Raw genomic sequence first — 72,089 nt, 5'->3', positions numbered from 1 at the left:
ACTTCCACTTCCCAGTAACCCTGTTATCTACACTATTCCGACCATCTCCTCTGTCAGAACCACTCGCCCACCTAAACCCTCCCGAGCGCCCTCATATAAGTACAATATCCCTATCACCCCTCATAGCCCAAGTGCCCCCGTCACCAAAACAGTTGCGTCAGAGCTGCGCTGTTTGCTCCACAACTGCAGATCTGCAATAAAACACAAACTTGAAATCTCCGATACCATCAACTTGCACAATATTGACATGCTCTTCCTCACAGAGACCTGGTTCAACGATACCTCTCACTCTATGTTTGATCTCCTTGTACCCACAGGCTATTCTATACTTAGAAATGACAGAATTGACAAAGTTGGGGGAGGTGTTGCAGTCATCTTTAGAAACTCCCTTCAACTTAAGGCTCTTCCTAACAGCTCCTTCCACACTTTTGAATGCCTATCTCTTGAGCTTCAATTACACCACCGCTCACCGCTCACCTCTCAGATTCCATGCTATTTACCACCCGCCTGGTAGCAGCCCTTCGTTTATGGAGGAACTCACGGACTGCACCAGCGACCAATACACACAAAGTGACAATCAGATCTTCGTGGGTGACTTCAATGTCCACTGGGGCTCGCCTCAAGACACCTATGCGAATTTGCTGGCCACCTTCCTCTCTGCAAACGATCTTATCCAACACTGCACAGAAACAACACACTCTAAAGGCTCAATCCTGGACCTTGTTATTTCTAAAGCAGGCTTGCTGACTATCGCTACCCCTATTCATGTAGACTGGTCGGACCACCTCCTCATCCCATTCTCTCTTCACCTATCACACTCTATAACTCTTGGCCAGCCTAAGAGGGCTACTTCCTGGTTCCGTGACACTAAAAATATTGACCTCAGTACCCTCTGTGATTCTGCTTTGCTATCACTTCCAAGGCTAGACCCGGACCTAGATGTTAACAAACTCACCTCCCAATGCCTCACAGTCCTTGCAGTCGAAATTAATAATGTCGCTCCTCTCCAAAGCAAAAAGAAAAGGCCCACTCCCTCAGCACCTTGGTTCAACAAATCCCTCTATGAAGAAAGGAAGTTCCTAAGAGCCCTTGAGAAACAATGGAGACAAGCGCCCTCCACTGAAAATTTGGCCACGCTTCGTTCAGCAAGATCCAAGTACCACAAGCTCATCTTCCTTGGAAAAGCATCGCACTACAAATCCCTCCTTGACTCAGCCAAAAATAGACCCAAAAAACTATTCAACCTCATCAAGAACCCAAACAGCTCTCCCCCAACCTCCAAATTGGAAGATTCAACAAAGAAAGCAGCGGAATTCGCTGTATTCTTTGACAAAAAGGTAAAATCACTTGTATATCAGGTCATTCATCCTACCCCTACAGAGGAGCGCAAATCTTTAACCATTTGGCAAAACTTTAACCCCATCTCTGACGAGGCTCTCCTTAAATGCATCCTCGATACAAAGCCCTCTAACCATTCTCTTGACCCCATCCCTAGTGCCATTGCCATTGACTTCTATACTAATTCTCTTTCCTATTGGACCACTCTGGTCAACCTCTCCCTCAGTCAAGGCTCCCTTCCTGTTTCCTTCAAAACTGGGCAGGTCACCCCTCTGCTTAAAAAACCCACCGCTGATGCGAACGATCTCAACAACTACCGTCCCATCACTAACCTACCCTTTCTTGCGAAAATCACAGAAAAATGTGTAGCGAAACAACTCTCTCGCCATATCAAGGAAAATGATCTTCTTGACAATTTCCAGTCCGGCTTCATTCAAAACTGCAGCACTGAAACAGCCCTGCTGCTAGTGATTGATGACGCGCTGTGGATTCTCGATTCAGGGGAGTCTTGTCTTCTAATTCTTATTGACCTTTCTGCAGCCTTTGACACTGTCAATCACAACACTCTCCTTAACACTCTTCAACAGAGAATGGGCATGGAGGGCACTGTGCTCAAATGGTTTGCCTCCTTCCTCTCTGATAGATCCCAAATGATCAAAATAGCGAACAGTCTTTCAGCTCCTCTAGCGGTCAGTCAAGGTGTTCCTCAAGGCTCCATACTTGCACCCACACTGTTCAATTTCTATTTAGAACCGTTGGGAAATCTCCTGAGTAAATCCGGGATTCACTATCATCTATATGCGGATGACACTCAGATCTACCTTAAGGTGGCTTCCACTCACGATCTCTCCTTCCTTAGCTCTACTCTCGACTCCATTCAAAACTGGATGTCAACTCATCAACTGATCCTGAATCCCTCCAAAACAGAATTCCTCCTCCTCTCCTCCTCACTTTCTCATCCCCCAATGCAATCATGGATGGATCAGATCAATCTAATGAACAATAAGCCCATCATTGTCGAGAGCGCAAAATCCCTTGGTGTCATACTCGACAAAAAACTCAATCTACTCTCCCACATCGACTCCATTGCAAAGTCTGCTCGACACCAACTGCGCCTTCTTTGGGGGATTCGTCGCTTCTTCCCGGAACACGCCCTTAAAACCCTGGTCCAATCGCTGGTTCTCTCCAGATTGGACTACTGCAACTCTCTTCTTACTGGCCTTCCCAAATCCCACCTTTCCCCCCTGAAGTCTATTCTCCATTCAGCAGCTCGTTTCATATATGGGGCCAAAAGAAGCGACCACATCACACCCATTTTATCCACCCTCCGTTGGCTTCCCATAGAGGCAAGATCTATCTACAAAACTGCATGTATCACCCACAAAGCCTTGCACTCCTCCTCCCCTCGCTACCTGGTGAATAAACTGAAACTCTCTGGGGGCTCCAGACCATCACGTAATGCAGAAAAGTTATTGCTTGAACCTCCCATTTTCAAGAAGGAAAGATCGATGGCCCAATCCTTTTCAGGCAACGCGGTGAGAATCTGGAACTCACTTCCACCTCAGCTTCGGACCACCACCTCTTCCCAGGCCTTCAAAACTGACCTCAAAGCTCTCCTCCTTCAAAGACACTTCCAAATTTAATTCAAGCCCTCTGTTTTCTGAAGAAAGTCCTTCCTTTATAGGAAATTCTGTTCTCCATGCCTATAGAAGTGCCTTCCCAGGGTGTTTTTGTGTTTTGAGTATCTGCCATTTAATGCAGTACTATACCTCTACCTGTATTATGTACTCGTTTGTAAAATGCACACGGCACCTTTCCCTTTACAACGTATCACTTGCTACCTCTTATATCTTGTTTGCTTTTGATACATGCACAACGGCCACCACTGCCTCATGTAACGTAACTATTGTTTTAGTGTTTTGAGTGTCTACCATTTATTGCAGTTTTTTTTACCTCTACTCGTACTTTATTTGCTCTTGTAACCTGCACACGTCACTTTTTCCTTTCGTAACGTATCGTTTGCTACCTCGTGTATTTTTTTTGCTCTTGATACTTGCACAACTATCACTATTGCCTCATGTTATGTAATGTTTGTTTTTGTAACAGTCTCACTTGTAATTCTTCTCCTCTTGTATCTTTACTTTGCCTATTGTGAAGCGCTCTGACACCTTCGGGTAAAGTCCGCGCTATATAAAAACGCATTAAATAAAAATAATAAAATAAAAAATGCTTCCATTCGCAGGGTGAGGCCTTGAAATGGGTGTTGCTATGCTGATGCCACAGCACCACACATGATAATATTCCCCTGTCCCAGTCTTTCATATTTCACATTCACCAGACCTCGCTCCACCCCATGCATGGCATTGCCAAGACACAATGCTCTTGTTACAATTGCTAGTTCCTCATGTTCGTGTTTGTGTATGTGTGCTACATTGCATTGCACTGATGGACCTGGCAGATTTCCATTTCCTCTTTTGACTGTGCAGGTATGTTTGCCTTCCTACACACACATGTCCTCCCCCTCAACGCAGTCCTCCTTCTATGATACCTGAGATGCTGGATGGTGGCATTGCAGCTAATGTGACACAGGCACAGGGGTAAACCCAGGGATGGCCAGCTGAATGGGTATGAGATTATTGCTGTGTACATCATTATGTATCTGACAGTGTCTGATGGTTATTGAGTCTATGGACATGATCAGTTGACAGGAGTTGCACTTGGATCAGGGCCTGATGCTACTTTGGTTGGGATTGATCACGTAGTCATACTGATCCCTCATTTCGTGTGTGTTTGTCCTATGGGCACCTAACTACCATTTCCTAAATGACCAGCACCAACAGCACAGGTGGTAGTGGCAACTGTTGTCAATGGGGAATGCCCCTTGGGCCAATGGCTGGGCACTGGGCAGTTTCCTGCAGATTACATACTGGCAATACCAGCAGTCCTGTGGCACCAGACCAGTTTTACGTTCAACACTACCCTCCTGGTCTGTTTCAGCATTTCCACCAGCCTTGGCATGTGTTGTGGAGTGCCCCTGCGCAGCCCATGCACCTGGCATGGGCAGTGCATGGGGTCCCATGCCCTGGCTCTTTGCCCTTTCCACTGCCTGATTTGCAGGGCTGACATGCATTGTGTGTAACCTATGTGCCTCCCCCTTCTTGCACATGACATTTTGGCATATTTTTCCCCCATGCAACTTACCCTGCATATGTGTTGTTTCCTGGTAGTCTGCGCTGTCCTGTCCTGCGGTACCAGTGACCAGTTCTTCTGGGATGACCGCTGCAACCATCTCCTCCATCACATCCAGGGCCTCCTCCGGTCTGCAGTGCTGCCTTCCTGTTCCTTGCCATTTTTTCCTTTGACCTCCACTTGCAGTCATGCTAGCGTTTCTTCCACTCACTGACTGTTCTGCTGACCTCTGCCACACTGTTAATTTTGTCCACTATCTGCTGCCAAATTGCATCTCTCCTTCCAATTGGCAATTTTGAAGTGATGAAGAGTTGATGTTGGTGCTCCATCACCTCTCTCACCAGTATTTCATGCTCCTCTGCGCTGAAACAACACTTCTACTTTTATGAGGGCCTGGGAAATTTCACCTAGTCCATAATCCTTCCTTCCTGGAATGCCCATCGGTCAAGGACGGTTTATCCCAAGATCTCTTCTCAGTGCAGTACACCACTTTTGATGAGGCCCTGGGCAAATTGCAGAAGTTAAAGAAGGGGGCCTTGATGGCCAAAGCTGACATTTAATTGGCTTTTCATCTCCTGCCAGTACACCCGTAAGACACTCTCCTTCTGGGATTCGCATTTGAGGGGCAGCATTTTCTGGATCTGTGCATGCCCCTGGGATGCTCCATCGCATGCTCAGTCTTCGAGTCATTCAGCATGTTTCTAGAATGGGCAGTTAATGACATGGTGGCCACGGATGGGGTAGTACACTGCCTGGATGATTTTCTGTTCATGGGACCCACAGGCTCTACAAGTTGTGAGAAGGCACTGCTAGGCTTCCAACAGTTGGCCAGGGCAGTATGGATACTATTGGCTGCTGACAAGACAGAGGGCCCCTCTACGCAGATAACATTTCTGGACATTGAAATTGATTCAGAGGTATGGGTGTGTAGACTCCCGGCAGATAAGGTCATGGCTTTCAAAGCCTCCATTGAGAATTGTCTAGCGGGAAGGAAGGTCACCTTGCACAGTTGAAAGTGTTAGTTGGGCAGTTTAGTTTTGCATTGGGGGTGATTCCTATGGGGAGGACCTTTTCAAAGAATATTGCTAGGGCAATGGCAGGCCTTCGGGCCAAGCATCACCACACCAGATTGTCCTCTGAGGTCCGGAAGGACTTAAGGACCTGTTCACAGATGAAGGGGGCAGCGTTGGTTTCGGGGCAAACTTTGGCACAAGATGGTGCATGCAGCACTGGCCAGAAGAATGGAGGGCTCTGGGCTCACACGAGGCATTACCTTCCTAGAGCTTTTTCCTACTGTGATAGCGCTGCAGTTCTGGGGAGGCACTTTGGCCAACAGTAGGATAGTGTTTTGGTCAGACAGCATGTCGGCAGTCATGGCAATAAATAATCAGAGTGCAAAGTGTCCATTTGTGTTACGCTTGGTGAAGCAAAGGGAGGGTGGAAAGTCACTGCACCTAGTACGGAGGCAGCTTTCTGCAATTGCCTTCTTTGCTGGATTGAAAGGGGTATCAGACCCGACAAAAGATCCAAGGTGAGGAGGGCTATTATGGGTTGGGAACGTAGGACCCCCACCTAAGGAGGACGCAAGGAGGCCTATTGACGCAGCGAGGCTGGCACGGATGGTGATGGTTCTGGTATAGGTGTGCAGATCCCCCTATGGACTTAGTATGTTCCGCTTTGCCTACTCTCTAGCCTTTTTTGGGGCATTCAGGATCTCGGAACTAGTGGCATCATCTAAGGCTGACCTGGGTTCAGGGATCGAGCTGTCCGACATCATCATCACTGATAGTTCTCTGGGCATGAAGGTTCGGAGATCTAAGACAGACCCACGGGGAAAGAGCATGTGGTGTGTCTAGGTTCAGCCCCAGGGACCACCTACTGCCCGGTCTGCCCGGTGACATTGGCGAGGGAGTTCTTCCAGGTGCGCCCAGGGTGGGGGCGGGAGATGTTGCTCCAAGTTGCTGATACATGAGGATGGGTCCCCTCTCACCTGCTACCAATTTACACGAGTATATAAGTGCGCCATGGCAATTATGGGCGAGGAGGTGTCTGGGTTCAGTTCACATTCCTTTTGCATTGGCAAAGCCACTACAGCAGCTGCTGTGGGTCTATCAGGAGGGTTGGGAGGTCGAAATCGAAATGCTATGAACGCTATGTCTGCCCTCATTTGGTTTAGGCTTCATCTCTAACTGTGATTCCTTTTCCTCTGTTCCAGTGGTCGGGCATGGTACAATTCATGTGTGCTGGTATGAACACTCTTTTATTTGGAGAGACGCTCAATATTTCACTGACTCTGGCCTGGAGATGGCCCAGCAGGAGGCGGTTTTCAAACACCATTGGGTGGGTATTGGAGACCTCAAGCCAAGAGATTTATTTTATCATCTTGCAAAGGCCTTAGACGAAGGCACGATCCCTCCCTCTGACATCATTGTTATTCGCACAGGGGGCAATGATATGGTGTCCCTAGGTCGGCGGTGTGTTAGGGAGGCTCTCTTTTCCGGCTTAGATAGGGTAAGGAATTGGCTGCTAAAAAAGGCCTTGCTGTGGTCTGAAATCATCCCACGATTGAAGTGGCTCGGAGTGTCCACAATAGCAATCAATGACTCGGTAAGGAAATTAAACCGTTTGGTCGAAAAAAATCATGGCAGGTTCGTCTAAGGGAATGGTGCGGCACAATTTGATACAGGTGCATAGGCCTGAGTTCTTTCACCATGACGTGGCAGGTTCGTCTATGGGCACGGTGCGATACAATTTGAAATAGGTGGCTTGCCTGAGTTCTTTCACCATGACGGGGTGCATTTGTCCAGCAGGGGCCAAGAGTTGTTCATCCAGACCATTTTGGGGGCTATAGTCAATCTTGCCTGGTGCCGTTATGGGGAGTTCAAGTTCGCCAGGTAGCTCCTCACCCTGCGGCAGGGGCCCAGAGTGGGAAATAGCAGCGAATACTCTGAATTTGGATTCTTGGCTGGACTGTGCCCTGAGCGGGTTGTGTTTGAGTGGACACTGGGCTGGCGAGAGAGGAGGGTTGACCTGCTGGGGGCCCTGGACTCTCTTGCCCTGGATGCCTGGTTGTAACTTTTTGGGGCTATGCCTGTGATCAGGTACCCCGGCGGGGCCAATGCGCTATGCGGTGCCAAGGAATGTGCTGGGACCTACCTTCTGGAGGTAAGGGATGCAAAGTTGTTGTGCCAAAAGGCGTTATGGTGATGTCCTCTGCTGGCTGATGTAAAAGTTCGGGTGGCGGTGCGGTTGGGGCCTGCCGGCACAATGCGCGCTGCAGCCCTAGTGGCCAAGAGAATGTTTCCACAAGTGCTGTAACCAGTCATCTGGCTCCTGTCTTTGTGTAAACTTTTAAAGGCTTGAAGCCGTATCTTTCATATTGGATGTCTCCTAAGTATTTGTCTGTTGAATTCTGCTTTTCCCTGGGGTGGTCTTTGGGTTGATGGTTTACCTGTGGTATTGTTTTGCTTTCACTAAGGACCGAGCTGAAAACAATCTCTTGGATGCACTTCTAAGTTTAAAGAAGACATTTAATATTACTTCACCACGAGGTTCCTGATAGAAGAGATTAGTAGGTTGGAGGCACACGATTAAAAGTAGTCACAGCAACGAAAGGAAAATATATCAAAGTGATTCTCAATTGCAATGTACACAGCAAATATATGTGATTATATTATAGCATAACTTCAAAGCAAAGAATAAAAGTCAAAATTCATACCTGTAGGGCCTATCACTGCTCTTCATCTTTCTCATGCCTGCAAGTTGAGGACTCCTGTTCAACTGTGAGAAAGAGATTTTCCACTCAAACGGGAGGTCAGGCAGCTGACATCCACTCCTGACTGAAGTCTCAGAAAATTCCCCCTCCCTGCTGCCCAGGGACACCATTTCATAATGAAAAAGCCTGCTGACAGGCTCTTTCCTCTAATAGTCAAAACATGCTGGCTACTGTAAATCAGAGTTGGAAAAGAACAAGCTGAAGGGTGGCCAAGTCTCCAATGCTCGCTCCTTCCCAAGGCTGGGTAGAGGGGAAAAAACACAAAATATACGCTCCCTTATCATGCTAGGGTTCGGTGAGAACAAAATACAAAAAACACAGCTTGGTCTACCATGTGGAAAAACACAGCTCATCTGCAATGTCTCAACTGCATTGGCTAACTCCACGATAAAGCCAATAGGCAGCTAAAGTGAATACAGAATGTAATGTGCTACTGATGAACATTGAACAACTAATATGCGCAGTGGTGAAACACAAAGTCAGTGGTCAAACACAATTAATGGCATAACAGGTATATGCTATTTTAATGCAATATAATGTTTAACATGTATTACTGTAATACTGTAATAAAGGGCTACGCGTGGGCTTTCCACATACTTTAAGCTGCCTGGTATCTTTCCTGGTAAAGGGGGGCCGAGTTGCACGTTGTGCACACACTATACCCAGGTGCCCCCTGCCCCCCAGAGCCTGGGGGAGGATCACCCTTAGTTGCGCCACAGGCAGAAGACATTCTTCCCCCTCATGATGGAGGCATCAAGTCTGACGAAGAGGCAATATCGTCCCGGAACCGAGTCATTAGGGGGTGCTGGGGACCTGGAGCAGGGACGGTATTTAAATGGCTGGGACCCTCGCCCTCCTTGCCACTGCGATCCTGGAAGGTCAGTCATCGTCACGCCCTGGGAAGAGCTGGATCCCAGTCACCCATCCCTCAGGGCTGGAAATAGCAGGGAATACACCGAATATGGACTCTTGGCTGGACTGACTCCTGAGCGAGGTGTGTTTGAGTGGGCTCTGGGCTGGCGAGAGAGGAAAGTTGACCTGCCAGTGGCCCTGGACTCTCTTGCCCTGCCTTGGATGCCTGGTTGGAACTTGTGGGGACTATGCCTGTGATCAGCTACTCCAGCCAGGACAATGCCCTTTGCTGTGCCCTGGAATTTGCTGGGACCATCCTTCTGGAGGGAAGGGGTGCAAAGTTGTTATGCCAAAAGGGGTTATGGTAATGTCCTCTGCTGACTGATGTAAAAGCCAGGGTGGTGGTGCGGTTGGAGCCTGCCGGCACATTGCGCGCTGCAGCCTTAGTGGCCAAGAGACTGTTTCCACAAGTGCTGTAACCAATCGGCTGACTCCTGTCCTTGTATAAACCTTTAAATGCTTGAAGCCATATCATTCATCTTGGATGTTTCCTAAGTATTTGTCTGTTGAATTCTGCTGTTGGGGTTGATGATTTGCCTGTGGTATATGCTATTTTAATGCTATGTAATGTTTAACGTGCATTACTGTAATACTGTAATATAGGGCTACGCGCAGTGCTTAATTTGTGCTTGTTGTTTCCCTTGCTGAGCACCTGCACTTATTTTTGAGGGCCGGCGCTAATTCTTCTGCCTCAAACATTTGGGGGCATATTTATACTCTGTTTGCGCCGAAATTGCATCGTTTTTTTTGACGCAATTTCGACGCAAAACTAACTCCATATTTATACTTTGGCGTTAGACGCGTCTAGCGCCAAAGTCCATGGAGTTAGCGTCATTTTTTAGCGTGGACACCTACTTTGCGATAATTATATGCAAGGTAGGCGTTCCCGTCTAAAAAATCGACTCCGAGGCATGTGCGTCGGATTTATACTCCCGGGCAAAAATCACACCCGGGAGTGGGCGGGTCCAAAAAAATTACGTACGGCCGTTTTTGCGCCGTTTTTTAGCGCCTACAAAAGGCAGGCGTTAAGGGACCTGTGGGCTCTGAAGGAGCCCAGAGGTGCCCCCCCATGCTCCCAGGGACACCCCCTGTCACCCATGCCCACCCCAGGAGGACACCCAAGGCTGGAGGGACCCATCCCAGGGACATTAAGGTAAGTTCAGGTAAGTGTTTTTTTTAAAAAAAATTTGTGGCATAGGGGGGCCTGATTTGTGCCCCCCTACATGCCACTATGCCCAATGACCATGCCCAGGGGACAGAAGTCCCCTGGGCATGGCCATTGGGCAAGGGGGCATGACTCCTGTCTTTGCTAAGACAGGAGTCATTTCTATGGGGGTTGGGAGTGAAAAAAAATGGCGCAAATCGGGTTGAGGCGAAAAAATTGCCTCAACCTGACTTGCCCCATTTCTTGACACCGAAGCCCCATATCCCCCTACGCCGGCGCTGCCTGGTGTACGTCGTTTTTTTAAACGCACACCAGACGGCGCCGACGGCTAACGCCGGCTAACGTCATTCAATAAATACGGCGCCCGCATGGTGCTTCAGAATGGCGTTAGCCGGCGCTCATTTTTTTGACGCAAAACTGCGTTGGCGCAGTTTTGCGTCAAAAAGTATAAATATGGGCCTTGGTGCGGGCAAAAGACACATTTGGGAAAGACGGAGGAAGAGAAAAGCGAAAAAGCGTCACAATGGGAGAAAGCAGAAATCTGCAGAAGTGAGCTGAAGAGGCTGGGAGTGGCTGTAAATGTATTGAAGAGGCCCGAGAGTGGCTGTAAATGTATTGAAGAGGCCCGAGATGGCTTCCGGATTTCGCTGCTTCATTATTCCGTGCTCGCACATTTAATTGCAGCAGCTGAGTGTTTCAGAGGAGAACTCTGGGTACTGGCACGTTCTTATTTACAAATGAATCACTGGCTACGGGTGGGCTTTCCACATACTTTAAGCTGCCTGGTATCTTTCCTGGTGAAGGTGTGTGGGGGGGGGGGGGGCGAGTTGCACGTTATGCGCTCACTATTTTATACATTTAATACATCATTATTGGATGGTGTGTTTAGCTATGAATGCTGGTTTATCTGCAATGGTTTTAGGTAACTATGCAAATAAAGAATCTATCTGTCTCTTCAGTGAATAATGGTTGAGGAGGAGGCAGGCTGAAGTGCAGAGCATTTTCTTTTTACTTTTTCTTTTTACGTTTGTACGTGGGGTGCTCCCACGTTGCCCTACTACTTCTTTGATAATCAGCGTCACTTGCTACTTGCCCGAGCCTGCTCTGTGTATACTTCTGGGAGCAGACATGTTGCTTCTCTGGGTGAGCTGCATTCATTCTCCAGACCAGACCCCTTAAGTTATGCTTTGCACAGTGAAACGATGGGCATCGCGAGTATGCTCTGTAAACACCCTACTGCAGACGTTTGTGGCTGTAATTCTGGCACACGGGCAGTCACGCAGAAGCCACTAAAGCACTCTTACCTTTTGCTATTATTTTATCTCAGGCCTGTATTGATTCGTTCTGGTACGAACATTCCACTATATGTGGACAGGACATCGCCAGCCCAGTGCTACAGTGATGCACCGTAAAAATAATGTACAGCTGTGAGCTGCACTGTTCAGTAATGCGGTGCCCCGTGGTGTATGTGGAAGTGCTCAAGGAGGATGCTGCCAAACACCTGGATACCGTTCTTACAGCCTCCCTAACTGTGGACATGGCGCCGCATTGACTGCAGTCAGTACCATGGGAGACACGGCGACATTCACACGCAATGTGCCGCAGCAGCTGGTCCTCTGAACACACAAGAGAGAGCCCAAGCAACCCATGTTGTAATTTAATAAATAGTTATCTCTAGGAGACTCGCTAACAGTGTGACCAACAGCTATTGTGGCAGGATCTGGTCAGTGACTGTAAAAATTAAAGGCTCAAAATTCAGGACAGAAATTCAGGGCAAAAGATCAGTTAGTTATACGGACACATCTGAGTATGGCAAACAGGGTTATAAAAATAAAAAGACGGTTGACATTCGTACAAGTCAAAGTAAGTTTATTTTCTTTAGTTTTTTAAATACTGTCGTTTTGTAAATACACCCATATGTTACTGTACTTGTTTAAAGCTTAAACAACTAGCAAACATATTGACACTAAGCTCTCAAATGAAGTACCATTGTCACATAAGTCTGTCACTTTACTATGCATGGTACTACCAGAAGCTGATGTTCTGTTGATGAATGAGGGCATCCAGCTCAATGGCAGTAGTAGTGATAAAACCACAGGGAGAGAGAGAGAGAAATGTAGACTTGAGGAGTGTGGTGTGTGTATCTGTTCTGCATTGTTTACCAATAGAATTCTAACCTGGATTGAATGCAACTCATGTGAAACTGTTATCCTTACTTTTTGGTCACTCTGCAATCAGGCTAAGCAAGTGTACCAGCTGTGGCCTAAGCCTGTCCATGGAAATGCAAGTGCTCAGAAACTGTTCTTTGACCTATAGTAGTGCGCCAAGTCTGTAATGCCCATAGAACTGACATGCCTATTGATAAGTGTGCCATGTTGATCACATACAACAGTGGAAACAGAGTACTTAGGATCTCATTTACAAGGCCTTTGTCCACCGTTGCATCATTTTTTTTTACACAACTGTGGCACAAGCAGTGCTCTACAGTGCTCCACATTTACAATCTGATGCACTGGGCCCAATGAGTCAGTTTGTAAAGCCTTGCGTCACATTATACCTGTGCCACGTATAATGTAAGCAAGGTAGGCGTTCCCACAGGAAAAGTCATGGAGCTCTGTACTGTAAATACAGCACATCCATGGCGTCATTAGGGGGAGTCGTAGGGCAGCGCAAGAAATCTGACTCTGAAGCCTTTGCATCAGATTCTTGTAAATGAGGCCCTTAGTGAATTAATAATCCTGATCAGACTTTTTTTCTATATCTACTGACCACTCGTGTAAATTTCCACTCTATTTTGACCCCTATACCCTTGCATTGACATTCTGTATACTCGCTTAAAGTGAGTGTGTGTGTGTCCATAGTGTATGTGTGGGCCGTGAATAACATTGTGACTCTGTGCATTGTGAGTATGAGTGCTAGGACCAGTAGATTCATTGTGGATGGCCTTCTATATCTTCTCCATTCACACATTACCCATCAATCAGTCCATCCACCTACTCATCCGTCCGTCCACCCATCCAACCATCTCAAACAAAAACAGTAACATCGAAATAATATAATAACACGCTCAACATAGATGAAAATTTGCTATGTGTGTGAAACGTTTAGGCCCATATTTATACTTTTTTAGCGCCGCATTTGCGTCGTTTTTTGACGCACAATCGGCGCGTAAGTTTGCGCCGGTTTTGCGTCAAAAAATGACGCAAATGCAGCGCTAAAAAAGTATAAATATGGGCATTAGTGTCATTTACAGGAGAGGAAAAGAGTAAAAAAACTGGAAAATAAAATAAAAATCATCATAATAAAAGAAAGCAGGCAACAGACTACAGCTTTTCAGAAAATATCGTTCTGCTCACTTCGGTGCCAATTAACATGTCAGGTGAGGTTCTTAATTCGCCACCATAAATTGAGCAAAATCAGGTGCCTTGCCCATTTCCTTCAAGATCAAAGTTCTCGACTTCACTTGATTATCTAGGCGTAACAAAATCGTCTCCCATCCAGAGTCAGATGGATAACTTAAATGTATTAGGAGTAAATGTGAAGGCATATTTGTTAAAAATCGCAAAGTTGTGTCTGGAGTTAGGTATGTTGAGAGGTATTGCAGAGGCATGTTCATCATTGCGGATGCACGTGCACGTTGGCTGTGTGTCCTATGGGTGAATGTTGGCTTATTACGTACATGGCAATGTTAATCTGGTCTAGATCAAACTGGACAAAGCGAAAGCACAGCTTGTTTGCGATGGTAGTTTCACGCATGGGCGGTTTTCTCCTCATTTAAAACCAATGGAGACGTCCCCAGAAGCGCTAACCGTGCACCTTCACCTCTCTGCTTCTGTATTTGGGCCACAGAACAGCACATCACGCAAGGCCAGATGAGACTGCTCTGTAGGCCTGCTGATTTCCTAAATATAAAAGTGACAAAGTACTGACAGAAGGCCTCGTACTGTTTGGTTCTTTTTTGCAATTGCATATAGCACAGAGCCCGCCTCAGGGACATTTGTGTGCTTTATATGAACACTAGATAACATTATACACGTTAAAATTCACTTTTGCTTTTAAAAAAAACGATTTAAGTGATTTGCTAAGAACCACAGAATGTTGAACTGATGCCAGACTTGAACCTGGTACTCCAGTCTCAAAGTCAGCAGCTGTGATCGTCAGACCACATCTCCTATATTTACATACTGAAGAGAGTTTAGAACTCCAGGGTATCTAGAACCATCACATAGTTCACAGTGCCTGCCCCTAAGAAGTGGATCAGTGCTGAAATTACGGACAAATCAATAATGGACAACTGACATTAAGCTGAATTTACGGAGTGTCCATGTACTTTACAAACAAGTGGTCACCCTACTCACTCAGCAACACGGGTCAGGCCAGTTACAAATGCTCTCCCTGCCCGCACGCTTACCCTCCCCACTTGTGAGTCACACCTGAATCTCAAGATTTGTGCTGTGGAAAAAAAATCCACAGTCATGGGAGGGCAGGGGCACCACGAGTAGTGCCCAACCACAGGACCATCGTAGGAGGCATCCTGATGCATTGAAGAATGCGCTTTGAACCACATCTAGGTTTGGAAGCCTGTTGCATGTTGGGCACAGCAGGGTAGGGAATAAGGTAAACATTTTTTTTTTTTAAACAATGGAATTCACTGAAAAACACAGTTAAAAACTGAGTTACGGTTCTGACTCAAACATGTACAACCACTGAAATTCACTAGTTATCATTGCCCAGACCGCATGCCCTAGTTTATGCAAACCACCATATGAGGGGTGTCTCATGTTATGGTCCAAGTTGTGTACGTTGATAACTGTTATTAGCAAATTAGTGAATTTCAGTGATTTACACATTCGAGCCAGAAACAACACACACAAACACACATACTCCTGATGGAAAGGTATTCCTAATACATTTACCACAATATAAAGATTACTTATGCCCTATTTGTTCTCACATGAGGTAACAACTGACTTTCATTTTGCTATAATACTGTAGGGAGATGGACCTTGTTGCAGTTACACCCCCCCCACACACATTTTTTGCCTACTATTGATGATGACTTGACTGAGAGTGTGCTAGGACCCTGCTAACCAGGCCCCAGCACCAGTGTTCTTTCACAAAAAAAGTACCATTGTTCCCACAAGTGGCACACCCCTGGCACACAGATAAGTCCCTTGTAAAAGGTACCAGTAGTACCAAGAAACCTGTGACCAGGGAAGGTCTTTAAGGGCTGCAGCATGTGTTGTGCCACCCTAAGGGACCCCTCACCTAACACCTACCACATGCACACTGCCATTGCAGATTGTGTGTGCTGGTGGGGAGGAAAAGGCAAAGTCGACATGGCATCCGCCTCAGGGTGCCACGCACACAAAACACTGCCTGTGGCATAGGTAAGTCACCCCTCTAACAGGCCTTAAAGCCCTAAGGTAGGGTGTGCTATACCACAGGTGAGGGCATAGCTGCATGAGCAATATGCCCCTACAATGTCTAAGTCCATTCTTAGACGTTGTAAGTACAGTGTGGCCATATTAAGTATATGGTCTGGGAGTTTCTCAAAACGAACTCCACAGTTCCATAATGGCTACCCTGAATACTGGGAAGTTTGATATCAAACTTCTCAAAATAATAAACCCACACTGATGCCAGTGTTGAATTTATTAAAAAATGCACACAGAGAGAGATACCCTCTGTATTTTACCCAATCCCTCAGTGCATGACTGACTGGTCTGTGCCAGCCTGCCACTGAGAGACGAGTTTCTGACCCACTGGGGTGAGAGCCTTTGTGCTCTCTGGGGCCGGAAACAAAGCCTGCGCTGGGTGGAGGTGCTTCGCACGTCCCCCCTGCAGGAGCCACAAAGGTTCAGGCTTCATGGTACAATGTCCCAGGACACTCCAGCTACTGGAGATGCCCAGCCCCCGGACAAAGCCTCCAAATTTGGCAGCAAGTCCAGAGGGATAGTTAGGAAAAACAAGGAGGAGTCGTCACTAGGGGGGGTCACTTCAGCCAGGACCACCCCTAGGGTGTCCAGAGCTGAAGTGACCCCCCCTCCTTGCAGAATCCTCCATCTTGGTTTGGAGGACACTGACCAATAGGGACAGGAATGTGCTCCCCTCCCCAAAGGGAGTGAGCACAAGAAGGGCGTAGCCACCTTCAGGGACAGTAGCCATTGGCTACTGCCCTCTGACCCCTAAATCTTTAATGGTCGAGCTTCCTGTAACAAGCTAGTCAGATTACTGCAACCTCACAAGAAGAAGAAGGACTGCTTAGCTGAAACTCCAGCAGAGAAGGAAAGGAGACAACAACTGACTTGGCCTCAGCCCTACCGGCCGCTCTCCTGCTTCAAAGAACCTGCAGAAGAAAGGCGATGCGTCCTGCAGGTCTAGCGACCTCTTAAAAACCTCCAGAGGACTGGGTGCATCACAGAGGATCATGAACTCCCGTGGAAAGCGACCCTGTCCAAAGAAGAAAAGAAGAAACCTCTTCTAAAGGACTACCACCTCACCCCAGAAGCATGAGTCCTAACCATCTGCACCAGACGCCTACGGCCCGAGTCCAGGTGGCTCAACAGACCAGAGAGGACCCCCAGACGATGGCGACCAAGTGCCCACCCTGGGTTGAACTCTCCACCCCTCCATGACGACACCTGAAGAGGAAATCCCGAGGACCCCTCCTGACCACGACTGACCTGGACGAAGGTAACCAACGCCAAAGGAACCACTGTACCCGCAGCCCCCAGGCCTTGGAGAAATTGACACCCGGTGCAGCAACGATAAACAGGCAGCCCTCTTCCCTGTCAGACCAGTGGTGGGCCAGAGACACCCCTCTGGACCTCACCTGCAGCACCTCGGAGACCCCCGGGGTCCCCTCAGAGTTCCATTGGGAACCCAACACCATGTTTGTGCCCTGCACCTGGCCATCCCAGTGCCGCTGAGGATGTGTGTTTGGTGCCTACTTGGGGCCCCTTCAGTGCTTCTCTAAACCCCCCTAGTCTGCCCTCCGACAACGCTGGAGTACCCCCTGCCTCCATAGGAGCCTATGTTAAAATTGCTCAACTTTGAGCACGGCTGGCCCCGTGTTGCTAATGGTGGGTGTTTGGGGTTGACTTGAACCCCCAACAGTTGACTACCTAGATCCTGGAGACTGGAACTGTAAGTTGCGTACTTACCTCTAAAACTGTACTTTATTTTCTTCCCCCAGGAACTGTTCTGAAAATGCACTGTGTCCACTTTTAAAATAGATAGTCTCTGTTTTCTTAAAACTGTTTACTTGACTAAAGTGAAACAAAGTTACATTGATGTCTATGCTAAGTACTTACCTGCAACAGTATTTACTTCTGAACTGAGTCTTGCAGTTCTAATAATAACTTAACACAGTGGTTCCCAACCTTTTGACTTCTGTGGACCCCCATTTCATCAATACTGGAGCCCGGGGACCCCCACTGAATCATTATTGGAATCCGGGGACCCCCACTGAGTCATTACTGATAGTTGGAACCTAATATCATTACATTTTCTGAGCAGTCACGGACCCCCTGAGGAGTCTTCGCGGACCCCTAGGGGTCCCCGGCCCACAGGTTGGGAACCACTGACATAACAAAAATATATTTTTCTATATAAAATCCTGTTGGTCTGGAGTTAAGTCATTGAGTGTGTGTTTCTTCTATTGCTTGTGTGTGTACAACAAATGCTTACCACTACCCTCTGAAAAGCCTAACTGCTCAACCACACTATCACAAATAGAGCATTGGTATTATCTATTATTGCCTCTGTCAAGCCTCTTGGGGAACCCCTGACAGAGAGTATTCTGACACCCCTAAAATCCCTAAAGGGAGTGTCACCAAATATGAGGATGGTGATGATATCACCAAGTGGTTCATAGCCTTTGAGAGGGCCTGTGGAACCAGAAGATTAAAAAAGTCTCATTGGGTAGCTCTCCTTTGGGCACTGTTTACTGGTAAGTGTACGGATAGGATCCTCAAACTCACTGGTGCAGATGCTGAATCCTATGACCTCATGAAGGCTACCCTAATTTAGGGCTTTGGATCCACCACTGAGGAGTATAGAATTAGGTTTGGTGGGGTCACAAAACCTCGTCTGTCCTGGGTTGATTTTGTAGACTACGCAGTAAAAACACTGGATGGTTGGGTAACTGGAAATTAAGTGCATGACTATGATGGGCTTTATAACTTGTTTATGAAAGAACACATTTTAAGTAACTGATTCAATGAAAAGTTGTATCAATATCTGGTAGACCTAGGTCCAATTTATCCCCAAGAATTGGGAAAGAAAGCAGACCATTGGGTCAAGACTAGGGTAACCAAGACACTAGGGATGACCAAAATAAGGGGGTTACAAAGCCTCCCCAGGAGAAAGTGGGTGACACTCCTAGAAGTAAAGAAAAAGAGTCCTCTGTAGCCCCCAAGACCTGTCCAGGTGGGTGGGCCCCAAGACACATCCCAAAACAAAAGTGGGTACCAGGGTAAGAACTGGGATGCCACTAAGGCATGATGCCACAACTGTAGACAGACAGGGCACCACACCAGGGACACTTCTTGTCCCAAAAACAAACTCCCTAGCAAAATCCCAGGGGTGACCAGTGTCGCCATTGGGGATGACTCCTCAGATGAAGAGGTCCTCATAGCCTTCAACTGGAAAATGGGCCCCAACAGGTGAGTTGGAGATTACAGAGGGAAGTTGACACTTCCACCACCTACTGATGAATGGAATCCCAGCGACTGCCCTGAGAGACACCTGTGCCAGTCACACGATTGTGCATGACAGTCTGGTGCTCTCAAACCAGTACATCCCAGGTGGGGCTACCAGAGTAAGGGTTAGCCCAGACAAGGTCTCTAATATGCCTGTGGCTTTAGTGCCCCTAGAAGTGGGTGGGACCTTTAGCTGGAGAAGGGTGGTAGTCAGTACAGACCTCTCCCTTGATTGTCTCCTTGGAAATGACTACTCAGAATTTAGTCAGAGCTCAAAAGAGGAACTGGTCCAGTACCAGTCCTCTTTCAAGGATTCTGGAGGCACTGCCCCTGCATTGTCTAAAGGTAGGCCCCAGAAGAGAAAAAAGAGAAAACAGTGTAGGAAAGGTGGACAACCTTTAGCCAAGGTCCCAGCAAGCCCAGGAGATTCTGCTCCAGAAGGGGAGAACTCCAAAAGTGGCAATGATAAAGTCCAACCTAACCCACAAGAAGTCCTGAGTAGTTAGGCAACTGTCAAACATGAGTGGGTGGCTCCTCAGCTAACAGAAGAAAGAGTGGAAGAACAGTGTTTACTACAAGAAGTAGCAAATCCCCACTCTAGCACAGCAGACAGGCACCCTGAACCCAAAGAAGCCGGGAACTTAGCCTCTTCCCTTGTTGGTGAAGAGCTGAAGGTGTGGTTCTGGGCACTGACAGTTGTCAGTGGCCTCTGCTTGGTGTGTGTCTTTATGGCTGCACTGTCCTTGGCATGGTGGTCTGACCCCATGCCAAACAGTAAGTTAGGCCCTCTGACCCTGGTGGTCATGGTGGAGTTACTCCAGCTGTGGTTAACCTCTTTGGGTAAGCTCGGGGTGAGTCTGACTAAGATAAGATTAGCAGAGGTGGATACCTCTAACCACACAATAAAAAGAATGTGTAAAGACACTAAAAACACAGACAAGAGGCAATTAAGATTGGGTCCTATCACTGTTGAGGTAGGTCCATTCCTCCGACGGAATGACCTAGACAGGAGGATGTAAGGCATACTAGGCCCTGCAACAAAACAGCCTGTTTCCCTGCTCTTCTTTGCCTGACAGATTAGGAAGACTGTCCCAGGTTTGGCTGAGTCTCCTGGCCTGTGGGCTGTGGGGGGGAGGCTTGTGTAGGAAAATGGCCCTTGTTGCAGTTACCCCCCCAAACTTTTTGCCTGATATTGATGCTGGCTTGACTGAGAGTGTGCTGAGACCCTGCTAACCAGGCCCCAGCACCAGTGTTCTTTCACTAAAAATGTACCATTGTTCCCACAATTGGCACGCCCTTGGTACACAGGTATGTCCCTTGTAAAAAATACCAGTGCTACCAAGGGCCCTGTGACCAGGGAAGGTCCCTAAGGGCTGCAGCATGTGTGTTGTGCTACCCTAAGGGACCCCTCGCCTAACACATGTACACTGCCATTGCTGATTGTGTGTGTTGGTGGGGAGGAAAAGGCAAAGTTGACATGGCATCCCCCCAGGGTGCCATGCACACAAAACACAGCCTGTGGCATAGGTAAGTCACCCCTCTAGCAGGCCTTAAAGCCCTAAGGCAGGGTGCACAATACCACAGGTGAGGGCATAGCTGCATGAGCAATATGTCCCCACAGTGTCTAAGTCCATTCTTAGACATTGTAAGTACAGTATGGCCATATTAAATATATGGTCTGGTAATTTGTCAAAACAAACTCCACTGTTCCATAATGGCTACCCTGAATACTGGGAAGCTTGGTACAAAACTTCTCCAGAGGGATAATTAGGAAAAACACGGAGGAGTCACCACCTCAGCCAGGGCCACCCCTAGGGTGTCCAGAGCAGAAGTGCCCCCTTCCTTGCAGAATCCTCCATCTTGGTTTGGAGGACAGGGACCAGTAGGGACAGGAATGTGTTCCCCTCCCCAAAGGGAGTGAGCACAAGGAGGGTTTAGCCACCCTCAGACACAGTAGCCATCGGCTACTGCCCTCTGACCCCTAAAACGCCCCTAAATCTTGTATTTAAGAGCTTCCTGAACCAAGCTAGTCAGATTCCTGATGACCTCACAAGAGGAAAAAGGATTGCTTAGCTGAAACCCAACAGAGAAGTAAAGGAGACATCAACTAACTTGGCCCCAGCCCTACTGGTCTGTCTCCCACTTCAAAGAACCTTCAGAAGAAATGGGACGCATCCTGCAGGTCCAGCGACCTCTGAAAAACCTCCATAGGACTGCCTGCATCACAGAGGATCATGAACTCCTGTGGACAGCGTCCCTGTCCAAATATGAAAAGAAGAAACCACTTCTAAAGGACTCCATCCTCACTCCAGAAGCTGAGTCCTAACCACTCTGCACCCAACACCCACGGCTCGAGTCCAGGTGGCACAACTGACCAGCGAGGGCCCCCAGGCGATGGTGACCAAGTGCCTACCCTGGGTTGACCTCTCCACCCCTCCACGACGACACCTGAAGAGGAAATCCCGAGGACCCCTCCTGACCGCAACTGACCTGGACGAAGATAACCGACGCCAAAGGACCCATTGCACCCGCAGCCCCCAGGCCTTGGAGAAATTAACACATGGTGCAGCAACGATCAACAGGCAGCCCTCTTCCCTGTCTGACCAGTGGTGTGCCTGAGACACCCCTCTGGACCTCACCTGCAGCACCTCTGTGACCCCCGGGGTCCCCTCAGAGTTCCATTGGGAACCCAACACCATGTTTGCACCTTGCCCCCGGCCGTCCCAGTACCACTGAGGATGCGTGTTTGGTGTCTACTTGGGGACCCTCCAGTGCTCCTCTAAACCCCACCGGTCTGCCCTCCGACAATGCTGGTACTTACCTGCAAGCAGACCGGAACTGGAGTACCCCCTGCCTCCATAGGGGCCAATGTTAAAATTGCTCAACTTTGACCTCTGTACCCAGCTGGCCCCGTGTTGCTGGTAATGGATGTTTGGGGTTGACTTGAACCCCCAACGGTGGACTACCTATAACCTGGAGACTGGAACTGTAAGTCTGTGTACTTAAAACTGTACTTTATTTTCTTACCCCAGGAACTGTTCTGGAAATACAGTGTCCACTTTTAAAATAGATATTCTCTGTATTCTTAAAAACTGTTTACTTGACTAAAGTGAAACAAAGTTACTTTGATGTCTATGCTAAGTATATACCTGCAACAGTATTTACTCCTGAACTGAGTCTTGTGGTTCTAGTAATAAAGTATCCAAAATATATTTTTCTATATAAAACCTTATTGGTCTGGAGTTAAGTAATTGAGTGTGTGTTTCTTCTATTGCTTCTGTGTGTACAACAAATGCTAAACACTACCCTCTGATAAGCCTAACTGCTCGACCACACTACCACAAATAGAGCATTAGTACTATCTATTATTGCCTCTGTGAAGCCTCTTGGGGAACCCCTGGACTCTGTGCACACTATATCTCATATTGATATAGTATATATAGAGCCAACTTCCTACAAATACACATCATTTTTATGAGAACATCTATTTGATAATATTCATATGAGCAATAATTGTAAGCGTTTGGGTTTGTCATATTTAATTTTTATAAGCAATGTAACTGGTGTGTTTAATTCATTAGTCCTATTAGTTTCGGAATGAACAATATGAGATAGCTGTTTCAATCTTGAGGGCCACATTTACTAAGCCAATGACAGTGAGGTGCGCAACGAGTCTTTACTGGTGTCAGACAGCCAGTAAGTGGAAGAGAACTCTCCAACACCCTAATGCACGGTGAATACCAGAAACATTTCACCACGTAAGGAGGAGTCCGGGCTTTGGAGGGTTTGATGTTTTGTGTCAAGAAGTATGTAAGAGGCATGTTTACCCCCTTTCCACTTCAAACTCTGTCCTGCCAAAAAAAAGTGGTTTCAAGTGGCTTCCAGCTCATTTTCCCTGCCACTGTGTGACATGGATTCCTCACCAGGTGACGCATGAAGGGAGCTGATTCCCTGTGAGCCACAGCAACACCACGTTGGCAGGTCTGTGCGAGGTGCTTTTTTTCAGTCAACACAGCAATGTTGGAGGAGGTTGTAGTGTACATGAGGGGGGCATATCACAAGACAACACCCTCTCTTAAGGACTGCTCCTCACATCCATCCACTAGCAGTATCACAGGTGATGTTACTAGGTCAATCAAAAGGATCTGGGACATATACTCTGACTCCAGTTCCTGGCGGCCAGAGCTACCAACATTTGAGGCAGGGAAATCTTAATGATTTTGGGGCACCTGGTCCAAATGTATTTTGGGGGGCCCTGTTCAGAACAGCTTTGAATTTATGATCCAGTTTCAGCTCTTTCAAGCTCTCTTTGGCCAGGTCAGCGACCCTGGCACAATTGTCCAAATTCTATATGTGTTTAGAGCTAATATTCAGGGGTAGTGATGTGTGTTTTCAATATTTTAGCACAGCAGCAGCTCACTAATATTACTGCAAATAATATTTGCCTCGCCCTCCAATTTCTTATATGTGAGCTCCTCTTTGTATCTAAATGAAATTCCTTTTTATGGATGTTTCATCAAACATCAGACACATTTTTCTGCAAAATAGCTGTTGTATAATCTCACACATCACCCACATTAAAAATAAATAGAAGGAAAATTATATTTAAAACAGTGTTTAAGAATGATTCAAGGTCATCAGGGCATGACTTTCTGCAGAAAAGAGCAGGCTCTGTCAGGGGCCCCCTGACCAGCTGGGGTCGTAGGCCAGAGCCCCCTTTGCCAATGCCTCAAAATGTTTCTGATTGGAGGTAGATAACCATGTTTGGATAACAGCATTGTCTCAACATCCTGTTACTCTAGGGAAATCACTCAGTCCCCCCATTCCTAAAACAAGCATTTGTAAAGCAACAGGTCTTGCATTACGTCGAGTTAGAGCTATTAGCGTTGTAAACTACTAACCGGACTTTTCTTGCCACATTAAATGAAAAAAAAAGTTTGCACGATTGCGCTACGAAATAAAGAGAAAAAGTAGCCCAGAAACCCTACGGAAAACATGGAGCCTCGTATGTTTCCAGCAGTTTAGCAGTGCTCTCGAGGAGGGCTAAACACCGGAAAAGGCATTCCGTATGCATGCCTTTCATGAATGAAAACAAGAGGATTTTAAAAGGCAAGCCCACAAACCAATGAAAGTGACTGACGCAACATGGGCGTGGTTAAAATCCCCCTAAAGAGAGATTAGAAGAGGGGTGGAGCGCTTTGCGCTCGGCCCAAATAATGTAACCTTGTGTATTTTTGTGCTCACGTATGATGCTTCACTGTATCCTAGGGCCATGTTTGTGATATCTAACACGACCAACATGATATCTAAAACAGCAAAAAAAAATTACCTTTGTTTGTTTCTGGATGGGTCAAAGGCAGAGACACTTCCAGCTTGAATTCTAAAAAGGATTTTGCATGATATTTATGGGGATTCTGCCATGCACTATGTGTAAATCAGGACAAGAGTCAAGGGGAGACGCGCGTAGTTGGTGCTTACTCACTTTTTCAAAGGTGGACACTGTCTACCCTACTAAGAGGTTGGGCCCAACAAAAATATGTTTGTCCCAGTGTCATTTTTAGACACCAGGACATATTCAGCACTGCATGCACTTTGTCGTCTTTCGTTAGCAGCAGCAAGGTTGAGGTGGGGAAGAGGATTGTCAGATTCCATCTGGGCCCGTAACAAAGGCTGAAATTAATGAAATCAGGCCGCCTTTTGTTAGAGTATCCTGGCTGGGAGATATCAGGAGCCTCACACCTGAATGCAATTGAGGGGAAACAAAGGCACACAGTTTTTCATTTCACAGGTAGTTAAGAGAGGCACTTTTTGTTACTTTGTTCAGTCCCTGTATATAAGTCTTATTCATGCACCCTTTGGATGTCAGATGTGTTGGTCTGTCCCAGTATTTACACAAATAACAATTTAAATGCCATTATATTGTTTTACTTCTTCTAGAGCGCTATAGCTCTACTTATCCAAATGCAGTGTACATTTACATACATTACATACAGAGCATTTTACATCACAGATGATTTCCCAGCACACAAGGATGTCTGCAGTAGGTTTCTTAACTCCTTAAGATATTTTAAAATGCAGACTTAGCAACCAATTAAGCAAAACATATTTACTGCCAAGTGTCTCCTTGTTTCCAAATTCTTTGAGGCAGGGTGTTAAAAAATAAATGCATAAGTTGGGGCCCAGATTTTACGTCAGGGTTGTGTCACTCTTTTGGCACACCTCAGACACAAGATCTAATTTGTTAAATATCGTAATACGCCTAGATATACTCTTGATAGAATTACAAAACAGATGTGTGAGGTCTTAAGATCTGATGTCACTTATTGTAATGTTACCTCCTGGGATGTCATGGGCTGTGATGCCATGTGCGATGTCACGCGCCGTGATGTCACGCAGTGCGATGCAACGCGCCATAATATCAATTGCATGCTGCCTAACTTGGTTGTCCCCCTCTACACTTCTTTTTTTTTTTTTTAGGGCTTATGCACTGGTGGATATACGCCATGTTGCGCTGTTAGGATGCACTCCTAACCCATATTTTGTACACATTTTAAATATATTAGTTAAACCGTCACAATTCAAATGGAACCGCTGCTTTTTACTGACTATTAAACATTGCAAATACTCTCTCTTCCTAATGTGTTATTATGACTTGCTTACACTGGGGAATGTGTGTGTAGTGTCTATTGTTCCATTATACAAAAATGTTTCAGTGAAGAACTCTGGATGTCCTTTAGGTGGTGCACTACGAACAGAGGTCAGTGTTATTTCAGCGGTATGGTAGTCCAGTCTGCAAATTTAGTGACGCCTGCCTTATGTATGTGAACATTATGAGGTTGTTAAGCGAGAATTACAAAACTTGAAAAAATATGCAATTTCACCTGATTTGGACAAGTTTATGTAATTAACTAGCGCACTAGATTTGTGTTACTGTTGGACTGGACTGCTCAGTTTTACGTGTGTTACATGATTTACTATTTTGAATTCAGGCGGACCATGATAAAGCCATAACACCAATAAGTTCACTTATTTCGTTTTATATTTTAACAATGCGCATCATTCTGAGTGGAACGTATTGTTGTGCAAGTCTTATCGTCAAAAATTATTTCTCTATTCAAATCTTTGTGTGCTTCCGCTGAATCCTTAACAGTGCAGGGCACATCCTAATTATTTAGAATAGGAGTCCCGTTATAAAATGTAGAGAAGTTCCAAACCCTTTCTGCTTACAACATTCATTGTATGTCTGTAAAATGTTGCAGAATTGTTCGCTTTGCCACGTGCGCATGAAAGCCGTTACTTAGCTACAATATAAGTTGCATGCATTCCCTTTAACACGAAAAAAATAGTTCTGCCTCAGATATACTTTAAATGCATTTTTCAGTTCACGTGGGTTTGATTAGATAATTCTCTCGGCAGGTGGCGAAGAAATCGGCACTGGCAATGAATCGGGAGTCCATGAAATACCGCGAAGGGCGTAACTTTTAATTTGTGCAGAACTTCGTCACCGAAATAAACCTTTGCATACCTGTAATAATGAGAACCTTGCCCAAACATTTTGAACAATCTAGATCAAGACAGCACATATCACTGTAAACAAAAAAAACAGATGTGTCCTCCTCTCCACATAAACTGGCGCATTAAAACGTAAAGATCGGGGGAGGGTTGTTTTTGCTGCTTTGTTCTAAAGTAAGGAAACTCCCCATCCAAAGGAGGACCGTAGGGAGGCAAAATCTCCAGACCGGCCGCATGAGCTGGGCAGAGGACGGCAAGCGGAAGCACTGAGCTTCCGGAAGAAGTAACTGGGACAGCTCGCTGCCTGTGTGAAGGGAGTCACTGCCCATGGAGCTCTAAATGTCCAGCTCTCTCCTCCGGGGGCTGGGGGCAGGCTGCTCACGTGCACACCAGCCCGCAGTGGAGTTAGCGAGGACGAAAGAAAGCTCAATGCCTGGGCAAGAGTGTGTTCATGAACACCAACGTGTGACTTTGTGTTTTTGTGAGCAGTGCATCCCTCAGCTAGCCTAGGTTCTCAGCTGGCCTGCAGTAGGTTTCCAAGGGAAAAGTGTCCAATTCAGCCATCAACGTATTCCTGCTCGCTGAAAGTTCAAGGATTTAAATGTGTAGAATAACCCAGCACACCCAGTGCTTAATTTGTGCTTGTGTTTTCCGGTGCTGAACATCGGCACATTTTTTGAGGGCCGGTGCTTATTCTTCTGCCTCTAGCATTTGCTGGGAGCAAAAGACACACATGGGAAAGACAGGAAGGAAAAAACGAAAAAGCGTCACGAAGGGTGAAAGTAGAAAGCTGGTAGAGTGAGCTGAAGGGGCAGGGAGCGGCTTTAAATGGATTGAAGAGGCCCGGGATAGCTTCAGGCTGATGCCGCCTCAGTATTCTGTGTTCCCACATTTAATTGCAGCAGCCCTGTGTTTAAGAGCTTTTGGCACCGGCACGTTTTTATTGACAAATTAAGCACCGGGCGAAAGTCTTCAACCCTTTTAATACTGCACCCCTCCCCCTCACATGAAATAATTTCATCCGGCGCCCAAAAAATGGCAACTATGTTTTCTCACATTTACGCCATAAAATGTTAAATACGGTAGCTGAAGAAATCACGTTAGGACATGGCTTTTGGAGGACATCGACCTGTGGTCCAGACAGGTGGATCATGACGTCAGAGGCCGTACTGCAGAAACTTTGCACTGGTGTACATATCTGTGCAAAACCATTTTGCAATATTTTACTTTTTCTGTAATAGAGAACTCTGCAAACTGATATCACCTGGTCTGTGTTACAGATTTTTTTTTTAATCAGGGAAAAAACATTACGGCACCACCGCTGAACAGACTTTTCAAATTTTGTTCGCTCATACAACAATTTACGCATGGTTTACAGATGTTAACGAACAAGCCACATTCCATGAAGAAACATTTCTATAGACGAAAATGACCCAATTATGCTGTACGCTTTTTGCTATTTATGAAATGAAACAGGGAATAAACTCATATTGCCTCACAGTACAATCTGTCACCTTTTAAAAATGAAGCAAAGGTAGTTTCTCCACATCTTACTATTTAAACACAACAGAAAATGTGAAATAAAGTTGTGCAGTGTTTGTCCTGGTGCAAATAACACATCATATCTTCATATAACACAATCAGCAAAAATTGTGCATATAGATTTTTTTAGGATGGTCCCTACATGTTTTTGTCCCAGCACTACCGTCCCATCGGGAACACCGGTGCTTAATTTGAGCCGGTGGTTTCCGGAGCGGGCAGCGGCACTTATTTTTGAGGGCCGGCACTCATTTTTCTGCCTCAAGCATTTACTGCGAGCGAAAGGCACATATGGGAAAGACAGAGGAAGAGAAAAACGAAAAAGCGTCACAAACGGAGAAAGCTGAAAACTGCAATAGTGGGCTGAAGGGGCAGGGAATACCAGTAAATGGATTAAAGAGGCCCGAGATGGCTTTAGGATTACGCTGCCTCAGTATTCCGTGCTCGCACGTTTAATTGCAGCAGCCTCGTGTTTCAGAAGAGAGCTTTGGGCACCGGCACGTTTTAATTTACAAATTAAACACTGAGCACACCTGATCTGTCACACCATTGGCGAGCTAATGAACATGGGTAGTTTAAAGGAACCAAGGACTGGGTCAGCTCTTTACTGGGCAGTCTGAAGGTGTTTACTTTGGTGGAGGAAAATTCATCAACATTGTTTTAAAGTGAAAAGTCGCGTCAGCCACTTCCTGCAAAGTGAACATGAGAAGGGAAGTGGAGTAACGCGCACGTTTATTTGCCTCGAACTGTTGCTGTGCTGGTAAACCTGGTCCTAGCACCCCAGGGCAGCCTTAGACACAGTCTGTTCAGGAGTTTCGAGAAAGGCTGTTGTTACTCTTCTACTCCTATCTTAGTGCTCACAACAGTGTCCGCGCTGTCCCCCAGCTCAGCCTGTGGATCACAAATGAGCATGAACGGGCTTCCACAATCAGACGCCAACATAGCTCGCATCTGTCCTCACACTGTGGCCGTATGACAAGACTGGAGACCAGATCTCGAACAGATCATCAACCATGTGCGTCTGACTCAAGGCTCAAGGACGATGTTTAATCGACACCTTAAACCTCTCATCTCTGTAGGCTGATATATTGTGCTGTCACCGTGCATCAGGATGTGAATCACACGCAATTCCACTTCAAGGTACCACAAACTCTTTACATGCAGACTTACTCTTGGAGACTCAAAACTGAACAATTAACACGAAATCAGTCCACAAAGGAATGCCTATAAAATGCTTCATAAAAGCAAAAAGTACTTTGTTATGCCAGTTACTCAACAAAGCACAAAAAGGTAGTCCCTGCACAGGGTCTGCTAATGCGATTTTATAGGTAACACAATTTAATGCTATTGCGCAGAAAAAACTCAACAAGTTTAGGCTCACAGTGTAAGAAGTGACAGCTTTTCGTTTGTGGGACGCGTGGGTCAGTTTTTTAGCGCCTGCCCACCTGACTGACTGTATTTCTCAGACCAAGGAAAATGTCTGCAGCTTCTTTCGGGCTTGAAGGATATCTGGCCCCCAGTTTAACTCGGAGTGTTGCAGCAGTAACCTGGTCAAGAAGTTTCTGCTATCGAGTGCAGACCATAGACCCCCACCCCTTCTTTAAGGGGCAAATGTATTTTCCAGAGAGTCTGAAGTCACGATGCATCAACCGCCCAAAGTAAAAACCCCCACCCAAACAAAGGTACTCAGCCCAACCACAGACCAGCACGAGGGCCACAGAGTTCAGAGCAACAGCTAGGATCAGGGATTCATCATGTCTTTTTGGTGCCCAACTCAGTTCATGGCTGCAATGATGGCACGCGGCCGCACTTCTTCATGGTGCAGTACGCCTTGAGAAAACAGCTACGGTCGGCTCCTGCTGTACCCTTTGTTGGTCCAAACCAGCCCCTGCTCCAACTACTTTCAGGCCTGGTAATTGGATGATAAATGTCGTGAGGCTTGATTAGTATGACCTGTGGCACACACCAGAGTGGCACTGAGCTCACGTCAGCTAAGGGCAGCACCTGCCATGTTTTTGGTGCGAGCTGGTGCTTTCTTCAGTAGGTCAGTCTGCTCTTCTGGGCAGCTCGTCTGCCAGGCAGCTGAGCATCTTCCTCCTTGGAGGCTCCTCCTGCAGGAATACCTGTAGTCCCCTCTCCTAGCAGACCAGACAGACTCCCCTTTACCAATGCAGACCCACAGCTTCTTCCTGTAGATGTCTGCAAACTCTTTCAAGTGATGTGCCCTTGCCTTAAGAAGACTGGTTGTCAAAGACACAAGCCCTGGATCTCAGATTTTTCCCCAATACATCGGAGTGTCATCTATAATGGAGAATAAGAAGTCCTGGAACACTACTGGCCTTTTCTTACTCTTTTCTCAGATATTGTCTGAACAGTTCACATCTGATCTCCTGGAGCTGGTTTGTGGTGGTTCCTTCTCTTTGTGTATCCCTTCTCTTGTAGAGCACAAGGAATCGACGCATTGTGGATGATGATGCATCATCTCCCCCTGCATCTGGACCGAACAGATGCCTCACCTCCACCTGCTTAGCAGTGCAGAACCGACTCCTCTTTCCTCGAACGCTGTAAGGGACTGACGTCGCACCGACTCCAGCGAAGCCTCTTTCCTCTGTGCGACGTCCTTGTTCTTCATTTTCAACAGGTACTGTACCTTGGGATATGTGTGACTACGTTGCTGGCACCAGTGGTGTTGGATTGTTGGGAACGACTCCGTCAATGATGCTGTGGTAGCCCCAGTTGGAGCTATTGCGTTTGTAGGTGCTTTTGTTGGATTTATTCTTTAAAAGTTCATAACTTGCTTGTGTACATTGGATTTTCATTGTTCCAACAGTATCTTATTCAGATAAATATTCTATATTTTTCTAAACTGGTGTGGTGTCTTTTGGTGGTGTTTTTACTGTGTTATTGTATAAAGTTCAGTACCAATACTTTACACATGTCTTCTAAATTAAGCCTGACTGATCAGTGCCAGGCCACCGGAGGGTGGGCACAGGATATTTTGGATTGTGTTGTGACACCCTGACTAGGACTGTGGTCCCTACTTAGACAAGGGTGTATACCCCTGGCAACTAGAGACCCCAATTTCTAACATTGGTGATCAGCGGTGAGGATAGGACTTGTGTTTGTGCAGTGCCTTGCAATAACTATGTGTACACTTCCCACAGTCAAAGATCAATCCGATTTGTTTCTTTTTTCTGCAAATTGCTTTCTGCTTGATAGTTTTAAATTAGTATCATATACATCGTGTCTCTGGCTGGGCCCACAAGTGGAGCTGGAGAGTTTGACATAGCCAAGCTGGAGGCGTATACTGTTAACCAGCTGAAGGGTTTCTGCAAAGGGATGGGGGTACCTTCCCCTGGAGCCTCCAAGAAGGAGGAGTACCAAAAGACGCTGAAGGCATGGTTAGAAGCTCGCTCACAAGAGCATGATGAGTTGGGAGAGCATGTGGATGGCTCTCCCGAGGATCTACCAACAGTAGTGGGGGGGGTTGTAGAAAGATCTACAAATGGATCCCCACTGAAACCAGAAGAACAGTCACCCAAGCCCTCATAAGCAGCAAACTGGACTACGGCAATGCCCTCTATGCAGGAACCACGGCCAAACTCCAGAAGAGGCTGTAACGCATCCAGAACGCCTCTGCACGCCTCATCCTGGACATCTCCCGCCACTGTCAGATGATAGGCCATCTGAGAGACCTGCACTGGCTCCCAGTCAACAAGAGAATCACCTTCAAACTCCTCACCCACGCTCACAAAGCACTGCACAACACCAGACCAGAATACAACAGAAGGCTCTCCTTCTACACCCCGACCCGGCAACTCTGCTACACTGATCTCGCAACCGTCCCACGCATCCACAGAACTACAACCGGAGGCAGATAATTCTCGCACCTCACCACCAAGACAGGGAACACTCTTCCCACCCACCTTCGTCAGACCAAAGACCTCCTTACCTTCAGGAGACTTCTCAAGACCTGGCTGTTCGAGCAGTAGCAGCACCTCCCCACCTCAGCGCCTTGAGACCCTCATGGGTGAGTAGTGCACTTTACAAATTCCTGATTGATTGACTGGATTTGTGCCCCCTGAGAAACCGGGGAGCAGTTTCTCAAATCACGGCCTGACCGCAGAGGAAAAGAGAGAGAATTCCAGCTGCAGTTGGCGTAAATACAAATGGAGGCAGAGGAGAGGAAGGCTTAAAGAGCCTTGGCAGAAAAGAAACTACTTCTAGCTGATGAACTGAGTATAAAAGAGCTGGATTTCAAGGCTAGGCAGTCTGAGTCCAGCAGTGATAGTGGCAGCATACATACAGGACCTGTTCATATGCCCAAGGATTTGGTACCAATTTATATGGTGGGAGATGACATTGACAAGTGGTTTTCTGCTTATGAAGTTGCACTAAGGACACATGGGATTCCTGAAGAGCAATGGGGGGTGGGCTTGTGGAAACACGTGCTAACACTTGGGAGGGACACTCTTCTTACTCTAGAGGTTGGGGACCAGATCAAGTATGCCCCTATGAAGGCCATTTCAAATGCCAAAGATTCAGGGACAATAGCAAGCTCCCCAACCAATCCTGGGTAGGATTTATTAATTTTTCGAGTAAGGCACTGAATGGCTGGGTGCGGGTCAGTAAAGTCAATGATTACATGGAGTTGCACAATTTGATCCTGAGAGAGCATATGCTCAGTATTTGCTTTACAGAGTTGCGCCAGCACCTAGTTGACAGTAAGCTGACTGATCCCAGGAAGCTTGTTGAGGAGCTGGACCTCTGGGCTAGCACCAGTGTCCAAACAAGAATCTGGGTGGGACACCCACAAAGGTGGTCAGGGTTCCCAACAGAAGAAAGGGGGGGGGGGTAGACAAACTTAAAAATAAGGAGTTCTCAAAAGGCCCACAAAATATTTCCCAAGGAAACAGTGGTAACCAGTCCCAGTCTCATTCTAAAAAGAAAGGGTTGTTTGACCATAAGACAGGGAGATTTGTTCCCTAATGTGCAGAATGCTCCAAGTATGGTCACTCTAAGGGCGACTCCAAATGTCCAAAGAAGGCACGGTCCCTCCCTGGTGGGCAGTTACCTTGGTTGGTTAGTGTAGTGGGAGGAGGTAGTCCCAGTTAGTTTTGGGGAACAGACAGAGGTAACCCTAGTGTCCCTGAGGGATGCAGACATGGTGCTGAAAGCCCACATGCCTGCTAATACTTCCAAGTATAGGCAGTGGGTCACCATTAATGGGCAATCGGCAGAGGCTCTGGTGACACAGGAGCCAGCATGACCACTGTTAGGGGTCAGTGGGTGTCAGCAGAGCAGGTCCTGCCGAACACATTCCACCAAGTCATAATCGCCGACAATCACGAGAGCCATCTGTTGGTGGCTGTGGTTCCCTTTGAGTTGGGGGGGTCTTCTGGTAATCTGAAAGTGGCTGTGAGTCCTGCCATGCCTGTAGATTGTCTGTTAGGCAGTGACCTTGAGCACACTACCTCGAGGGAGGTAGAGTTAAGGTCTCACTTAGAGATGATGGGATTGCCTGAGTGGGTCTGCATGACCACAAGGTCCATGGCTGCCCAGGAGGGAAGTCAACGGCATCTAGAGCATGGAAGAATGGCCAGACAGCTGCCAAGGAGAGGGGCTAGGGCGTGGGAATCTGGTCCCGGAAATTCCCACAGTTGGAGTTTATGGGTCCCTGAGGAGGAGGCCCCTGAGCAAACCAGGGAAGACATTGCTGCCGTGGGTGACTTACCTGAGCTTGCTGGCTGGCAAGTTGAGGGTGGACCAACCAGGGAGGAATTCTGCAAGGTGCAGAAAGAGTGTCCCACTCTTGTGGGCTTCAGGCAACAGGCCTTAGCCCACGCAGCCGGTGAAGCCTCCGGGGATCACCTTATCTACTGGGAGAATGATCTCCTTTACAGTAAGCCTAAGGCTCTGGATACTGGGGCAGCACACGTGCTGGTGGTCCCCCAGTGTTACCAGGCCTCCCTAGTGGGCCTGGCTCATGACATACCCCATGGCAGGACATTTAGGGCAAGACAAGACCTTTGCACGGCTTGTCGCCCAGGTTTATTGGCCCCGAATGCCGTCAGCCTCAGATGCATTCTGTAGGTCCTGTCCCACCTGCCAGGCCAGTGGGAAGACAGGGAAAAAGCTCAGGGCTCCCCTGATCCCACCGCCCGTCAATGGCACCCCCTTTAAAAGGGTGGGCATCAACGTCATTGGTCCATTGAACCCCAAAACTCCTAAATTCGTTTTCCACTACTGTGAGGCCTGCTCCTTCCATAGGGTAGCATTAGGATTGCCCTCATATACTTTTTGAGTGGTAGATTCTGATCTGAAAGGGGTAACCAGATCATATTTAGTATGGCCAGATGCATAACAGCCCCCATAACCTGATCTGAGGCAATGGTTTTCAGAAATAATTGTTTAGAGACATCAGATTGTTAAAGAAATAAAAGACAGGAATATATGAACACATGTTCACAATAAGAATGGGAAACCTGATATCAAATGTGGTTAAATACTTCATAGACATTTTCCAACTGTGATTTCAGATCCGCAAAATATTGGAACAAGCATTGGCAAAGCCAAAATGTTTCGCCTTTAGGACCTATTGGCTTTGGTAATGTTTTTTTTAATGATGGTTACAACATCCCCAGTACTGGGCTGCATGGATAAAGAGGAATAATAAAAATAACTTATGGCATGGCCAGCTGCATGATTATGTATGCACATGTGCGCCTTCAAAAGGCCTTTTAGTTATATACTAATCCAACTGGGATCAGTTAATATAAATAAAAAATAAGAAAAATCATTTTTAAGCAGCTGGGGGAAGCACCAGGGAGAAGCAATGCTGGGTGGGGGACAGAAGCAACATGGAGGGCATGCGTTGGAGGAAGCAACTCCGGGGGCGTGGGTGAGGGTAAACAAATTACACTGCGCGAGCTACGTGGAGTGAGGGGTGAAAAGCAAACAGATGAGAGAGCAGTGAGGACCTGGAGGAGGGAGAAGTATAGGCAAGAAAGCAATGTGGGTAGGTTGGGGAAGTACACAAGGGTGATCACATCATGGATGGGGACACAGGAGTAGGCCATGGTGGAAAGACAACAACATGGAGCATGGCACAAAGTAATGGGTGGGCTTTAAGCCTACTGTAAGCTGAGAATATGAATTTCTTCTGTCTGTTTGGTGGGAATTAAAAATCTCTGAAGGCAAGTAATACACAATTACGCCTTGTGAGAATGATAGTGGATCAAAGACATGCATTCAAAGCAACTATCAACATGCTTGATTTGGTGGATTATTCTTATTTCCAGTATGGATGTTCTCTTAAAGTAAACTCACAAGATGGTATGAGAAAGCCCTGTTCTTTTTTAGGAAAGGGAGAGATGCTTTAAAGTGTGAAGCGGTCCAGAAGAAGGAAGTACAAAAAAGGCAAGGGTCACGTGATTACTGAGTGATCTTGGACACTAGTGAAATAAAAAAGCCTGTTTGATCATGGAAGAGCTATAGGCACATGTGATTGAAAGGAGGCCCAAGAGAATTGAAAATTTGAACTTTAATGTTTTCTGTAAGTGCTTCTGAGATTTGTGAATGTTATATTTTGTTTGTTTACATAAGACAACTTGATCGAGCAATTGTTAGTGATGGGTTTGGTATTAATTCAAAATGCATTGTAAGTAGAAAAGTGGCAATTCCAGAGAAGAATGAAAATCAGAAGTTACTAAACAGAAATACATACAGAATCTAGCTCCTCACTAGAGTGTCCTTAATGTGGGTTTGGTTCAGCCAGAGAAAAATATTGTTTGGTTAGACATGTTCCTTCAAAATACAACTACACATATAGGCAGAAATGATTTCCCTGTTGCCTAGATAATCAGTAGTCCACTGGTTATTCAAAATAGAATGAAGAAAAGAAGGGGGACTGGGAGATTGATTGGTCCAGTGCACATTCTCCCAATATATACTTTAAGAATCACTGGGTGCACAGTTCCAAAAAATGAAGGGTATTCACACCCCTCTCACAGGCTCACACTCAATTAGAAGCAATGGCCCTCATGCATCATCATCGGGCCGTGCTCCATATCAAACTGGCACTGCAATGTCCGACGAGGTCCAGCATCAGACCTTCTAGCCATTAAGAGTGAACTTTATGTCTTAGTACCAAAAATTCTTTAGGTTCCTAAGAGGCAACTGGAGAGATGCATAAAAATTAAAATTGGCTCGGGTACCCCCTTGATATAAGGAAATATTTAATAAATAGGCGAGGACCCAGTCAAGATTAAAAACAAAAGCAAAGTGAAGGGAAAATAATGGTCCCACACTTTAAATGTACAATGGGTAAAGTACAATGACTACACCCTTTACAAAAAGTCAACATGTTTCGCGCCCAAAAAAATGTCCAAAAGGATCCACTGGCGCTTCATCAGGACTCAAACACAAATCTATCTCCAGAACATGAAATATATAGTAACAAACTGGTCAATCAAAACAAGAAAAATGATGTGTGCCAAAATAATTATTCAATTCTTCAAAAACATAAGAAAATAGAAACAAAAATATAGTGAAAATGACACAAAATTAATTGGAAGTGCAATACTACAACAACACTCTATAATATATAGATAGCAAAAATAGTTGCTTACCCACCATGTTCAGAGGAAGAACTACTTCCAAAGAGGGTGAAAAATCATTCAGGATATCTATAATGATGTATTGAGAGAAAACGGCTTATCCAAGTCAAATATACATCAAACTGAGGTACTTTGTAAATATTGTATCAGGGTGATATATTATTAGAGGTGCAAATACCGTCATTATGATGTAACAAAGATCGTACTGACAAGTATAGAATAATGTATTATGGAAAGTGAGAAGATTAGCTGCTTCACATTTAACCACTTCGCTGCCAGGCCTTTTCCCCCTCCTGTGCCAGGCCTTTTTTTGCCTATTTGGGGCAGTTCGCGCTTAAGCCCGCATAACTTTTTGTCCACATAAGCTAACCAAGCCAAATTTGCGTCCTTTTTTTCCAACATCCTAGGGATTCTGGAGGTACCCAGACTTTGTGGGTTCCCCTGAAAGAGGCCAAGAAATTGGCCAAAATACAGGCAAAATTTTGTTTTTTTCAAAAAAATTGGAAAAAGTGGCTGCAGAAGAAGGCTTGTGGTTTTTCCCCTAAAAATGGCATCAACAAAGGGTTTGCGGTGCTAAACTCAGCAGCTTCCCAGCTTTCAGGAACAGGCAGACTTGAATCCGAAAACCCAATTTTTCAACACAATTTTGGCATTTTACTGGGGCATACCCCATTTGTGCAATTTTTTGTGCTTTCAGCCTCCTTCCAGTCAGTGACAGGAATGGTCATGAAACCAATGCTGGATCCCAGAAACCTAAACATTTCTGAAAAGTAGACAAAATTCTGAATTCAGCAAGGGGTCATTTGTGTAGATCCTACAAGGGTTTCCTACAGAAAATAACAGCTGAAAAAGAAAAATATTGAAATTGAGGTGAAAAAAACATCAATTTTTCTCTACTTTTTACTCTGTAACTTTTCCCTGCAATGTCAGATTATCGAAAGCAATATACCGTTACGTCTGCTGGACTCCTCTGGTTGCGGGGATATATAGGGTTTGTAGGTTCATCAAGAACCCGAGGAACCCAGAGCCAATAAATGAGCTGCACCCTGCAGTGCGTTTTCATTCTATACCGGGTATACAGTAATTCATTTGCTGAAATATAAGGAGTAAAAAATAGCTATCAAGAAAACCTTTGCATTTCCAAAAAGGGCACAAGATAAGGTGTTGAGGAGCAGTGGTTATTTGCACATCTCTGAATTCCGGGGTGACCATAGTAGCACATGAATTACATGGAATTTCTCAAATAGATGTCTTTTTTACACACACCCCTATATTTGGAAGGAATAAATGTAGAGAAAGACAAGGGGCAATAACACTTGTTTTGCCATTCTATGTTCCCCCAAGTCTCCCGATAAAAATGATACCTCACTTGTTTGGGTAGGCCTAGCGCCCGCGACAGGATATGCCCCAAAACACAACGTGGACACATCACAGAAAACAGAGCTGTTTTTAGCAAAGTGACTACCTGTAGATTTTGGCCTCTAGCTCAGCCGCCACCTAGGGAAACCTACCAAACCTGTGCATTTCTGAAAACTAGAGACCTAGGGGAATCCAAGGAGGGGTGACTTGTGTGGCTCGGACCAGGTTCTGTTACCCAGAATCCTTTGCAAACCTCAAAATTTGGCTAAAAAAACACATGTTCCTCACATTTCTGTGGCAGAAAGTTCTGGAATCTGAGAGGAGCGACAAATTTCCTTCCACCCAGCATTCCCCCACGTCTCCCGATAAAAATGATACCTCACTTGTGTGGGTAGGCCTAGCGCCCGCGACAGGATATGCCCCAAAACACAACCTGGACACATCACAGAAAACAGAGCTGTTTTTAGCAAAGTGACTACCTGTAGATTTTGGCCTCTAGCTCAGCCGCCACCTAGGGAAACCTACCAAACCTGTGCATTTCTGAAAACTAGAGACCTAGGGGAATCCAAGGAGGGGTGACTTGTGTGGCTCGGACCAGGTTCGGTTACCCAGAATCCTTTGCAAACCTCAAAATTTGGCTAAAAAAACACATGTTCCTCACATTTCTGTGGCAGAAAGTTCTGGAATCTGAGAGGAGCCACAAATTTCCTTCCACCTAGCGTTCCCCCACGTCTCCCGATAGAAATGATACCTCACTTGTGTGGGTAGGCCTAGCGCCCGCGACAGGATATGCCCCAAAACACAACGTGGACATATCACAGAAAACAGAGCTGTTTTTAGCAAAGTGACTACCTGTAGATTTTGGCCTCTAGCTCAGCCGCCACCTAGGGAAACCTACCAAACTTGTGCATTTCTGAAAACTAGAGACCTAGGGGGATCCAAGGAGGGGTGACTTGCGGGGCTCGGACCAGGTTCTGTTACCCAGAATCCTTTGCAAACCTCAAAATTTGGCTAAAAAAACACATGTTCCTCAAATTTCTCTGGCAGAAAGTTCTGGAATCTGAGAGGAGCCACAAATTTCCTTCCACCCAGCGTTCCCCCACGTCTCCCGATAAAAATGATACCTCACTTGTGTGGGTAGGCCTAGCGCCCGCGACAGGATATGCCCCAAAACACAACGTGGACATATCACAGAAAACAGAGCTGTTTTTAGCAAAGTGACTACCTGTAGATTTTGGCCTCTAGCTCAGCCGCCACCTAGGGAAACCTACCAAACCTATGCATTTCTGAAAACTAGAGACCTAGGGGAATCCAAGGAGGGGTGACTTGTGTGGCTCGGACCAGGTTCTGTTACCCAGAATCCTTTGCAAACCTCAAAATTTGGCTAAAAAAACACATGTTCCTCACATTTCTGTGGCAGAAAGTTCTGGAATCTGAGAGGAGCCACACATTTCCTTCCACCCAGCGTTCCCCCACGTCTCCCGATAAAAATGATACCTCACTTGTGTGGGTAGGCCTAGCGCCCGCGACAGGATATGCCCCAAAACACAACGTGGACATATCACAGAAAACAGAGCTGTTTTTAGCAAAGTGACTACCTGTAGATTTTGGCCTCTAGCTCAGCCACCACCTAGGGAAACCTACCAAACCTGTGCTTTTCTGAAAACTAGAGACCTAGGGGAATCCAAGGAGGGGTGACTTGCGGGGCTCGGACCAGGTTCTGTTACCCAGAATCCTTTGCAAACCTCAAAATTTGGCTAAAAAAACACATGTCCCTCACATTTCTGTGGCAGAAAGTTCTGGAATCTGAGAGGAGCTACAAATTTCCTTCCACCCAGCGTTCCCCCAAGTCTCCCGATAAAAATGATACCTCACTTGCGTGGGTAGGCCTAGCGCCGGCGACAGGAAACACCCCAAAGCGCAACGTGGACACATCCTAAATTTTGGAAAAAAACAGAGGTGTTTTTTGCGAAGTGCCTACCTGTAGATTTTGGCCTCTAGCTCAGCCGGCACCTAGGGAAACCTACCAAACCTGTGCATTTCTGAAAACTAGAGACCTAGGGGAATCCAAGGAGGGGTGACTTGCGGGGCTCGGACCAGGTTCTGTTACCCAGAATCCTTTGCAAACCTCAAAATGTGGCTAAAAAAACACATGTCCCTCACATTTCTGTGGCAGAAAGTTCTGGAATCTGAGAGAAGCTACAAATTTCCTTCCACCCAGCGTTCCCCTAAGTCTCCCGATAAAAATGATACCTCACTTGCGTGGGTAGGCCTAGCGCCGGCGACAGGAAACACCCCAAAGCGCAACGTGGACACATCCTAAATTTTGGAAAAAAACAGAGGTGTTTTTTGCGAAGTGCCTACCTGTAGATTTTGGCCTCTAGCTCAGCCGGCACCTAGGGAAAGCTACCAAACCTGTGCATTTCTGAAAACTAGAGACCTAGGGGAATCCAAGGAGGGGTGACTTGCGGGGCTCGGACCAGGTTCTGTTACCCAGAATCCTTTGCAAACCTCAAAATTTGGCTAAAAATACACATGTTACTCACATTTCTGTGGCAGAAAGTTCTGGAATCTGAGAGGAGCCACAAATTTCCTTCCACCTAGCGTTCCCCCACGTCTCCCGATAAAAATGATACCTCACTTGTGTGGGTAGGCCTAGCGCCCGCGACAGGATATGCCCCAAAACACAACGTGGACATATCACAGAAAACAGAGCTGTTTTTAGCAAAGTGACTACCTGTAGACTTTGGCCTCTAGCTCAGCCGCCACCTAGGGAAACCTACCAAACCTATGCATTTCTGAAAACTAGAGACCTAGGGGGATCCAAGGAGGGGTGACTTGCGGGGCTCGGACCAGGTTCTGTTACCCAGAATCCTTTGCAAACCTCAAAATTTGGCTAAAAAAACACATGTTCCTCAAATTTCTGTGGCAGAAAGTTCTGGAATCTGAGAGGAGCCACAAATTTCCTTCCACCCAGCGTTCCCCCACGTCTCCCGATAAAAATGATACCTCACTTGTGTGGGTAGGCCTAGCGCCCGCGACAGGATATGCCCCAAAACACAACGTGGACATATCACAGAAAACAGAGCTGTTTTTAGCAAAGTGACTACCTGTAGATTTTGGCCTCTAGCTCAGCCGCCACCTAGGGAAACCTACCAAACCTATGCATTTCTGAAAACTAGAGACCTAGTGGAATCCAAGGAGGGGTGACTTGTGTGGCTCGGACCAGGTTCTGTTACCCAGAATCCTTTGCAAACCTCAAAATTTGGCTAAAAATACACATGTTACTCACATTTCTGTGGCAGAAAGTTCTGGAATCTGAGAGGAGCTACAAATTTCCTTCCACCCAGCGTTCCCCCAAGTCTCCCGATAAAAATGATACCTCACTTGCGTGGGTAGGCCTAGCGCCGGCGACAGGAAACACCCCAAAGCGCAACGTGGACACATCCTAAATTTTGGAAAAAAACAGAGGTGTTTTTTGCGAAGTGCCTACCTGTAGATTTTGGCCTCTAGCTCAGCCGGCACCTAGGGAAACCTACCAAACCTGTGCATTTCTGAAAACTAGAGACCTAGGGGAATCCAAGGAGGGGTGACTTGCGGGGCTCGGACCAGGTTCTGTTACCCAGAATCCTTTGCAAACCTCAAAATTTGGCTAAAAATACACATGTTACTCACATTTCTGTGGCAGAAAGTTCTGGAATCTGAGAGGAGCCACAAATTTCCTTCTACCCAGCGTTCCCCCAAGTCTCCCGATAAAAATGATACATCACTTGTGTGGGTAGGACTAGCGCCCACGAAAGGAAAGGGCCCAAAACACAACGTGGACACATCACATTTTTTTATAAAAAGCAGTGCCTACCTGTGGATTTTGGCCTGTAGCTCAGCCGACACCTGAGGAAACCTAGCACACCAGTGCATTTTTGAAAACTAGAAACCCAGGGGAATCCAAGATGGGGTGACTTGCGGGTCTCAGACCAGGTTATGTTACCCAGAATCCTTTGCAAACATCAAAATTTGGCCCAAAAAACACTTTTTCCTCTCATTTCGGTGACAGAAAGTTCTGGAATCTGAGAGGAGCCACAAATTTCCTTCCATCCAGCGTTCCCCTAAGTCTCTCGATAAAAATGGTACATCACTTCTGTGGGTAGGCCTAGCGCCCACAAAAGGAAATGGCCTAAAACACAACGTGGACACAACATATTTTTTCACAGAAAACAGAGGTGTTTTTTGCAAGGTGCCTACCTGTGGTGTTTGGCCTGTAGCTCAGCCGGCCCCAGGGGGGGGGGCAGAAATGGCCTAAAATAAATTTGCCCCCCCAACCCCCACCCTCCCCCGCCGGGAGCGACCCTTGCCTACGGGGTCGCTCCCCCTGCGTGACATTGGCACCAAAAAACAAATCCCCGGTGCCTAGTGGTTTCTGCCCCCTTGGGGGCAGGTTGACCTAAACTCAGCCAATCTGCCCCCAAGGGGGGCAGAAATGGCCTAAATACAATTTGTCCCCCAGGGGAGCGACTTTTGCCTGATGGGTCGCTCCCCATCTCTAAAAAAAAAAAAACAAAGAAAAAAAAGAAAAATTCCCCTGGCGCCTAGAGGTTTCTGCCCCCCATCCCCGGGGGCAGATCGGCCTAATAATAGGCCGATCTGCCCCCCGGGGGGGCAGAAATGGCCTAAAATAAATTTGCCCCCCCAACACCCACCCCCCCCCCGGGAGCGACCCTTGCCTACGGGGTCGCTCCCCCTGCGTCACATTGGCGCCAAAAAACAAATCCCCGGTGCCTAGTGGTTTCTGCCCCCTTGGGGGCAGATTGACCTAAAATTGGCCAATCTGCCCCCAGGGGGGCAGAAATGGTCTAAATACAATTTGCCCCCCCAGGGGAGCGACCCTTGCCTGATGGGTCGCTCCCCATCTCTAAAAAAAGAAACAACAACAAAAAAACACACAAAAAAAAAATTGCCCTGGCGCCTAGAGTGTTCTGCCCCCCCCCCCGGGGGCAGTTCGGCCTAATAATAGGCCGATCTGTCCCCCGGGGGGGCAGAAATGGCCTAAAATAAATTTGCCCCCCCAACCCCCACCCCCCCACCGGGAGCGACCCTTGCCTACGGGGTCGCTCCCCCTGCGTGACATTGGCGCCAAAAAACAAATCCCCGGTGCCTAGTGGTTTCTGCCCCCTTGGGGGCAGATTGACCTAAAATTGGCCAATCTGCCCCCAGGGGGGCAGAAATGGTCTAAATACAATTTGCCCCCCCAGGGGAGCGACCCTTGCCTGATGGGTCACTCCCCATCTCTAAAAAAAGAAACAACAAAAAAAAACCACACAAAAAAAAAATTGCCCTGGCGCCTAGAGTGTTCTGCCCCCCCCCCCCGGGGGGCAGTTCGGCCTAATAATAGGCCGATCTGTCCCCCGGGGGGGCAGAAATGGCCTAAAATAAATTTGCCCCCCCAACCCCCACCCCCCCCCCCCCGGGAGCGACCCTTGCCTACGGGGTCGCTCCCCCTGCGTGACATTGGCGCCAAAAAACAAATCCCCGGTGCCTAGTGGTTTCTGCCCCCTTGGGGGCAGATTGACCTAAAATTGGCCAATCTGCCCCCAGGGGGGCAGAAATGGTCTAAATACAATTTGCCCCCCCAGGGGAGCGACCCTTGCCTGATGGGTCACTCCCCATCTCTAAAAAAAGAAACAACAAAAAAAAAAACACACAAAAAAAAAATTGCCCTGGCGCCTAGAGTGTTCTGCCCCGCCCCCGGGGGCAGTTCGGCCTAATAATAGGCCGATCTGTCCCCCGGGGGGGCAGAAATGGCCTAAAATAAATTTGCCACCCCAACCCCCACCCCCCCCCCCGGGAGCGACCCTTGCCTACGGGGTCGCTCCCCCTGCGTGACATTGGCGCCAAAAAACAAATCCCCGGTGCCTAGTGGTTTCTGCCCCCTTGGGGGCAGATTGACCTAAAATTGGCCAATCTGCCCCCAGGGGGGCAGAAATGGTCTAAATACAATTTGCCCCCCCAGGGGAGCGACCCTTGCCTGATGGGTCACTCCCCATCTCTAAAAAAAGAAACAACAAAAAAAAACCACACAAAAAAAAAATTGCCCTGGCGCCTAGAGTGTTCTGCCCCCCCCCCCCGGGGGCAGTTCGGCCTAATAATAGGCCGATCTGTCCCCCGGGGGGGCAGAAATGGCCTAAAATAAATTTGCCCCCCCAACCCCAACCCCCCCCCCCCCCCGGGAGCGACCCTTGCCTACGGGGTCGCTCCCCCTGCGTGACATTGGTGCCAAAAAACAAATCCCCGGTGCCTAGTGGTTTCTGCCCCCTTGGGGGCAGATTGACCTAAAATTGGCCAATCTGCCCCCAGGGGGGCAGAAATGGTCTAAATACAATTTGCCCCCCCAGGGGAGCGACCCTTGCCTGATGGGTCGCTCCCCATCTCTAAAAAAAAGAAACAACAAAAAAAAACACACAAAAAAAAAATTGCCCTGGCGCCTAGAGTGTTCTGCCCCCCCCCGGGGGCAGTTCGGCCTAAGAATAGGCCGATCTGTCCCCCGGGGGGGCAGAAATGGCCTAAAATAAATTTAGCCCCCCAACCCCCACCCCCCGCCCCCCGGGAGCGACCCTTGCCTACGGGGTCGCTCCCCCTGCGTGACATTGGCGCCAAAAAACAAATCCCCGGTGCCTAGTGGTTTCTGCCCCCTTGGGGGCAGATTGACCTAAAATCGGCCAATCTGCCCCCAGGGGGGCAGAAATGGTCTAAATACAATTTGCCCCCCAGGGGAGCGACCCTTGCCTGATGGGTCGCTCCCCATCTCTAAAAAAAAGAAAGAACAAAAAAAAAAAACACAAAAAAAAAAATTGCCCTGGCGCCTAGAGGTTTCTTCCCCCCCTGGGGGCAGATCGGCCTAATAATAGGCCGATCTGCCCCCAGGGGGGGCAGAAATGGCCTAAAATAAATTGCCCTCCCCCCCAGGGAGCGACCCTTGCCTAAGGGGTCGCTCCCTTTGCGTGAAATTCACGCAAAGAAAAAACTCCCTGGTGTCTAGTGGTTTCTACCCCCCTTGGGGGCAGATTGGCCTCATCAAAATAGGCCAATCTGCCCCCAAGGGAGGCAGAAATGGCCAAAATATAATTTTCCCCCAAGGGGAGCGACCCTTGCCTAAGGGGTCGCTCCCCACCAAAAAAAAAAAAAATGAAACAAAAAAAAAAAAAAAAAAAAAAAATGGTCCCTGGTGCCTAGAGGTTTCTGCCCCCCCTGGGGGCAGAAAAGGCCTTTTAAAAAAAATGCCTCCCCTGGGAGCGACCCTTGCCCAAGGGGTCGCTCCCTTTGGTCAATTTCAATGAAAAAAAAAAAAATCCCTGGTGTCTAGTGGGGTTTCAAAAGCCGGATTGCAAGCAATCCGGCTTTTGAAACCCTCGGAGGGACTTCAAAGGGAAGGAAATACTTTTCCTTCCCTTTGAAGCCCCTCCGGGCCTCCCAAGTGATTGAAAAAGAAATGCTTTTGCATTTCTTTTTCAATCGCGCTGGAAGCAGAGCTTCCAGCGCGACTAGGGAGGCCCCTGTGACAAATCAGCGCGCGCTCGCGCGCTGACGTCACAGGGGTGGGTGGGGGGGGTCGGGGGTGAAAGGGGAAGGGATTCCCCGGTCAGCCCTGACCTGGGGGGGTGGGGGGGCGTCCCTCGGGAGGAGCGCTAGCGCTTCTCCCGAGGGAAGCATTCAGGACGTAATGGTTACGTCCATGGCGCCACACGGGCGCTGCCATGGACGTAACCATTACGTCCGTGGCGGGGAAGGGGTTAATACTGAATGCTGTTTCAATGTGGACAACATGTGAAATAGATGGAAAAACCTAACAACGCATACGAAGGCTTCAAATTATGTTAAATAAATAGGTAGCCAAAAATAGATAACATGCCATCACCGATTAGGGTCCAACAATCCTGTTAATAATAAAATAGAAGGAAAGAACGCCAACCACTTACTGTGTTGCCGTGATGGTCAACAGTGCAACGCGGTCCTAAGCCATGTTCTCGAACTACGAGAAATGGACAGGGGCAGGGCGCTCTATAAAAGGGAGGGGATATGTAAATCAACAGCCCAGCAGAATGCCAGCCGGGACTTCCTGGTTGCACGTTCCAATATCGCGGTCAAGAAGAGTAGCAAACAGAGAAAACAGACATGACAGGCTGTGTTTGTGTTCCGGTCTGCATAGGACTACTGTGCGGATCGGTAATACAAAGAGTATTGTTGGTCAGTTACCCTCAGTCGTAAAGAAAAAATAGAAAAAAAGGAGGGGGAAGGGAAATCCTCTATATTGCAAGTTTGGACGGAAACCTATTTAAAGCACAATAATGTAAGTTGAATGAATATAAATGCAACTGTAGGGGAACCTCTTATTGTATGTAAAAGAATCAAGTTGACATGCACTCAGGTTAGTAATTATTAACTATTAGGAGGTAGACAGGTAGTTTCAGTCATCCATGTGAGGGAGAAATAAAAATACAGACTACTAATAGATTGAATATACCACATATATTCTTTATGTGAGCCACAAAGAAAGTGAAAGTAAAGGTCTAGGTTGAAATCACCTATAGACCATAAGACAAAAAAATTGAATATAAGAAAAACTGGAACAAAAAATTATAATAAAAATTATAATAAAGAGATAGAGGGATGAAATGAAGCTAGAAAAAGGGGGCAAAAAAGAAAAAGAAAAAATCAACATATGGTGAAATAAGTTTGAATTTAAAAAAAAAACTTTTTTCAGATATCCATTTGGTAATGGTCATTTATAGATGGGTTAAAGTAGTTTAATGTGAAATGACACCAGTACCAAGTGCAATAAATAACCTCCCGACCCATCATGAGGAAATTATTTTGAAATGGCTGCAATGTTCATTCAGGGTATATCATCATTTAATCCCCGGATATGGGTGCCCCGTTTAAAAACCCAACGTTGTTCAATTTCAAAGAGAGACACGTTGAGGATTTCACAGTTTGTAGTACAATCCACCACATGTCATCTGGGGTATGCTGAGCCTCTCGATAATGGATACTCAATTTCGTTGTCAGCAGACCACATCTAATGTTGCTCTGATGTTCGTTGATTCTGATCTTCACTGGTCTGGATGTCATGCCTATATACCGTAGGCCACAAGGACAGCTGATCATATAGATGCAGTTATGAGAATTGCAGTTAGTGTGGCTTGACAAATGCCAAAGACCAATTGGTTCAAGAGCAATGGTACTCATTCGTCTAGTAAGGGGGCATATGTTGCAATTGCCACATGGGAAATGTCCCTTCACAGGGGCAAGTCCCCATAGTGTATTCTGATCTGGTACATGGGTGGACTTCAAATGTCTGGTGTTAACAATCACATCTTTAATGTTAGAAGATCTTTTGAAAGCAGACAGAGGTTTAGGAACGACTACACCTCCACCGTTTATTAACAATTTTCTTAAGAGAATTGGATAAAGGAGTGAAGGTGGTAACACATGTCAGTCTAGGTGTCTCTTTTGGTCCAGAGGTCAATAAGGATTCCTGATTATTATTCCGAGCTCGTTTACTAGCTGAATTAATGATCTTAGAAGGGTAGTGTCTATAATAGAGCTTATTGGCTAAGTCATTAGCTTGAGTTTCAAAAGAAGAAACATTACTACAGTTCCGACGTAACCGTAGAAACTGACCATATGGCAAATTGTCTCTGAGAGCTTTTGGATGATAACTCTCATAAAGTAAGAGACTGTTACGATCGGTCATTTTGTGGAGTGTACATGTTTGGAGTTTGTCTTTATCAATAGTAATCGTAAGGTCCAAAAAAGTAACTTTGGTTGTGGAAACTGTCGAGGTAAACTTAAAAAAAGGATCAAGAGTATTGATCCAGCTAGTAAAAGACTCCACCAAATGGACCCCTCCTTGCCAGATGACAAGTATGTCATCAATATATCGTCGCCATAATCTGATGTTCTCGGAAAAAGGGTTAAGCATATTGAGAATAAAACATTGTTAAAAATTATACATGTACAGACAGGCCAGACTCGGAGCAAAAGTAGTACCCGTTGAAGTCCCTCGAATTTGGTAGTATAACTGATCTTCAAATTGAACATTTGTTTTGGTTAGAGCCAATGAGGCACATTGCATAATAAAATGAACAGGGGTGCCTGTGCTCGGTGGTTTATTGAGTAGAGCTGTCTCAAACACCCTAAGTGTCGCTTCTTGCGGAATATTTGTGTATATAGTGATTCAACATCAAGAGTGATTAAAGCTTGCACCATATCTATATCATTGATTCACTGAATTAAGAACATCTTTTGTGTCTTTCAAGAAGGTGGACGATTCTCTGACAATGGTTTGTAGGAAGTAATCACAGAAAGTGGAGAGAGGTTCCAAAATTGATCCTATACCTGAAACAATGGGACGTCCATTTTTTGGAACTGTGCACCCAGTGATTCTTACAGTATTCAAAATAGTAGCCTGTTAGATATTAGACGAGTTTAAAGTTGGTATGGGATGCACTGGGGGGTGGATATGTCATTTTAAAATGACCATGTGAGGTCTCAGGCCAAATAAACATATGAGAATTTTTAGAAGTACCAGTTGAATAAGATTGTTGTTTGGATCATCTCATTCTATAAACCCTCTCTGTAGCACCTGAGGTAATTGACAACCAGATTCTGTTTCAGGGGCGTTCTGTTAGAGTCACAGATCGAGCCCTTCATCGATTCGAACCCTATCTGTAAAATCATACACATTTCAGAAACATGAGCCCGTTTTTTCATCATTTAAAGTATCTTTTATTTGTGGTCTCCCTTCCCCCAAGATCATCCATTTCACAACTACTGTTTACTGTCTAGCTAAAATCACTAGCTGATCTGATAAAGTTCAAGGTCCTTTTCTGTAAGTACTCATTTATCTCTAACTTTATTTCCATCTCAATCACTAGCCAGGAGTGAAGCCTTTCATAGGTTGTTGAGTTAATAAAATCTATGAGCATCTAAGTCTGTCTTTATAGCTCGAAATCTGAAATTCTTGTACTGGATGGCATTTTGTTGCCTTTGCCCACACAGCCATCACCATTGCTATGAGCCCCACATCTGTCTCCAGGACATGGAAAACATAGTATGCCACCTATGAAATTGACCACACATTCACATCATTCAAATTTAAAGGGTTTGATCGGATGCCTTCCAACTTGAAAGTTTTATAGTGGATCCTCCATCTAGATCACAAAATTGCCCCTGGTATCTTTACAGGCTTGTATGGATTATTTCTCACTAGTTTTGCTTTCTCAGTATTAAAAAACATTCAGGCCTAGTAGAACAAATCATCTTATGTCATCATCAAATGGCTAAAACAAGAACTTAGCAGCCTAGTTGTTAAGTCCCATCACTGGCTACCCAATAGCCAATAAAAATTTAAATTGTCTCCATTATGTATCGTCCTAAGGAAAAAACAGTTTCAATTAAGGAACAAATCCCAGCAAAAGATTATGATTCTTGTCTTAACTTCAGAACATCCTCATTCTCCACTCAAACTGTAAGCTAGGCCACCTTTATTATTTGGAGAAAACCTGTAGAATCCCCTGGGGGAACCAGGGTCAGGCTGACCTATAGGGCAACCAGGCACTACAAGAAGGCAGGAGCAGCTCGCGGGGCATGAAAGGGGCGAGGTGGTGCTGCGCGGGGGGGATTTAAACATTTAAATATATTAAATCTAAAAAAAAACGTACCTTGCTCTTTGCTGCGCCCGCGCTGCTCCTTTCCTTCGTCCAGTTGCAGGCACAGGCTCCCAGCCTGCCATGCGCCAATCCTGACGCTGCTCAAAGCAGCATCAGGATTGGCTAGGAGCACCCAGCCAGGGCACTCCCAGGCAGATTGGGAGCCTGTGTAGGCTCCTTCCAGCCCGGCAACACACTGCGCATGTATGTTTGGCTGGACCGAGACTGCTGGTAAAATATACATGAGCAGTGAGTGGGAGTGCTGTGCACTCCCCCTCACACTGCTCTCACCCAGTGACCTTGCCCCTTTAAAAGAAAAGGATAATAAACAAAGTTTATTATCCTTTTCTTTTAAAGGTTTTGCAGCTGCCGCTGCTGGCAGGGGCGACACTCCTCTACCCAAATGGCGGAGCTGCCCCTGCCAGAGTGACTGGTCTGACAAGTTGGGCTGTTTTTTGTCATTTCTGGGCCTGTTTTATGTTCTACTGGAATGATTTTTATTGTTGCTTTCTCTGATAGTACTACAGACATTGCCTGCAGCAAATGCATGCTGTCTCCAATACGTTGCACAACACCTATATATTGTGTATTTACAAGCTGAAAACTGTCTCGATTTACAAATGTGGGCCTCTTTTTAGGTCGAACCTAGACAGCACGCAGGCGCTGTCTGCAAGACCTGTTGGAATGAGTATAGGACTTTGTTCCCACCTGCTGCTGCCTGCCGCTTACCATTGGTTGAAAGCAGTGTTGCTCTTCTGTTTGGCAGCTGATACGTCACTTCCTGTACTTGGCTGAGGCGCACCGGTCAAGTACAGTTTAACTACACCTGGAATGTTTTTCTGTTGTTTGGACAGACTATTTTTTTTGTTTTCTGCTTCTTGTGTTTGTCAGGTAGCACTCATGTTCATGCATGGGATTCATTTTCTGCTTTTGACCTTCACTTGGTCCTTACTTTACATAATCAGTAAATACAAATAGTTGTGTTGATCGTGTGTTTTGTAAAAATGTTTGTGGCTGTATATAGTATGAAGTCGACCCAAGAATGAATCCTCAACAGCGGCTCCCCCCGCACAGCAGGAGAGCCGATACTACAATTTTCACTGCACACGGGGAAACTCACGCCATTATGCTTTGCAGGCATTCCTTTTAAAACACATTTTTGGCCATAACTCAGCCTGTGGTGGTACTAGGGCAACGGGACCACCAGCAAAACATTCATAATGATGTGCTCTTTCTGTTCAGACTAGGTTGGAGGGGGCCGAAAATCATAACCTCTTTCACCATTCAATGCATATTTAAACTCTCTTATTGCTGGAATTTTGTTTTTACAGCTGAGAGGAGTTTGTGTTATGAGTCTTGTTTGTAATAATATTCTGACAGCCTAGCTGGGCCTGCACATGTGTAACACACTATGCTCTCCAAGGGCTGAGGGAAGATAATTGCCTCATGCCACTACTAACTCGGTAGACTCGACAGGGACATCCAGCCATGACCAGTGGTATTGTACCTTCTGCTAATGCACAAACACAGTTTATTCTTGATAATGGTTTAATATATGGCATGGCTAAATAGTTGTACTGCACCTTCTGCTGTTTACTCTACAGCAGTGGTTTTCAAACTTTTTAATGCTGAGCCCCCCCCCCCCCCCAGTGGAAAAAAATAATCTGGCTGCCCCCTCACAATTCTTCACAATTATTCTATAAAGTTGGCAATGCTTAAATATGTCTAGACTTCTTTAAACATTTCAGTTAAGCTTGGGTACCTTTTTAAAAATGTAATAAATGTTTTTCTGCTTCAAACAAAGCACTGCTATCTGCATAATGCTTCTTTTGGCCAGAGCCTGGCGCCCCACCTTGGATCACTGGAGGACCCCCAAGGGTAGTCCCATCCCCCAGTTTGAAGACCCCTACTCTACAGGGACATCACCTACAGGTACTGCACCTACTACTGTTGACTCTACAGGGACATCTAGTAACGACCTGCCACTCTGCACCCTTGAGCCACTGACTACACAGTTAAATGATATTTAAAAGGTCTGCATGGCCTGGAAATGTGTAATACACTATGCCCTTAAAGGGCTGATTATATGGTTACACTGCAATGTTCTTTATCATTCTTTTTTATGTGATTATGCTCTCTAGGGGCTGAATATATGGTTACATGACCATGTTTCTTCCAAATGCTATTTTTACTGGTGTGCTCTGTAGGGGCTGTTCAGACCATTACGGTCTGATGCCAAGTGTATGAAGGAATGCACATACACAGTTTATTTCTGATAAAGGTTTAATATGCTGCATGGCTACATATTTATAAGGTCCCAAATGCGAGGTTGTCATTATCATTTACAATGCCAACAGCTCTAACTCTCGCTGATGCTAGACCTATTGCATTGCAAATGCTTGTTTTAACTATCTCATTCGCTAGTGGGGACCACTTTTATTTTGGTGCATGGGCCTATTTTCTGTACCAATCTGAGCCTGACAGGTACTCAACAGATCTATCCTTAATCTTTTAAAATTCTCAAGGGCCTCAGTACAACACAATTACTCTCCATGCCTACTTATCAGAATCAGGGAGGAGAGCACAAGAAGTGTTGCTCAGTCTTGCCAACAGTGATGTGGACTGGAATTAGCTAAAATACGGTCATGACTCTCAGCAGAAGGCAGCAAAGAACAGAAGAGTGTCTCTCAGACTGCCACACAATCCAGTGTGAGGAGGAGATGCAAACGGGGTTCCTACTTTCGACTATAGGTCATTAACCAATCTCTGTTCTTCCAGAAGAGCCCCATTCGGCACCGTAGAAGGGGTGGAGGCAGAAGCCATTTATGCCAGTATACGAGCTAACCTTTTTTTTAAATGTTTTGGTGGTGAAAGGAGAGCATCGTTTGCAGAACTTGAGTTAGAGTTGAAAATAGGGAAATACGTCTGTGAGAAATGTAATCAGTAGAGATAACTACGTACCAGCATGTGCGTACAGATGACTTTTTATATTTTGTGCTCCGTTTGTTTTGACTACCTAACAGGGTTGCACCCTATATTTTGAATGTGGATTTACCATTGCCTGTGCGTGTGGTAATTATCACGTGTGCTTCTTCTCACAAAATTCCATCTGGCGCGTTATTGTGAGACCCCTTTTGTTTCTTTGAGAGTTTAGCTCTAGCGCACCATGCTTCTGCCCAGGTGTATCACTCCTCGTGTATCAGCACTGAAGCTCGGGTGCCATCTTTCCACACGCTTGCCTAAGCCATTGAGTTCCTGATGACTGATGGGCGATCCCATAATTATGTGGCAAAACATGTTAGAGCACGGTTCCCCCATTGTTTGACTCGTTTACTATTTTGCACGAAATATTTGAGAAAGCACATCAGGGGCATGGGCGTGTTTGCTGTTCCCGTTTTCCCAGACAGGACCCAAAAGATGCAATAGAAAAGTGCTGTGTCTGATTTGATCCATTAGCAAAATGGCTCCTTGGAGACCCCGTGCCCTGCCATTCACAACGCTGCGATCTATGTTTTTCCCAGTATAGTTTTTAGATGCATTGGAAGGGAGGTATATGCCATTTTATAGTGACCATGTGGGGTCTCAGTCCAAATAAACATATGGGAAGTTTTAGAAGTATCAATTGAATATGATTGTTGTTTGGGTGATCACATTCTATAAAATCTCTCTGTAGCACTTGTGGTGATTGACAGTTTCTGTTTCAGAGGCGGTATGTAGGAGCCTACAACCACGGACTCGGAACCCTTAGATACGTTTGTATTTTGGGCCTTTAACCGATCTATTTCACCTAATACCAGCTATCCTCTCTAGAGACTTATCTGGGGAAAGTCGGGCATCTGTGCGCAGGAGTCCACAGTCATCGTTTTGATTTAGTTTGGTGTCTGTTAGGGCATAGGCAATTACTATCTATAGTCTACGTGGAGAGTTATCAATGAAGAGAAAAATGTTACAATTCAGCCTTAAAGGCAATCAATCAGTAAAATCAAGAAGCTCATCAGGATTCTGTTAGACCTGACAGCCTTAGGGTGGTCACCCCTAACTTTTTGCCTGGCTCCCTCCACTTTTGAGATACTGTTTTTGCTGGTTTTTAGACTCTGTGCACTTTACCACTGCCAACCAGTGCTGAAGTGCATATGCTCTCTCCCTTTAAACATGGTAACATTGGATCACACCCAATTGGGCTATTTAATTTTACTTATAAGTCCCTAATAGAGTGCACTATATGTTCCCAGGGCCTGTAGATTAAAAGCTACTAGTTGGCCTGCAGCACTGGTTGTGCCACCCACTTCAGTAGCCCCTTAACCTTGTCTCAGGCCTGCCATTGCAAGGCCTCGGTGTGCAGTTTCACTGCCAATTTGACTTGGCATTTAAAAATACTTGCCAAGCCTAAAACGAATCTTTTTCTACATATAAGTCACCACTAAGGTGTGCCAGAGGTAACCCCTAGGGCAGGGTGCTGTGTAGGTAAAAGGCAGGACATGTACCTGGGTAGCTTACATTTCCTGGTAGTGTAAAACCCCTAAATTTGTTTTTACACTATTGTGAGGCCTGCTCCCTTCATAGGCTAACATTGAAGCGGCCCTCATACTTTGTTTGAGTGGTAGCTGCTGATCTGAAAGGAGTAGGAAGGTCATATTTAGTATGGCCAGAATGGTAATATAAAATCCTGCTGACTGGTGAAGTTGGATTTAATGTTACTATTTTAGGAATGCCACTTTTAGAAAGGGAGCATTTCTCTGCACTTAAATCTTTCTGTGCCTTACAGTCCACGTCTCGCTGGGGTTAGTTGACAGGTCCTTGTGCATTCACTCAGACACACCCCAAACACAGGATACTCAGCCTCACTTGCATACATCTGCATTTTAAATGGGTCTTCCTGGGCTGGGAGGGTGGAGGGCCTGCTCTCACACAAAGGGCTGCCACACCCCCTACTGGGACCCTGGCAGACAGGATTGAACTGAAAGGGTACCTGGTGCACTTCTAAGCCACTCTTTGAATTCTCCCCCACTTCAAAGGCACATTTGGGTATACAAATAGGGCCTCTGCCCTACCACCTCAGACACTTCCTGGAGAAGATACCTGAACCAGAACCTTCACCCTGACAAGAAGAACTGCCTGGCTAACTAAAGGACTCACCTGACTGCTTTCTGAAGAGGATGGCTGTCTTGCTGTTGCCCTGCTGTCTTGCTGCTCTCTTCTTTTTCTGCAGAAGTGCTCCTCAAGGGCTTGGATAGAGCTTGCCTCCTGTTCCCTGAAGTCTCACGACCAAAAAGACTTCTCTCCTGCAGCTGAAATCCCCGTGCGGCGAAAATTCAACGCACTGCCTGCCAAGAACAACGAAAAGACTACTTGCGATGAAAAATTCACTGCACGGCGAGTCCGGAATAATGCAGCCCTACTTTGCAACAGAAGATCGACGCAGTGCTAGCGAGGCGACCGGAACTTCGACGCATGGCCCTACTGGACTGACGCAAACCGCCTCAGAACGACGACGCCCGACCTCCTGAGAGGAATCGATGCAGCACCTGCTGTGCAGAAGAAAATTCCATGCATCGCCTATCGGAATCGACGCAGCCGCTGTGACTTCGCTCCGCAAGCCCAGGATTCTACGCATCGTCCCCGGGGCATCTGAAAACCCCGCAACCTGAAGAGGATCCAAGTCCAAGCGCCAGAAAATGATGCAACGTCTTCCCCGCGTGGAAAATAATGACGCAAGTCCGTTTGCGAAGCGGCAACACCGACGCACGCTCACCATTTTCCACGCATCCCCTCCTCTGCAGTCCCTTGCGAGGATTTTTCAACCCAAACCAGGTACTTTGCCCTGCAAGAGACACTTGTTGTTTCTAGGAGAACTTAAGACACTTTTGATTGCTTTTACAGTAATACTTTAACTCTAAGACATTTGATATCACTTTCAGTGATATCCCTACATTTGCTTATTTCATCTTTAATCGTTTTGACCTGCATTTATCCAGATAAATATTATATATTTTTCTAAACCCTGTGTGGTGTATTTATGTGATGTTATATTGTGGTATTGGTATGATTTATTGCACAAATACTTTACACATTGCCTTCTAAGTTAAGCCTGACTGCTCAGTGCCAAGCTACCAGAGAGTGCGCACAGGATAATTTGGATTGTGTGTGACTTACTCTGACTAGAGTGAGGGTCCTTGCTTGGACAAGGGGTAACCTGACTGCCAACCAAAGACCCCATTTCTAACAGATTCCATCAACATGCAGACATTGGCTACTGAGTAAGATGCCTTCTTAAAACTTGGGCCCTCCTTGTGAGTCAGGAAGAGAGGAATTAACTCATGGAGCTCTGTTCCACCTGAATCCAAGTGGGTCAGCTTTTGCGCATCTGTTTTTTCTAGATGTGGGAGAACCAGACCCAATTTTATTGCGTGGTAATTCTGCACAGTACAGAGGCTTTGGCTGCATCAGCAGCCTAATTGTTTGTGACAGGGGGAGCATACAATGCTTTCCTCTGCCAGAAAACACCTTTCCCTCCACTAATCACCCACCCTTCTCTCACTCCCCATCCCACGTAGAAGTCCCTGTACTTGCTCATAGCAGGAGGAAATTATGTCCACTAAATCCCTCAGAACTGGGAATTCCCTATGGTTTTACAACTAGAAAAATCAATCCCACACAGTAATTACCCATTGCATCAAGTTTAACTTGCAATCGCACAGTACTGTGGTGGATTTGCTGCAATGATAACATTGTATGTGAGTTTTCATTGCCCTTTGAATAGAGAATGTTGTAAATAAAATTATAAACTGTGTGTAGGAAGTTGGCTCTGTATATACTATCTCAATGTAAGAGATAGTGTCCACAGAGTCCAAGGATTTCCCTTAGGGGTAAGATGCTGGCCAAATTAGATAATTCTAATGCTCTATTTTGTGGTAGTGTGGTCGAGCAGTAGGCTTATCAGAGGGTAGTGTTAAGCATTTGTTGTACACACACACACAGGCAATAAATGAGGAACGCACACTCAAAGACTTAACTCCAGGCCAATAGTTTTTATATAGAAAAATCTATTTTCTTAATTTATTTTAGAACCACAAGTTCAAGATTTGAAGTATATACATAAAATGCAAGGTATTTCACATAGGTAAGTTAGAAACTTTGAATTAGAGCAGTAACATACACAGTTTTAGTTAAAATGGCAATAAGCTATTTTAAAAGTGGACACAGTGCAAAAATCAACAATTCCTGGGGGAGGTAAGTAATGGTTAGTTTGTCAGGTAAGTAAGGCACTTACAAGTTCAAGTTCCTGGGCATAGGCAGCCCACCGTTGGGGGTTCAAGGCAACCCCAAAGTTACTGCACCAACACCGTTACCGGTCAGGTGCAGAGGTCAAAGGAGGGCCCAAAACACATAGGGGCCTATGAAGAACAGGGGTGCTCTGGTTCCAGTCTAAGTAAGTACCTGCGTCTTCGGAGGGCATACCAGGGTTTTTTTTTAGAGCACTGGGGGGGACACAAGTAGGCACACAAAACACACCTTCAGCTGCACAGGGGTGGCTGGGTGCAGTAGTGTGCAAAGCAGGCGTCGGGTTTTGTATTAGAAACAATGGAGGGATCCGGGGGTCACTCTAGCGGTGCAGGCAGGGCACAGGAGGGCTTCTCGGGCCAGCCACCGACTGGGCTAGGCAGAGGGTCGGCTGAGGGTCACTCCGGCACTGAGGTTTGGTTCCTTCTGGTGCTAAGGGCTGAGGGTGCAGTGCTTGGTCCAGGCGTCAGGTTCCTTGTTACAGTTAGTCGCAGTCAGGGGGAGCCTCTTGATTCTCTCTGCATGCGTCACTGTGGGGGCATGTGAGGGGGGTCGTATCAAGCTGCTCACAAGGTTGCAGTCGCCTGGGAGTCCTCCCTGTGGTGTTGGTTCTCTGGAGCTCGAACAGGTGAGGATCGGGTGCAGAGGGTGAAGTCTCACGCTTCCGGCGGGAAGAGTGAGTTCTTTAAAAGTTGCTACTTTTTTGCAAAAGATGTTGCTGTTGTTGAGCAGAGCCGCTGTTCACTGGAGTTTCTTGGTCCTTTGGTTCAGGGCAGTCCTCTGAGGCTTCAGAGTTCATTGGTCCCTTTCGGGTGCGTCGCTGTTGCAGTTTTCTTCGAGTCAGGAGACAGGCTGGTAGGGCTGGGGCCAAAGGAGTTGTCGTCTCCATCGTCTCTGCAGGGCTTTCAGGTCAGCAGTCCTTCTTGTTTCAGGTTACAGGAATCTGATTCCCTGGGTTCTGGGTTGCCCCTAAATACTAGATTTAGGGATGTGTTTAGGTCAGGAGGGCAGTAGCCAATGGCTACTGTCCTGGAGGGTGGCTACACCCTCTTTGTGCCTCCTCCCTGAGGGGAGGGGGACACATCCCTAATCCTATTGGGAGAATCCTCCAATCTCAAGATGGAGGATTTCTAAAGGCAGAGGTCACCTCAGCTCAGGGCACCTTAGGGGCAGTCCGGACTGGTGGGTGGCTCCTCCTTGTTTTTCTAATTATCTCCTCCAGCCTTGCTGCCAAAAGTGGGGGCAGTGGCCGGAGGGGCGGGCATCTCCACTAGCTGGGATGCCCTGGGGTGCTGTAACAAAAGGCATGAGCCTTTGAGGCTCACCACCAGGTATTACAGTTCCTGCAGGGGGAGGTAAGAAGCACCTCCACCCAGTGCAGGCTTTGTTTCTGTCCTCAGAGAGCACAAAGGCTCTCACCCCAGGGGGGCAAAAACTCATCTCAGTGGCAGACTGGCACAGACCAGTCAGTCCTGCACTGAAGGATTGGGTAAAATACGGGGGCATCTTCTAAGATGCCCTCTGTGTGCATTTTGTAATACATCCAACACTGGCATGAGTGTGGGTTTATTATTCTGAGAAGTTAGATACCAAACTTCCCAGTATTCAGTGTAGCCATTATGGAGCTGTAGAGTCCGTTTTTGACAAACTCCCAGACCATATACTTAATATGGCCACAATGTACTTACAATGTCTAAGAATGGACTTAGACACTGTAGGGTGATAGAGTAAACTATTATACTGGGGCATCCCTCAGGCCCTCTCGGACTTGTTAATCACTCTTCACATGGATACATGGGTGCAGGTGAAGTTTGGCGATGGAAGGCACCTCTCTAGAATACCAACCAGCAAAGAGCTGAAGCAGGGGTGCGTCTTGGCTCCCACATTGTTCAATCTGTTTTTAGCCGACTTGGCACAGGCCCTTGACACCTGCAGTTCATTTGCCCCAAGTCTAGGGAGGCTGGTGCTCCCAAGCCTCATGTACGCTGATTATCTAGTACTAGTCAAACTAAGGTAGGACTGCAGCGCCTTCTTAACATGACAGAGGAATACTTTGATGAAAATGCACTGAATATCAATTTCAACAAAACACCCATTATGATGATTACTAACAGGAGGACAAATCCATCTGCATGGTTCTGGGGTAAGATGCCAATTCAGCTAGCCATGGACTACAAATATCTAGGAGAGACTGTTGACAAGGAACGCAATTTTGTGCAACAAAGGGACTCCATACAAAGGAAAGGCCTAGCTCTAGCAGTGTCTCTAAAAAGCTTGAAAACAAAACTGAAAGGGCCATCACTCTTCCCTTTTCTCCATATAATACATGCCAAACTTCTGCCCACTATAACATATGGCAGTAAGATCCAAAGAGGCAGGGACGTGAAGACCCTAATGAAAGCATATAGGATCATCTTAGTTTACCTAATGACATCTTGCCCGCACAAAATTAGGTTGGAGTTCGGTCTGCAAAAGCAGTCCTTGATGAGCCAAGAAACTTTCATTAATTTCTGAGGTAAAATCAGGGCAGCGGCCCCATGCACTCCTAATTATCACTTATGGCAGGAGCTTTCACAGAGGGACTCATTGTGTGCTAGAGCATTTCTCAAGGAATCCTTGGCCAGGACAGGGTTGATTCAGTCATGTGAGACCTCCAGTAGTCACCCTGTGTTAGAAATGGGGACCATAGTTGGCAGTGGTTTGCACCCTGTCCAAGTAGGGACCTTCACTTTAGTCAGGGTATGGGAGTCACACAGCCTGCTTACCCCCTTGGTAGCTTGGCTCAAGCAGTCAAGCTTTTGTCAGAGGCAATGTGCAAAGTATTTGTACACACACACACACACACACATACACACACACACACACACAAAGTAACACAGTGAAAAAAGTACTCCACTCCAGTTTACACAAGTAAAATAAGACCAAAACAACACGAATCCAACATACACGAGCAAAGATATGAATTTTCAAATTTTAAATCTTAGTATAGCGCTTAGAAACACAATAGCTTAAATTGGGGCTATCAAGACGTCTTGACAGATTCCTCTCCAACAGTCAAATGCCACTTGCAAGGGAGTGCGGGCCGTTCATGGAGTTGCCTGCACCACGGATTACAGTATCTTGGACAATGATGAGAAAACAAAGACGTTGCACAGAGTTGGGGTGGAGGTGTGGCATGGCTGGTGTGTTGGTTCTTTACTGCCAACAGAGAGGTGAGGCATCGGTTTCTTACTGCTAGGCAAGGGAGGTGAGCTGTTGGGGACGGGTGCAGGGGAGGCGATGCGGTATTTGCTCTGAGGCATTGGTTCCTTATGAGAAAGTGGGGTCGATGGATCCAGCAGGTCAAGACGTGAGATGTTGACTTTGCAGTGTCGCTGTGACACTGCAGGACCACAGGTGCTGCGCCAGAGTCACAGTAGAGTGCTACAGGCATTGGTAACATGGTGCTCTGGACTCACGCTGTGGCGGGACTTTGGAGGAGCTAAGGTGGGGTCGGTCCTGTGGTGTCAGTCGTTGTACTCAGCAGGGACCACAGCTCTGGTGCAGGCAGCGGCACAGAGTCGGACAGAGGCACTGGTTACAAAGTCACCCTCGAGGCGATGTGTTTGGTGTTTTCTTGGTTGCACCAGAACTCACTCCCAAGGGCCCAAGAACTGAATCTGGCACCATTTAGCAAGTCAGGACTCTCAGCAAGAGAACCCAGATACTGGCAGATGGTGTCTTTGCTGTCTAGAGACATCTTAACAAGAGGAAAGCTCAGTCCAAGACCTTGGGGAAACTTTGGGAGAAGGATGTAGAAATCAAAGTCCAGTCCTTTCACTTCCAGGACAGAAGCAGCAAGCAGCAGGCCAGCACAGCAGAGCAACAGGTGGAGTGGCAGTCCCTCCTACAGCATCCAGCTCTTCTTCCTGGCAGAATGTCATCAGTCCAGAAGGATTATACATATGTGGTGTCAGAGGGCTAGTACTAAATCCATGCCTGTCTTTGAAGTGGGAAATCTTCAAAGAGAAGTCTTTGTAGTGCACAAAACCCTTCCTTTCCCTGCAATGCCCCCCAGACACCCCAGGGATTTGGAGACTGCTTTTGTGTGAGGACAGGCACAGCCCTATTCAGGTGCAAGTGTCTGCTCTTCCCACCACTCTCAGGAAAACCCATCAGGAAATGCGGGCACACCACAGCTCCCTTTGTGTGACTGTCTAGAGTGAATTCACAAGCAGCCCACCTGTCATCCTGACCCAGACATGTATTCCACAGCCAGACAGAGGCACAGAATGGTTAAGCAAGAAAATGCCCACTTTCTAAAAGTGGCATTTTCAAACTTACAATTCAAAAACCAACTTCACCAAAAGGTGTATTTTAAAATTATGAGTTCAGAGACACCAAACTCCAGATCTCTATCTGCTCCCAGTGGGAAATTACACTTAAAAGGTATTTCAAGCAAATCCCCACATTACCCTGTGGGAAAGACTGGTCTTGAAATAGTGAAAACCGAATTTGGCAGACCAGTATTTCAGGACATGTAAACCACACCAGTACGTGTCCTACCTTTTAAATACACTGCACCCTGCCCATGGGGCTGCCCTGGGCCTACCTTAGGAGTGACGTACATGTAGTAAAAGGGACGTTTTGGGCCTGGCAAGGGGTGGATTTGCCAGGTCGAAATGGCAGCTTAAAGCTACACACACAGACACTGCAGAGGCAGGTCTGAGACATGTTTACAGGGCTAGCAATGTGGGTGGCACAATCAGTGCTGCAGGCCCACTAGTAGCATTTGATTGACAGGCAGTGTACCCACACAGTGCACTTTACTAAGGACTTACTAGTAAAGCAAATATGCAATTCATGGATAAACTAATTGGCAACACATTTTAGACAGAGAGCATATGCACTTTAGCACTTGTCAGCAGTGGTAAAGAGCCAAGAGTCCTAAAGCCAGCAAAAAGGAAATTCAGCACAGGATCAAAAACAGGAGGTTAGAAGCAAAAAGACATGGGAAACCACACCAAGAGCTGACAGATCTAACACCCTGTCTTAAGAAAAATGGTATAAAACATCAATTAATTTCCTCTCCCTAGTGGAGGATAAGGCAACATTCTCAGATAGAGAGCATGCCTGGATGTCACTAAACACCTACTTTGCACCAGAATTACTTCAGCCTCGGCTTTCCTAGATCCAACAAAGAGCAATTTCCGATGTACCATCTGGTGCTGTTACCTTGTGCACTGCATTTACCACACTGGCTGAGATAACCCACAACAATAACCTACCACTTGTGCGGCACTGACATTGAGGACTTACCGCATTTGCTGTGCACCTGTGAAGAGCTGCTGAAGGAACGAAGACAACTTTTGAAAGATCGGTTCAACAAAATAGGATCTGTTCCCAGAGACAGGCCTTGCTGGCCTGCTTCGCCTCTGAAGACCACAACTGAACTGTCGATTTGTAACATTTCTTGCACTGGTGAGCAGGAAACTGCTAAGGATAACACAACTGACTTGATTTTGGCAGTTGTTGCATATGCACTTCTGGCTTTCATCGCAGGCGAAGCTACCTCTGACTAGATGTGCCTCGTCTCCAAATTTTTCTTTGCACGTAGCAATTCCCCGGTGTATGACCTCCTGCACTTTTTGCACAAGGATTCTGACTTGAGTTAGGCGAGGGCTTTGGTCCTCTCTCCCTGTGTATCTTCTGCCCATGAACCTACATCTGTCATAGCCGCCAAGTGCTTTCTTTTAGTAAATGTTAATGGTTTGAGTATGATCATTATTTTATGTTATAGATATGCTATATGGTATGCTATGCATATCTAATTTTTAAAGTTTGGTGTTTTATTGCAATGGTTTTAAGTAACTATGCAAATAAAGATTAATTTGAATATGAATCCTTTTTTGTATATATCTTATTTTTCAAGATGTAGCAAAAACAGATTAAAACATTAAAGCACAGTTGATTACAGCAAATGATAATAAACTGAAGTAGGGATTCATTATACTCATGTTGGCCCTTGTACATACATTCTCTAAATTAAGAAAGTAAGAAGTCAAAGAGGATAACATACCCCTAATTTCCGTTCGTGAGAGGCATTCTACCTATGCCAATTTTACCATATTCTATTTAATTTAATTGTGGAACCCAATCTCTTTGCATACAATATTTCCAGAGTAAAAATGTTATTCATTTTCAATACCCATTCTGATACTAATAGAATTTTATCGATCTCCAATATGTTAAAATCGACTAAAGCAGAAATTAATACAAATTGTCGCTGCCCGATTATCATCTCAAACAGTGACCCCGTAAAGCCAAATAATGCAACATGTGCATTGGGAAAGATATAAAGCTGCAATATGTGGCCCAATTGCCAAAAAACACCTTGTTAAATATTTTTCAAATATGAGCATAAAGCATTGTATGAAGCCAATCCCCATTGGCCTAATTGTATCTAAAACAACCAGATGGACCTCTTAATACATTCTATGACGTTTAGCTGGGGTCTAATATAGCATACACTTGCTAAAAAGGGCCATCCTCCTCAGATTTGAGGCTCTGTCCACCTTATAACTAATTTGGTTACAAAATTACAACTGATTGGCATCTTACGTACACCCTGTAGAATTGGCAATAGACTGAAGGTGTCCTGGAATAAGGGTCTTGCCTTTCTCACCAATCAATATCCAATACCAATTACTTGTACCTTGTAACAAAGTGATAAAGTAGGCCTATCCCAGTTTTCTAGCTATCATCTCATCTCCCTCAAAATATCCTGAGCAAAAATGCTTGATCTGAACATAGCTAAAAAGAAGGGAATCATTCATATCAGCGTTTAAACTCACAAGCCACTGCCATTGGGAAATTGGCCCATATAATAAAAATCCTGCAGCCTATGGAAACCCAGGTCAGACCATCGATAAGCACAAACCCAGCGGGATGTAGTCCGATTATTTCAACCAAAGATAGAAGCCCGGGATCCCATAACCTTACAGAATTTCTGAAACTGATATAGAATAACACAAGGTATATTATATCTCGATTTTTTGGGTAACTTTGGGATTTTCAGAAAAGGAGAGGCCGATCTCTGACTTTTTCACCATGAGTTTTAGAAACAAAATTGCATCCTGGCAATCGAGCAAGAGGATCTAATTTACCAGTCAAGCAGAGATGCCTGGTAATACATTTTCAAATTGGGTAGAGCTAACCCTCCTTCTTCTGGAAACAACTGCATTCTGAGCTTGTTTTTTTCCCCTGCCAGAAAAAATGTCGGTTTTCTCTAACTATTGTCTCGAAAAAAACTTTTGGAATTTTTATCTTTATATTAGAGAATAAAAAATAAATAAGGGGAGAATTGAAATTTTGACAAAATGCCACCCGGCCCATGATTGAAAGGAGGAGATCTCGCCATTGATTCAAAAGATTACGCATAGTTTGCAAAGTGGTCTTAAAATTAAGGACATACAGCTTTTCAAGCTTTGGAGAAACTCAAATCCCTAAATATCTTATTGAGTCTGTCGCAGACTAATGGGCTTGCATGGGTACTGGTAATACCTCCGGTGGGTACTGTAAATCAGTATGGCCTCGGATTTCGAAAGGCTGGTTGTATACCCCTCTATTTCCATAAACTGGCTGATTTAAAAAAAGGTCCACTGCATATTGGCCTTTTCAGCAGCCAAATAAAGGGCCATATCGTCAGTAAATAGTTTTAACTAGGCAGACCCTACGACTGGGGCTAAAATCTTGCCCTACCAAAGGGCAGAGGCCAACAGTTCTAAGAATTATGCAAATAAAGTAGGGGACAGGGAACAGCCCTGGCATTTCCCACAACTTTTTTACTATCTGTCCTGCTAGATTACCATTGATGACTATTGATGCTTTAGCATCCAAGTAAAGTTTAAATTTAGACAAATTGGGACGGAAAGGCAAACTTTATCAATACAGCGAAAATGACGTTCCATTGAACCCTGCTGAATGGTTTGCCTTGGAGTAAAATAGTCAATGGCTTGGATCAGATAGTGTGTATTGCCTGACATACTCCTACCTCGGAGAAACCCATTTTGGTCCATGTGGGTAACCGAGGTCGCCAATGAGGAGAGACGATTAGCCATAATCTTCATTAAATTTCATAGTTAGAGTTCAATTGACTAATAGGACGTCCTGTGCAGGCTTGCCTTTCTTCAAAAAACTAGCTACCACCGCTTGAGTAAATGAATCTGGAATCTCGCTATCTCTCAGAATACTATTCAATAGAACAACTAGAAATTGATTCAATTGGAGTGCAAACAGCTTATATTTTTCCACTGGAATCCCATCTGCGCCACAAGCTTTAGCAGTGGGGATAATGTCAACTGCCTGTTTAACTTCTGCTAGTGTGATAGGACTGATTAATATGGCACTCTGCTCGAGGGCTATTGATGGAATACTCACTCCTGCCAACCATTTCTCTATCTCCTCGGTAGAGGGGTTCAGTGTATCCGAATTTGTGTGCATAGTGACAGAGAAAAACCTTGGATTTCTCTTTCTTGTGAAGGAGATGCTGGATGGACAGAAGTGGCTTTATTTAGCGCTAACTGCAGATGCTGAGAGACTGCTTTCTCAGTTTCAAACAGAAGGCAATAACCTCCCCCGCCTTTAATACCCCCACACTGAAAACTCAGAGGCCAAATTTACATTGCGCTCTAAAAAGTCTTCCAAAGCCCTATGCATTTCTGAAACCCATGATTCATTGGCCAATAAGGACTTATCAAAAATCATTCTAGGCGGCACACAATCTTGTTATAAAACATTAAGGCGAATAGTGATCACAGCATGATCTGAAAAAGGATTTGCTAATATTTCAGACTGTGCTCTTACAAGAGAATTTGAAATGCGAAAAAAAGCAATCTGCGAGGATCAGTGAAATTGTTTAGAATGACAGGTATACATTCTATCCTCAGGGTGATCACACCCCCAGGGGTCGATCAGGGCGAAATCACGCACCAAGGCCTGTAAAAGTTTACTGGATTTAGGTTTCTTCTGTGATTTAAGACTAGATCAACAAGAATGTTAAAATCTTCCCCTATCACTAGAGGACCTAGTTCCCCCTTAGCGTAACTATAAAGGGATTGCAGTGGTCTCAAAGGGGTCTCAGGCGAGTCTTCAATAAGACCATAGAACGAAATCAATCAAATGATTGTAAACCTTCATTTGAGCCCAAACCCAGCTAGCATTAGGATCTTTATGAACCTTGATTATTTCTGTGCATATCTCTTTAACAATTAAAATAGCTACGTCCTGGACTGCAATGTTAGCTGAAGCATAAAAAGCATGCTGTATTTAGCCGGGAAATTTCTTAGAAAATACTCTTGATTTAAAGTGTGTCTCCTGCAGCAATATTATACTAGCTTGAAGAAATTTAAATTTAAACCAAGTAAGCATTGCTCTCCGCTTCAATCTACTATTGAAGCCATTCACACTACATGATAAAATTGTTAGGAATCTATGGGCCAGCAAATAAAAAAACAAAGTACCCACCAATCCTGTGCTTAGTAACTGACTGGCACTTAGCCCTCTACTTAAACGGCAAATTCGTTTTGATATTTGCTTTGTCCCACCACCCCTCCCCCTACCTCCACCTTTCCCCCAGCACCCAGTGCACTCCACCCCTCCCACCACCCGTACAGTAGATTAACCCAGACAGCCCTCCTTGTTTGGGGCTCTCCAAGAGAAGCCTCCCCCCTACTTGCCCACCCACCCTACCTTGCCCTTCTGCTAGGTGTCTTCTCATAGCACCCAGAAGCCATCTTACGGGGGGGCAGCCGCAGACCTGTGAATAGAACAATAACCCAAAACTCAGCTGTAGATTATCACAATTTGTCTGAAGCAAGTAAAATTTAAAACTAGTTTGGCGGGAAAACTAGATCCAGTGTCCCAGCCACCTTTTTTTTTAGTATTGTCTTCTCTCCAAACTAAATTCATTGGTTGATTCAGTAGGTGTCAGCAAGTTAACCCTGTGGCTAGGGACATTGTCTAAATCTTAATTACAGCATTGTAATAATTATGTCTTTACTAGTAGCCAACAAAGTAATCTATTTGGAGAATTTAATTTCATTCAGGGACAATGCATCTAAGTATCCTGACATTGCCAGAGGAGTGCCGCTTCCAAAGGGTTCGTGTGGATGAACATGCTGAGCGTGATCTGGAGATCTGGCGGAGTATGATTGATAGGCTGTCTGGTGGGCAGAGGAGCGATGGGGAGGACTCCTTAACAGATGTTTCCACTAGTTGAGCTCTAACCCTGGTTGGGCCGCTCATGCAATGTGTATGTGAGCTATGGGTGCACGGTCGTGAGTTTTTGAGGGAAGGGTTGCCCCCGCCCCTCCCTCTTGGTTTCTGTGTCCTCGTGAGATGGCCCTCCTCTTTCTCTCACCTAGGGAGTGATCCCTGCTCGTCCGTAGGTTGGTGTCCTGCTGCCCCCCATCCACCTCCCCGCCCCACCCTCTGGGCTCCTTCCCCACGTGTGCCCACGTTGGCTTGGATGATTGGATGATAACCGTTGCTCTATCTTCAGGTATGTCTTTGATAACCAAAGCTTACAGTGTTAATATTCAATAGTTAAAGTTTCAATGTATAATGCACTGAAATCGTTGTAGATAACGCCAATAGTCTGTATGCTTTCTGAGTACTGTGAGTCTTGAGACAGCCTAACATATTGCCAACATTGTGTTGACTCTCCATACACGCTATGTTATAGCATTATATATATAGAGATGGAAATGAGGACATTAAAATGTATTAGACATTGGGCCTGTACGGCTGGACTGGAATGTAGCACTGAAGTAATGTGGATATAATGCAGTGCAATTTTGTATGCATTCTTTTATATTGCATACATTTAGTTTTTTTTAAGTATCCTGGCACCCCCCTTGAATTGGAAGCATCCTTTCTTCATCACAGCAGTTAATTCGCTTGCTCAACTGTCTACAAAACACAGAATCAACCCTCTATCAGGACCTTTAATTTGGATTGCTGAATTAGGGCTGCCTGGATACCTTGCTTTTTAAGTGGTTCAATCATCTGTTTGACTTCTCATCGGTGATGAGCTGCTGATGCAGACATATCTGGGAAAATGTTAAAGCAGCCCTTATCCACCATCTGGGAGCCTTTGGATCTGATCACTTCCGATAAAATCTTCTCTTTTACCCTGAAATTTCCGAAGTTCACTGGAAATGGATGGCAATATTTAGCATTTGTGGGTTGAGTAAAGGGGACTCGATGGACCTGCATGACGGAGGAATCTTCTGACTTGGTAGCACCCTCAGGAAGAACATACTGATGGATCAGATCTGAAGTCAATTTGACAGGGTCATGACCTGCTTCACATCCCTCTGGTAGCCCCACAAAGCGCACATTTGAATGCCTAGATCGATTTTCCAAGTTGTCCACATTTATTTGAGTCTCACAGATCTCACATTTAAATTGAGCTACTGAGATACTTTGCTTCTTTGGGAATCTTCTAAATCAGATATTTATTGTTCTGCCTGGGATAGCCTGGAATTAATTTGGAGTAGGTTCGGATTAATACTGCCCAGCTGTGCCTTATACATTGATCATAATACAGCTCACCGTCACAGCTGTGTCCACACTTCTTTCCTCTGGGTTTGGCAGTCTGTGCAACAAGTATGGTGCCTCGCCCACCCCCATCTGGGTATTAGAATCATATCATCATTGTGACGCCTGCTTGCTCTCTCACTCCTGAGACACCATCAGACGCAGCGCTCTCCGACATGCGGCGGCTCCCCTGGAAGCAGCTCCTCAGACAAGGGGAAGGACGGGAGCACATGTGTTATCAGATCCACCTATTAATTTGAATCTGAGTGAGAGTGAGCACAAATGAAAGAGAATGAGTTAGTGTAAGATTGAGTGCAAATGAGTGAGTAAGTGAGAAGGAGTGTGAATGAATGTAAATGATTGTGAGTGAGAAAATGTTGTTATGCTTGCGAGTCTGCTTTTGGCCCTGGCATACTGAAGGTAATTTGTGGATTATAGAGGCACCCATTGCAAAATATTGTTTCTGGCGTACTAGAGTAAAATGTTCACATTACCAGGAACTGTAACAAAATTCTGGCACTAGCATACTAGAGGCAATACTCTACATATGGGGCATCCATCACAAAATGCTCGTGCTGTTATATCGGAAGTAATTCTTGGCCTGGTGTAGCCATGGAAAAATACTGGTGCTGGCATACTGGAGTTAATTCTTGGCATAATAGGCACCTGTGATAAAATTTTGTTCCTGACACACTAGAGGTAATTCTTTTCATATGGAGATCCTGTGACAAAATGCCAGCACCAGCATATTGGACGTGATTCTTTGCATAAAGGAAGATAGCGATGGCATGTAGGTTGGTGGCAACCATGACAACATGCAGGCCTTAGCATACTGCAGGTAAAATTTGGCATAAGGGTCACCCATGCTATATGAATGGCATTAATAGCAAAGGTCTGTTGGGACTAGCATATTGTATATAATTTTTGATATAAGGTGGCACCAATGGTTTAAGAGAGGTTCTAATGACAAAATGCTGCTTCCAGCACAATGGAGGGTATTTGTGGCCTATAGAGCTGCCCATAGCCCATTTTGAAAAAAATAGTTAAACTCCTAGGGATTGTCAGGTTTCATTGGCTTAGCACTCTCTGAAAGGATTTTCATATTACCCAAGTACCCTTCCAGAGACCATGGCTTTCTCTGGAGATGTGTGTGAAAATGTAGCTTTAAATGCACTATTTGACCCCATTTGTTTTCAAAATGTTCTCGGGGGTAAAATCCGCCTGAACTCCTCCAAAAGAGATTGGGCTCACTTGGTTCTCTCACTACAATTTAGTGCAAGTTTTGTATCACACCCTACCTCTTTCAAAGATCAAGTCAGTATCCTAATATTATGGGCATTTGAAATAAGCGTGTGTTCTGTTATATCACACAGTTAATGTGGAACTTCAGCAATGTCAATTATTGTGAAGCCGTCTGGATTAAGGTTAAGTGGCATAATTTCATGGGGAGATTTAGGATCAATGCTCATAACATGTCATTTTCTTTGAAGCCGTTAAGGTCGAAGGGTGAATGATGCCATTTCTGCTGTGGCGTACTTTTTTGGTCAAATTGTGAGGTTCTTTTTTCTGATTATCATGCTCAAATGTTTCTCTTCTGGAATAAAGGTAAAGGGCTTCTTCCTACTAGGAGAAACATGTAGGGTTTGGTTCGCTCTGTTAGGATACATGGGAGTTGTTCTCTCTTTATTAGGACACACATACTGGAGTCCTCTCTGCTGAGATGCCGGTGGAAGGATTCTTTCTGTTGGGATAATCATGCAGGGTTTTTTCTTTTCTGTGATAAAGGCACAGAGATTCTGTCTGTTGTGGGAAACATGCTTTTCTGGTCTTCTGGGATAGACATTGAAGGTTCTGTCTAATTGCCTACCAAACCTTCAATACCTCTCATGGGTGAAATATTTTTTTTGAATACCACTGTTAGTCACAAAATATTTTCCCTTGAGTTTTCCCATTAAGTTTCTAAGATTCCAGGCACATCGATTTTTTTTTAAGGCAAATATTAAGCTCTCTCTCAAGCCCATGACTCTGTCTCTGTAGTCTAAGCCATGATTGCAAGGTATGGGTATGTCAGTGTGCACATTCTGATTAATATGCAATTGAAAGTATCAAAGTCATATAATTAGAGGACAAACCAGAATAAGGCTGCCTCAAAGGAAAGGACAAAGACACAAACAGTTCTCTCACTTTGTAGAGTACTCTAATCTCCTACTCCGCTTTGCTCTAAACTGCATTGAGAAATTCTGAACTGTAATCTAACCTGCACTAACCCTGCACTAACTTAAAACCTACAATTCTATAAATAACATTTTACACACCTACAGGCAGCTCTCATAAGACTGTCCAATCAAGTTAAATCAAGAAGATGGTACAATTATGTACTTGTTAGGTTCTCGGAACTCCTCACAATACAGGCTTCGTTCAGCGTCCTTCAAACTTATCCTAAGGTGGTCATTACAACCCTGGCGGTCGGTGTTAAAGCGTCGGTAAGACCGCCAACAGGCCGGCGGCAAAAAAAAATGGAATTACGACCGTGGCGGAAACCGGCAACAAAGACAGCCACTTTAACACTCCAATGGCACGACGGTACAAACAAACAGCGCGGCGGTCACCGCCAACAGACAGGCGGGAGACAATGTACCGACCACAGTATCACAACCTACCAATCCACCACCTTTTCCGGGGCGGACTCACCGCGAACAAAAACACGGCGTAAACATGACTTCGAAGGGAAAACACTCACCTCTGCACACCCCACGAGGAACCAGGACGCCATGGAACCAGAGCTCCACATTTTACCAGCCTTTATCTTTTTGCTCCTCTACCAGGAACACGAATGCCGGCGGCGAAGACCACGGTGAGTACTGCACCTACGACACAGGGGAGGGGGGAGGGAAAAAACAGTGACACACACAGGCAACACGCAACACCCCCACCACCACCCTCACCCACGACAACACACACACTGATACAACATGATACATTACAGTTCCACCCCCCCCAATCCCCCCTGGAAGAATGCAAAGACAAAATGAAATGAGCTGAACGATTGTAATATATAAAAATTCAGTAGTCAAATAATATACATACACTATTTACAAATATATACACCAAGAATATTAGTCCAAGGTATTCCACCCTTAAAGTCCGTGGACCACTGGGCCCACACTGCATGGGCGAGGCCCACACAAGATACCCAAACATGACAGAGAGAACACTGCAGGGGCATCGGATAGAAATAAAACAGGCACCTCAGGGGGAAGGGAAAGGGTGGGCACTTCAGCCGGTTGAGTGCACAACGCCAAATCCACGAGGGGGCCCCATGCCCACTGTTCAATCCTTTGGAGTGCAAAGCCACAGTCTCACAAGTCCCTACGGTGGGTGGGTTGCCCACTGTTCAGTCCTTGGGAGTGC

The sequence above is a fragment of the Pleurodeles waltl genome, chromosome 1_2 (genome assembly GCF_031143425.1).
Source record: "Pleurodeles waltl isolate 20211129_DDA chromosome 1_2, aPleWal1.hap1.20221129, whole genome shotgun sequence".
NCBI classification, from domain to species: Eukaryota; Metazoa; Chordata; class Amphibia; order Caudata; family Salamandridae; genus Pleurodeles; species Pleurodeles waltl.
This window is presented reverse-complemented; position numbering follows the sequence as displayed.